This window comes from Xenopus laevis, chromosome 1S, assembly GCF_017654675.1.
Source record: "Xenopus laevis strain J_2021 chromosome 1S, Xenopus_laevis_v10.1, whole genome shotgun sequence".
Taxonomy (NCBI): domain Eukaryota; kingdom Metazoa; phylum Chordata; class Amphibia; order Anura; family Pipidae; genus Xenopus; species Xenopus laevis.
Genome location: NC_054372.1, coordinates 128,333,062 through 128,405,150, shown reverse-complemented (window position 1 = coordinate 128,405,150; position 72,089 = coordinate 128,333,062).

Genomic DNA, 72,089 nt, shown 5'->3' with positions numbered 1-72,089 from the left:
AGCTAAATGCTGTCACATTGAATGGGAGGCGTTTCATAATACAGATGGACAATGACCCAAAACATACAGCCAAAGCAACCCAGGAGTTTATTAAAGCAAAGAAGTTGAATATTCATGAATGTCCAAGTCAGTCATCTGATCTGAACCCAATTGAGCAGCATTTCACTTGACTAAACGTAGGACAGAAAGGCCCACAAACAAACAGCAACTGAAAGCCGCTGCAGTAAAGACCTGGCAGAGCATTAAAAAGGAGGAAACCCAGAATCTGGTGATGTCCATGGGTTCAAGACTTCAGGCTGTCATTGCCAGCAAAGGGTTTTCAACCAAGAATTAGAAATGAACATTTTATTTTCAGTTTTTTAATTTGTCCAATTGCTTTTGAGCCCCTGAAATGAAGTGACTGTGTTAAAAAAGGCTTTAGTTCCTCACATTATGCAATCTTTTTGTTCAACCCATTGAATTAAAGCTGAAAGTCTGCAGTTCAACTGCATCTGAGTTGTTTCATTTAAAATTCATTGTGGTAATGAACAGAACCAAAATTAGAAAAAAGTTGTCTCTGAGCAAATATTTATGGGCCTAAATATATATAATAAAAGGGCAGCCAAGTTTGGGAGTTTTACTTTGAAAGCAGCTAGTAAGCGTAGGACTGGCCTGGAAGTACTTGCCGTGCTTGCTTACGAAGATTTTTTTTCTATGGATGTACAGTATATATATATATATATAGATAGATAGTAAGTGAAAAATCACATGAAAAAACACTACGTTTCGGGTATGCAACGTGCCCTTTATCAAGCCAAAAAAAGTTTACCTATATATATACGGTCATATGCTTTCAAAGGAACTCACAGGAAGTGACTTCCCATTAAAGTTCCCACACATTATTCAGCAGTCATAGTTTATACATAGTTCAACCTACATTATATATATATATATATATATATATATATATATATATATATATATATATATATATTTTTTTTTTTTTAACATCTTGCATAATGTCTTGCACTAGTCTTTATTTTATTTCACTGCCGTGGTCTGGGTCTGCTTCCTCTATAGCTAACAAGAATCCCCCCCTCGCCAGCTGCTCTCTTACCTGCGGCAGGGTATCGGAGTGCAAGTGGGCAAAAAGTTGGGGAGTGGGTGGAGTCTGGGTGGAGACGGGAAGTGTGTGGGAGGATGGGGATCGGAGTGTGCTGGGCCCCTCTGAAGATTGTTTTGCAGGGGGGCCCGACGCACTCTAGTTATGCCACTTTTTCACTGTATATACTATTATATATGTCCAATCATTTTGCATGCTCTAATTTATTTGTCCAGCTACTAATAAACCAACAAATCACACCTAAAAGCTTAAAAAGTCCAACTAAAGACTGGACAAATGTATGGCTCATTTCACTTGCACAAAACCATTGGGACCATGTACTGCTTTTCAACCACTCGAATTTTTCATTTATTCTCCAGGTTGCCCAGGATGAAGCACATATGCCCTAGGATGCAAGGTACTTGATGTGTATGTGCCTATATATAAAATGTGTGATGTGTTTGTGCCTATATATAAATATAACTTCTGAAAGCTTAGAGGTTATCCAAGTTCAAGCTGAAGATTAATTCTGTGTCTGTACATTCAAACTGTGTGCTAATGAACTATCGAACAGAGAGTACGTCCTTTTCTATATTTGCTTCCAAAGACACTGTTGTAGGTTAAGACCTGATTAGCCTACATACTATACAAGTTCCTCTGCAGCACCTATCAATTATTTTAATATCAGGCCCTTGTTTCAAATGTAATTTAAGAAATTTTAGCATTGTTATCTTAGAGCAAAGCAACATATGTATTTAATTTGCTGTCATTTCAACGTGTTTGGAAAATGTTCATATATTTTATAAAATAAGGGCTTTCGGCTGTACCAAACCTACATTGTTATGATCTATGGCTGAGCTCTCAAACTGAAGATCCAAAGGCCAGATATGGACTTCCAAATACTTTTAATCCAATGGCTCCACTGGCTTCCTTCTAAGTCTTAGTTATTTAATGAGGAATTCTACCCCCATTTTTTTCCTTCTTAAAGAAAAAGTAATTTTTATCAACTTTCAAATAAACATGTATTAAACATTTTCAGTGGTTATTTGTAAATGTTATTACAATTGACCAAGGAATTGATATATCCCTTTCACAGGACATAATGGTTGCAATGCTCTAGTATTTCTGTAAAAACATGAAGATTCCTTCTAAATTCATTCTAAATTATTCAAAGGATAGAGTGGAATTTATTTATAAGGGCAAGTGCTAAGGTCATGAAAAATATGAACTTAGTTTGTCTGGGATTTTAATATCTTAAAAAAATATGGCTTCATCTGCTTTTTATGGTTTTGATGATGGCCATGATGACACAAACCTCCACAAGGAAAATCAGAAAGCTATCCTCATACAGTGACATGAGAGTCAAAACATATCCAGTGGTACTTTTCTTCCTACTTTATCCATCGCTTCCTCATTTGAGAATTGGTGCGCACCTATGCAAGCACTTGTTTTTTATGAGTTTTCAATCTGTTTTGCTAAAAGGACATGGAGCTGCAGTTGAAATTTCTCCAAACTGAGAAGAGTCAGTTTTGGTAAATGGGCATCTGACAAGGATAAGTGTCATGTTAAAATAGTTGAATTCAAGTATTTTCAGTAATGCTGTTAACAATACTATATTTGAGTTTACAGAAATTCCTCCTAGTCATGCACAACATTTGGGAGGAACTGGAAGGAAGGACTAGAAGGTATTTTGCAAGGCAATGCCTTTTGGTATTTTTCTGACTACACTTCTTTTTTGTTATTATTATTTTATTTATACAGATAGATTCTAAGGCAGTGAAAGGTGCAGTGATATCTGCGTCAGCAAACTATCCATGCTCTTGTCAAACAAAGGTCAGAGTGTGTGAGATATGCAGTCTAAAAGCTACAAAGTCAGATCCTAGGCCTCCACTGAAGTTCAAAGAGTGATGATGTACATATACGTCCTACAGACTTACCCACTACTGTTAGCTGTGTTCTGTATATAGTCATAACCATACATACAGGTGTGCAAACTATGAGCACAGATTAGGGAAAAGTATTCACAGTAAAATGAACCAATGTAGACATTAAGCCAATTTATATAATATATGGTTCCCTGACCAAAACCAAAAAAGGATGTGGATAAGTAAAACACAATTACTGGTTAGAAGCTTAAAAATGGATACATTTCTTCATACAATTTGGTGATTTCCCTATAAAATGTTTAGACTTTACATTGCCTGCTAGCAAAAATAAAGTATCTGGCATGTGGCCAAGATGGAATTGCACAAATCTGCTCTTCATGATCTCATCAACCAGCTCATCAATGCAAATTGTGATCAAGTTTTTGGTATTTTTTTTTTTTTGCTTCTTAACCGTTGCATCACACTAGCTTATCCAGAACCATGAAGTTTCTACATACTCTATATTCAAACCTCATGGAAAATATATTAATAATAACTACATAATAAAAATAGGTTACCCCTTTCCAGTGTCGGACTGGCCCACTGGGATACCAGGAAAACTCCCTGTGGGCCCAGGTGTCAGTGGGCCCTCTTGCTTATAATCATTTGGCCTATTTCATGGTCATTCTTTATTTCTATGAGAACATAAAGGCTAAATAGATGGAATAATAGTTTATAGTATTACAGCATGTAAAGAAAAGAGACTAGGAGAATAGCGGTTGAGTGAGAAGAGAAAGAATACCTTATAGTACTGAGAGTGGGCCCATGGTCTAAGGTTTTTGGGTGGGCCCCTCGTGTCCCAGTACGACACTGCCTCTTTCAATTTAAAATAGTTCTTGGAATGCTACTACTAAACTGTGTGTTGTGGTGTATTGACAATTCTTCTCGAAAAAGTTATAATCACTTTGGCTGGACAGTCAAGAGGTAATGTGTGCCAAGTCATAAGGCTTTCCCATAGAGTGGGAGTCTTTTTTAAGCACTTCTTACTATTTAGTATTACTTGATAAAGACAATAAATTATCTTATGCTGAGTTAATAAAGACAATAAACATGATATGGAAAGTGCTGCATAAATATGCTGCCTATTATATATATCTATATATCTATATCTATCTATCTATATATATATATATATATATATATATATATATATATATAGATATATATATATATAGATATATATATATATATATATATATAGATATATATATATATATAGATATATATATAGATATATATATATATTTCTAGCTAGAAATAACGTTTCCTATATCTAAGAAAAATAATAATGTTCCCATCATATGTATTTTGGCATCAAAAGAATTTCCTCATCTTTTAAAAGTAGCTGACAATATACTGTATTTCTTTTCAGTAGTATGTTGCTTAAGTCGTTAATTTTGTTTATTTTGTGAACCGAATTAGAAATTAGTGTTAAAACATTAAGATCTAATGTAATTAACACAAACCTGGCAAGCCAGGGCCAATATGAGGTCAGGCCATTGATTGCCCTGAAGCAAGAAGGGAGGTATGTAGCGACAAATAGGCTTCCAGCTGTTCTAATCCTGTGGGAGTCAGATTCCTGCCACCTAAGGCAATAGTTACACCTGACTGTGCCTTCTTTCAGTGTGATTAGATGTGTAATTTTTTTGGCCACACATTATAGAGTAGGTATAGGGATGGCATGCTTCACAAGGTCTGCAAAGATGAGAACTGTGAAATGTACTGTACTTATAAGTGCAAGTGATAATTGGGGAAATGTAATAAAAATCGCGAAGAGAAAAACAGTTTGCACAAATAAGAGTAAAAATTTGCATTTTGCAATGTAATATTCTTCCTTAAACTGTTATTGCTTTGCGAATTTTAATTGCACACTTTTAAGAAGTGCTTGAAGGTGTTGTACTCTTTTGGAGCAAACATAACAACTTTTCTAGTAAGAAGTTTTATTATGTTCACTGCACACTGGCACAAACTATAAAATTTGCAAACCTTCTTTCATTGTCGGAAGTGGTCTCTAAACAGTTTCCCAGTTTGCAAAAGCTTTATTAAATTCTCACAAAGGAAAATATGTTTGTGCAAAGGCATAACTTTTCGCATTTGGAATATTACATGCCCCCAAATGAGTCTTATGAAAAATACATCTCTGTAGTTGGATATCTCTATTATATATCAGGTTTTACCTCATTTAAAGAGTCATTGGATCGGTCATTGGGGTAAGGCATTTTTTAGATCAAGAGCAACATTCTAGATAGTAGAATGCTATACATACATGCATTTATGTTCTGAATTTAAGTTTGGTCAGATTTGCAGCGCAAAAGAAAACAGTATATTTTATATAGATAGTATTTATAAATAATTATAAATATATATATATATATATAGATTCCATGGTTCCAACGCACACCGTCGACAAATTAATAGACCCGAGTGCTACCTGTTCAGGCTGTTGTATCCATTCAATAGAAGATTCAGGTGCACACCGGGATTTGAATGGTTAAAACTTCATATTTTATTTAAATAATTTAAAAACAGAACTGGTCGACGTTTCGGTCTCTATCTAAGACCTTTTTCAAGACCCTGTTCACCATACCATAGGTACATCCTTAAATAGATAAAAGATATGACACTCACCCCTCAAACCACTCCCACCGAATCATGTGACTATAAGACTCCTGCACCGAAGATAAAAAATGATTGTCATATAACATAAATAGTTAATTATCACCAAAAAGTGACATATGTTAAAAACAATAATAAATAGAAAGATTGGACCGTATCAAACAATGTAACCAAATCATCCAATGCAGAAACATAGTTGTAGGAATTGCAACATTGTAACTCACATATAACCTTTATGCAGATAATTATCTCTGGTTTAAGAAACAGTTGAATGGGCAAAATTCATTTAAGCCCAAAGGTGTTACAGTGTTTAATTTATCTATCCAAAAAGATTCCCTCTGGAGGAGTAATCTAGCTCTATCTCCCCCTCTCCTAAGTGGTGGTATATGATCTATAGCTGTATACTTAAATGTAGGCAGTCTATGTCCCTTTTCTAGGAAGTGTTTGGCCACTGGCTTATTAGTTTTGCCATCTCTAAATGCAGTACTGATGGCTGAACGATGGCCATCCATTCTAAGGCGCAACATCTGTTCAGTTTTGCCAACATATGAGAGGCCACATGGGCACGTAATCAAATATACCACATGAGTAGTAGTACAGGTTATGTGATGACAGATTAGAAAACGCTTCCCTGTCTGGGGGTGATTAAATGAGGTGCCCGGGTTCATATACCTGCAGGATGTGCAGCTTGGACAACGAAATGACCCTGGTTTAAGTCCACTCAGCCAACTAGTTGACTTCTTCTGGTAACAGTGGATTGGGTCATTTTTTACTAATAAGTCCCTCAGGTTTACACCTCTTTTAAAACACATTCTAGGGGGATCAGGTATTAATCGTCTCAATTCAGTGTCAGCTTCAATAATCTTCCACTGATCCATAATTTCTTTGCTGACCTGACTTGTGTGTCCATTGTAAGTTGTAGTAAAGGACATCTTAGTAGTTTTTTTGTCACCTCTACTCTCACCCCCTATACAACGGGACATGGCTGCATCAAGAGCACCCTGAAGAACAACCTCAGGGTATCCCCTCTCCTTAAACCGGGCCCACATCTCATCTAGCTGTTGGTTAGCCAGCTGCTGGACCGAATTGTTACGTAATACCCTACAAAATTGAGATGTAGGGATAGACTTCTTCATGTGACATGGATGGCAACTTTTATAGTGCAGCAGGACGTTCTTGTCCGTAGGCTTCCTAAACAATGTATACTCCACATGGTTAGATTTCAAAAAGATCTCAATATCCAAAAAATGAATCGCTGAAGACTGTAGTTCAAAAGTAAAGCGAACTGGGCTATCCATGTTATTGAGCTCCTCCACCATTGTGGTGAACTCCTCTACAGTACCCTGCCAAATTAAAAACATGTCATCGATAAACCTACGTAAGAACAACAATTTGCCCCTACACCGTGGTAATATGTTATGTTGCTCATATTGATGCATATATAGATTTGCATAGGCGGGCGCCATGGCTGCCCCCATGGCAGTCCCCGCCACCTGCAGGTAAAAATCATTCTCAAAACGAAAATAATTTAATGTTAAAGCCAGATTCAACAGCTCCAACACTAGCTGTATCGGTGGGCCAGCATATACAGTGCTACGCAATATGTTAGCGCTATATAAATACATGTTAATAATACTTTTGAATCTAGTAATGAGCGTCTAACTGCTGCAATGCCTGCCTCGTGAGGAATTATCGTGTACAAGCTCACCACGTCCATGGTAACTAAAAAACATGGTACATCGCTTGGTAGGCACACTTGTTTAAGGTTATCTAACAGATGAGGTGTATCACGTAAGTATGTTGGGGTCTCCCGTACCACTGGCTGAAGAAGAGTATCTAAATAAAGGCCTATTGGATGCAATAAAGAATCCCGGCTCGACACTATAGGTCTACCTGGGGGTTGTAATAAATTCTTGTGAATCTTAGGTAGGGTATACAGTATAGGACATATCGGAAACTCATTAGTCATAAAGTCACACAGTGTATCGTTAATCATCATGCCATCTCTTGCTGATTTAATCAGAGCGTCCACTTTAGATTTAAACGACACTATGGGGTCTCCTCTCAGATGTTTATAAACATTTGTATCCCCCAACTGTCTCTGTATTTCCTGCTGATAATCAACATAATTCATCAATACAATTCCACCGCCCTTGTCGGCAGGGCGAATAACGATGTTAGAGTCCTCTGATAGTGTTTTAATAGCTGCCTGTTCAGCTTTAGTCAGATTATCGGGCCCAGGGGAGCCACCTGCCATTTTAGAACCCTCCCGTTCCAAGGCTTTATTAAACAATTTAATGGCCGGATTAATCAGTGGTGGCACAAAAGTACTTTTTAGTTTTAGGGTAGAACTGCTAAAGTCACTACTCACCCCATCTTTAAAGTGGTCTCGCAGTGTTAATTTGCGGCAGAACTTAAAACAATCCACTTTCCATTGAAAGGCATTGAAGTAGTTAACCGGCACGAAAGATAAGCCTTTCTGCAGTAACCGAAGTTTGGCCGGTGTCAAAAAGTGCTGGGAAAGGTTAAAGATAGGCAAGGTTAATCCTTGCGCGACTTGCCTCTTCTTCCCCCTCCTCGTAGGATACCTTTTCCTCGACCCCTCCCGGACGGAGGCCGGTCTGTCAGCTGAGGAGGTGAACCTAAAAAAAGAGGAGCTGTGTCTGCCCAATGATCCACAGCAGTCAGCGTGGTTCCGCCCAGCGTGCATCTTTGCATCGCCTCATCCCCTTCTGAATCACCCGAACTCGTGTCAACCGAGTTCAAAGGTTTGTGGAGTTTCCAACGAGGGGCTCTCCTGAATCGTACATTAGGTGCCGATTGACGATCACCACTTAACCATCTGTATACTCGATGGCTGGTATAATCTTCATTCACTCTGCGGAGTTTTTCCCTTTTAAAACGTAATAAGTCCTGCTTGTAAGATTCAATGGAGGAGGCTGTACGGGTCATCAGATCACTGGCTGTTACGCCTTTAATTACATTTGCATGTTCCACTTCAAAGGCCGCCAGTGTTTTCCGCACCTTAGATAGTTCTCCAGATACCTCTTCAATGACAAGTATCATTAAATCAAAGGAATATCGATTTAATACTCCAACCCATTTCTTACAGAACTCCGGATTCATTCTGCCGATAGTGGGTATATTGTGGATCCGAAAGCCACGAGGTATTCGTTTGGCCCGATAATAATCCGAAAGAAACAAGCCATGTAAGTCTAGATCAATTTCTTTTTTCTTTTGTCGCTCCCATTCTGAGCTGATATCCTTGTCACTCAGTTTAAACGGTACATCAGTATGGCTGTGTTGCCAAAGGACACGATCCGCATCAGACTCAGTAATATGCCAGGTTTCAGCATAGTCAGTGGTTATGCATGTTCGGTCAACGTAGTCATCCATCTTGGACTTAGAGGGAGTTAGTGGTCCCAAGTACACATCAATTTTTCACAATTGTTTAATAATAATAGTAGTAGTAGCGGGTGCTGATGGATATACTTAGCCAAGTATTGTGTATTATCCAGATTCCATGGTTCCAACGCACACCGTCGACAAATTAATAGACCCGAGTGCTACCTGTTCAGGCTGTTGTATCCATTCAATAGAAGATTCAGGTGCACACCGGGATTTGAATGGTTAAAACATCATATTTTATTTAAATAATTTAAAAACAGAACTGGTCGACGTTTCGGTCTCTATCTAAGACCTTTTTTAAGACCCTGTTCACCATACCATAGGTACATCCTTAAATAGATAAAAGATATGACACTCACCCCTCAAACCACTCCCACCGAATCATTGTTTTTAACATATGTCACTTTTTGGTGATAATTAACTATTTATGTTATATGACAATCATTTTTTATCTTCGGTGCAGGAGTCTTATAGTCACATGATTCGGTGGGAGTGGTTTGAGGGGTGAGTGTCATATCTTTTATCTATTTAAGGATGTACCTATGGTATGGTGAACAGGGTCTTGAAAAAGGTCTTAGATAGAGACCGAAACGTCGACCAGTTCTGTTTTTAAATTATTTAAATAAAATATGATGTTTTAACCATTCAAATCCCGGTGTGCACCTGAATCTTCTATTGAATGGATACAACAACCTGAACAGGTAGCACTCGGGTCTATTAATTTGTCGACGGTGTGCGTTGGAACCATGGAATCTGGATAATACACAATACTTGGCTAAGTATATCCATCAGCACCCGCTACTACTACTATTATTATTAAACAATTGTGAAAAATTGATGTGTACTTGGGACCACTAACTCCCTCTAAGTCCAAGATGGATGACTACGTTGACCGAACATGCATAACCACTGACTATGCTGAAACCTGGCATATTACTGAGTCTGATGCGGATCGTGTCCTTTGGCAACACAGCCATACTGATGTACCGTTTAAACTGAGTGACAAGGATATCAGCTCAGAATGGGAGCGACAAAAGAAAAAAGAAATTGATCTAGACTTACATGGCTTGTTTCTTTCGGATTATTATCGGGCCAAACGAATACCTCGTGGCTTTCGGATCCACAATATACCCACTATCGGCAGAATGAATCCGGAGTTCTGTAAGAAATGGGTTGGAGTATTAAATCGATGTTCCTTTGATTTAATGATACTTGTCATTGAAGAGGTATCTGGAGAACTATCTAAGGTGCGGAAAACACTGGCGGCCTTTGAAGTGGAACATGCAAATGTAATTAAAGGCGTAACAGCCAGTGATCTGATGACCCGTACAGCCTCCTCCATTGAATCTTACAAGCAGGACTTATTACGTTTTAAAAGGGAAAAACTCCGCAGAGTGAATGAAGATTATACCAGCCATCGAGTATACAGATGGTTAAGTGGTGATCGTCAATCGGCACCTAATGTACGATTCAGGAGAGCCCCTCGTTGGAAACTCCACAAACCTTTGAACTCGGTTGACACGAGTTCGGGTGATTCAGAAGGGGATGAGGCGATGCAAAGATGCACGCTGGGCGGAACCACGCTGACTGCTGTGGATCATTGGGCAGACACAGCTCCTCTTTTTTTAGGTTCACCTCCTCAGCTGACAGACCGGCCTCCGTCCGGGAGGGGTCGAGGAAAAGGTATCCTACGAGGAGGGGGAAGAAGAGGCAAGTCGCGCAAGGATTAACCTTGCCTATCTTTAACCTTTCCCAGCACTTTTTGACACCGGCCAAACTTCGGTTACTGCAGAAAGGCTTATCTTTCGTGCCGGTTAACTACTTCAATGCCTTTCAATGGAAAGTGGATTGTTTTAAGTTCTGCCGCAAATTAACACTGCGAGACCACTTTAAAGATGGGGTGAGTAGTGACTTTAGCAGTTCTACCCTAAAACTAAAAAGTACTTTTGTGCCACCACTGATTAATCCGGCCATTAAATTGTTTAATAAAGCCTTGGAACGGGAGGGTTCTAAAATGGCAGGTGGCTCCCCTGGGCCCGATAATCTGACTAAAGCTGAACAGGCAGCTATTAAAACACTATCAGAGGACTCTAACATCGTTATTCGCCCTGCCGACAAGGGCGGTGGAATTGTATTGATGAATTATGTTGATTATCAGCAGGAAATACAGAGACAGTTGGGGGATACAAATGTTTATAAACATCTGAGAGGAGACCCCATAGTGTCGTTTAAATCTAAAGTGGACGCTCTGATTAAATCAGCAAGAGATGGCATGATGATTAACGATACACTGTGTGACTTTATGACTAATGAGTTTCCGATATGTCCTATACTGTATACGCTACCTAAGATTCACAAGAATTTATTACAACCCCCAGGTAGACCTATAGTGTCGAGCCGGGATTCTTTATTGCATCCAATAGGCCTTTATTTAGATACTCTTCTTCAGCCAGTGGTACGGGAGACCCCAACATACTTACGTGATACACCTCATCTGTTAGATAACCTTAAACAAGTGTGCCTACCAAGCGATGTACCATGTTTTTTAGTTACCATGGACGTGGTGAACTTGTACACGATAATTCCTCACGAGGCAGGCATTGCAGCAGTTAGACGCTCATTACTAGATTCAAAAGTATATGCTGGCCCACCGATACAGCTAGTGTTGGAGCTGTTGAATCTGGCTTTAACATTAAATTATTTTCGTTTTGAGAATGATTTTTACCTGCAGGTGGCGGGGACTGCCATGGGGGCAGCCATGGCGCCCGCCTATGCAAATCTATATATGCATCAATATGAGCAACATAACATATTACCACGGTGTAGGGGCAAATTGTTGTTCTTACGTAGGTTTATCGATGACATGTTTTTAATTTGGCAGGGTACTGTAGAGGAGTTCACCACAATGGTGGAGGAGCTCAATAACATGGATAGCCCAGTTCGCTTTACTTTTGAAATACAGTCTTCAGCGATTCATTTTTTGGATATTGAGATCTTTTTGAAATCTAACCATGTGGAGTATACATTGTTTAGGAAGCCTACGGACAAGAACGTCCTGCTGCACTATAAAAGTTGCCATCCATGTCACATGAAGAAGTCTATCCCTACATCTCAATTTTGTAGGGTATTACGTAACAATTCGGTCCAGCAGCTGGCTAACCAACAGCTAGATGAGATGTGGGCCTGGTTTAAGGAGAGGGGATACCCTGAGGTTGTTCTTCAGGGTGCTCTTGATGCAGCAATGTCCCGTTGTATAGGGGGTGAGAGTAGAGGTGACAAAAAAACTACTAAGATGCCCTTTACTACAACTTACAATGGACACACAAGTCAGGTCAGCAAAGAAATTATGGATCAGTGGAAGATTATTGAAGCTGACACTGAATTGAGACGATTAATACCTGATCCCCCTAGAATGTGTTTTAAAAGAGGTGTAAACCTGAGGGACTTATTAGTAAAAAATGACCCAATCCACTGTTACCAGAAGAAGTCAACTAGTTGGCTGAGTGGACTTAAACCAGGGTCATTTCGTTGTCCAAGCTGCACATCCTGCAGGTATATGAACCCGGGCACCTCATTTAATCACCCCCAGACAGGGAAGCGTTTTCTAATCCGTCATCACATAACCTGTACTACTACTCATGTGGTATATTTGATTACGTGCCCATGTGGCCTCTCATATGTTGGCAAAACTGAACAGATGTTGCGCCTTAGAATGGATGGCCATCGTTCAGCCATCAGTACTGCATTTAGAGATGGCAAAACTAATAAGCCAGTGGCCAAACACTTCCTAGAAAAGGGACATAGACTGCCTACATTTAAGTATACAGCTATAGACCATATACCACCACTTAGGAGAGGGGGAGATAGAGCTAGATTACTCCTCCAGAGGGAATCTTTTTGGATAGATAAATTAAACACTGTAACACCTTTGGGCTTAAATGAATTTTGCCCATTCAACTGTTTCTTAAACCAGAGATAATTATCTGCATAAAGGTTATATGTGAGTTACAATGTTGCAATTCCTACAACTATGTTTCTGCATTGGATGATTTGGTTACATTGTTTGATACGGTCCAATCTTTCTATTTATTATTGTTTTTAACATATGTCACTTTTTGGTGATAATTAACAATTTATGTTATATGACAATCATTTTTTATCTTCGGTGCAGGAGTCTTCTAGTCACATGATTCGGTGGGAGTGGTTTGAGGGGTGAGTGTCATATCTTTTATCTATTTAAGGATGTACCTATGGTATGGTGAACAGGGTCTTGAAAAAGGTCTTAGATAGAGACCGAAACGTCGACCAGTTCTGTTTTTAAATTATTTAAATAAAATATGATGTTTTAACCATTCAAATCCCGGTGTGCACCTGAATCTTCTATTGTATATATCTATATATATATATATATATATATATATATATATATATATATATATATATATATATATATATAAATAGAATAGAATGAAAGCTGTTGCACAACAGGGTCTTTGCAAAAAAAGTAATTATTTATTATTGCACAAATCGACGTTTCGACCCTCACTGGGGCCTTTGTCAAGATACTGAAAATTACAAACAATGAGCTTTAAATAGGCAAACTCACCCAGCCACGCCCAGACACCAACCCCCACCAAGTGAAAAAAAAGTCCAACAGATCAGGCATAGCCTTCCCAGCATGCTCGTTTGTCACAAGTCAGAATCTAAAAAGTGAAAAAAGTACACATATTTGTAGATAAAAAGCCATAAGTTACATTTCAATGAACAGGATAAAAACCATAAATATGTATCAAACATTAAAAATACTCCATTAGCGGCTATTTAAGAATGATACAAAAGAGCAATATTCGTATGTATATATATATATATATATATATATATATATATATATATTATAATACAAACACCTGCACTCTGTCCTCTTTTTTCTCCAGTCCGGGTCCAGTCCGGGTCCAGTCCTTGATAAAGGCCCGGATGCGGGCCGAAACGTTGGATGCACAGTGTGTATTGAATAAACACGTTTGATTGAAGAAAACGGTGTGCTGGTCCATTCTATGCATATATATATATATATATATATATATAATTGTATGTGCTGGAACCATATCTACCACTAAGGATGAATTTGTTAGACAATTTCCCAGCAAAATCTGCAAGCTCTTTGTTGGCAAATTTGCTGTAAAACTTTGTAGCAAAAATTTTGGCTAGGCACTGCCTATCATTTCTGTCTGATCTGACTATACCTCCTGCTTGCGCTGGCTATCACTTCTTTCTGCAATGCTTGTAATAGATCGTATTTCCTGCTTGTGCTGGCTGGCAAAGCAAATGAAAAATTTGACCATCAATTCACCTGAGTTTGCAAAAAAAAACTCACAAATTAAGCGAATCTCAGAATTGCTCATCATTATCCATCACAACTTCTTTCTGTGTTAACAGTTGACAGTGGTGTAACTAAAGAGGAAGCAGACCCCTCAGTTGGGGGGGAACCCAGACTACGGGGTCCGCTTCATCTACAGTTCTAAACAATTGCCCCCCAGCTACACTATACCTGCAAGCAGGTTGGAGGATGCAAAGTGAGCTGGCAGGGGATGGAGAGTGGCCGGGCAGAGGGCGGGTTGGCATTGCTTTGTGCCAGGCCCCTCTGAAGATCTTTTTTGCAGGGGGGCCCCCAGCACACACTAGGTATGGAACTGACAGTTGCTTCTCATTTATTTTACAGGGAAACACTTTGTTTATGGTAGATGCTTCTGCAACCTAGACAGGTATTAACCAGAAGCATTCCCAAGTGAAAGCGCATGGTGTTATTAACATCTTCCATGGACAGAGCATTTCCTATTTATTTCAATGGGAAGTAGCTGTCAGCAGGGATAGGCACCATAATAGTGCTTTTTCATGGCATTAAACAGTAAATGTTCTGTCCACAGAATCGTTTTCATTGATACAATAAATTCTTAGATTCCCTGATTGATACAATAAACAATCATTTAGACAGTGGTTTTGCAGTGTGTCTAGTATAGTACTCAAAGAACTGCTCCTTGGGGAGACAAAAAATTGTTTTTATGTTTGAATCTGCACAATCTGTTCTGGAAAATATGTAAATTCAAATGCTACTGAATAAGCCCAGCAGGTTATCAAAAGAGAAATGTCACTTTAATGGAGCTGTACATTTCAAAGCGGTTACATGGCTTTTTAGTTTAAAATGAATGCGTATATAATTATGTCATACATTCTTGTGCTGCAATGTTAATAGGAATTGCCAGTCCAGGCCTATGCTCAATACTGTAAGTCACTCAGACCTCTGCAGAAATATAATTTGGTAAAAGTAAAGAATGATTATAAATAGCTCACTTAAAAATTACACAGTCTATGCCATCTCTCACATAATTCCCATCTGTTTCCCTTTAAAATAAACCCAGTGTCTCCTTGGATGGAAAATTCATCCTTCCACTTAACAGTACCAGTCCATTTAAACTGATGATAGATCTCCACTATTTAAAACGGTTTGTGCACTTACCAGACACTCTTAGAAGGGAGGGTGATTCCCTCTGGACCAGTGATCCCCAACCAGTAGCTTGTGAACACATGTTGCTCCTCAACCCCTTGGATGTTGCTCCCAGTGGCCTCAAAGCAGGTGCTTATTTTTGAATTTATGGCTTGGATGCAAGTTTTGGTTGTATAAAAACTAGGTGTACTGCCAAACAGAGCCTCCTGTAGGCTGCCAGTCCAAATAGAGGCTTCCAAACAGCCAATCAGAGCCCCTATTTGGTTTATGCTTGTGTTGCTTCCCAACACTTTTTACATTTGAATGTGGCTCATGGGTAAAAAAGGTTGGGGTTGCTTTAGTAGTTTGATGAAACATTGGTGCTCACAATCAATGGGGCATGTTTACATCTTCATGTTATTGAGTGTGTTTGGATCCTTTGTTCTTAGATTCTTAGATATGTCCATGCTTAAATTAGAAATGGAAGTCATACATTTTGGTCAACCTCCACTCATTACTCCAAGGTACATCTCTGATCAGGCAAAACATCAGCCAATACATGGACATTTCCTGAATATTTTGCTCAGTCTGATCGGTGATTTTAAATAAAGGGAAAGCTTGAAAATGAACGTAAAGATAAGTATGCTACAAGTAACCATACTGGTGCAATTTAATGTTAGTAAATCAAGTCTTCTGTTGTCCCCCCAGATGTTTTATTTAAAGAAAGGGAGACAGCCACCTCTGCCACTTCATATAATGAAATATATAAAATACTTTGTTTGTGAAATGGAGGAGGGCTACTTTCCCAAATTCTTTGTCAGTTTTCTGTTGTTTTCAACATAGAACAGTTGAAAGATGTCTTTCATTTGTTGTGGTCCAAATAGAGCATTTTCGTACCTCCTCTCCTTTCCTATGTTATTTCTGCTTGGAGGGAGGGATGAAGGGAGGTTAAAAACCCCCGCGAAACGTTGATACACGGGTGGTGATAAATAAAAGGGAAAGCTCCCCACCTGCGACTCTCTTCCATTAGCTGCTACATATTTCATTTGTTGTGGGGCAGGGGCGTGGAGGAGTAGAGGCAGGTGGAGCTAAGTCTGAATGACATTTGGGGTAAGAACTGGGGACAATGGCCATTTGTTCTCCTAGATACATCTTGATGCAGCAACACAATCACAACCACATTATTACACAACTCACAACTGTTGGGTCAGCGACCAGTTTATCAAACAGATTACTAAGGACAACTAGGATATGGCATCAGCCAATAGCAAGTAGCAAATACCATGTATGACTTTATTTTTAGGAGTATCAGTGGTAAATGTTGTGGCAATGTGGGAGTGCTGATATCACATGTGGAATCCCCAGCCATGGAGTGGGTGAGTGTGTGTTGGTCCTTGGCACGGTGGTGCTGACACGCAACCATGGATGCTTGATGAACAGGGTGGTATTTTGGAGTGTGGGAAAAAACTAGAGTACCTGAAAGAAACGAGAAGAACATACATACTACTTGGAAATAGGTTATTTGAAAAGTCAGGGATGCTTCTAATAAAGTTGCTAGGCTCAACAGATGTATTCTCCTAATCCCTTAAACTGGATTATCAGTGCCCCTATTTTTCACTTGATTTTTTTCAAAATATTGTATATCCTGCAGGTGGTAATTTATTGTCTAGATCACTGTGGTTTCAGGATTTTATCCCAGGACAGTCAGTACACAGGGACCAACACTGCAAGTGGTTGGGTTTCTGTCCATTCAGGCTGTCAATCTGAAATTGTCACAGGAGAGGGGAGCTACTGGGGCATCTTTGGAGACACAGATCTTTCCTGCTAAAGGGCTGGTGGTCCCTTGTGCTGGTACAGAAGCCCAAAACATAGGGGCATATTTATTATGCGGACTTTGCGGAGTAAAACAAAATTCACTGAAAAAAGCTGTGTAATATAAATGGTAATTTATCAAGGTGTGTGTAATTTTACGCAATGTGAACACCAGATTTACCACTGTTTACCACATTACACTGCAAGAAAAACCACGTAAAAATATTATGCCTTTTTTAAACAGTGAAGCCTGGCGGTGTGTGGTGTATTATCCCACTTTTTTTTCACAGCATGATAAATATGTCCCATAATGTGCAACATTCTTAGCCTACTTCTTCAGTTAAGCTTAGTTCTCCTTTAAGCAGTAAGTTTAAAATATTGCTGTCCCCAGGAAATCATTATTGGTCATTGCGCAGCCGAAATATCTTTTGCTCTGTAATTAATTATTATAGAGTACTATACTCTCTTGTCTCTGTATGTATTTTATTGGCAATAGCTATCATTTCTGAGGACACCGCATTTTTTTCAAGATAAGTCTTTTACGATCTCTTTGTATATTGTGTTTCTCTGCTGGGAAATGAGAATGATGTGATTAAAGGCTTTTCTGCAGAAAGAACATGAAGGAACAGCACATTGGAACAAGCATTTTGGCATAATTTCTTTTTAGTAGTTAAAGTAGTTTGGTTTGACTGCTTCAAGAAAAACTCTGTGGACAGTACAGTCTTTCTTTAGTTACTAAGTAGCAAAATAAGGTTGTTATAGCTAGCAAAATAATGTTATTAATTGATGAAAAGAACATTAAGGGGTCTATCTAAAATGCTAGAATAATTTACAGTGGAAAATGATGCAGTGTAAAAATAATTGGTGCTTTAATAAAGGCATGTGGTATCTTTTGCACTCCCCAATCATATTATGCCATTATTTTTCAAGTCAATGGAAAAGATACAGGCGTAAAGTAAAAAGTAGCGATACATAATGCCCAGTTTTTACACAGCATTTTCAAGCTGTACAAAAATGTTTAAAATAGATACATAGCTTGATACATTGTTATTACACACCAATGTCAATCAGATAGCAATGCATAGTATAAGAGGTCCCTAAATGTGTAGTAATTGTTAGAGTTTAGTTTTTACCAGAAATGTATTCTGTGCAGATGCAAATTCAAAGGGGTTGTTCACCTTCCTGACACTTTTTTTCAGTTCAATTGTTTCCAGATTGTTCACCAGAGACTTTTTTCAGTTGCTTTCCATTTTATATTTTTTACCAAGTTCCTGTCCCTGGTGTTTCCATCTGGCAGCTCAGTGATCCAGGTGCAGATTCTGAACTGTTACAATTTGATAAATTAGTTGATACATTTCTCAGCAGTATCTGTGGAGCATTGGCAACTATTAGTATCAATTCTAGCAGCTGGCTTTAAGGGCAGAGATACACGCCCAGATTTGGGGAGATTTCGATAAATCGGCTCTTCTTCGGGGCAACTAATCTCCCCAAACTGCCTCACGTCGGCTAGAATCGAAATCACTGGCAGGATGACAATCGGAGAGCTTTATTTTCCAAAGGCGTTCAAAGTTTCCTCATTAGGCAACTTCGGAAATGAAGCGCATCAATTGCCATCCCGCCGGCAATTTACATTCTAGCCGGCGGGAGGCAGTTCTAAAAATCACAAAGGAATGAATAGAATATGGGTTGAGTTTTCATTTATTAAGTTCTAAACTCGCATTTTGCGTTGCGTATTGACAAGTAGTACGGCTACATTCTGCATGTAAATTGTTTTCCACTTGACTTTTTATCTCAAAATTTTACTAAAATGTGGAATTGTGGGGAATGAGAAAAAACAGAAATGCATGTTGGGAAAAGAAAACTACAGGCTGAAAAACGCATATTATCATGCATGTGTGGTTTCACTGGCGTATTTACGCTTTGTCCATGCGTTTTTATAAACGCAACATAAAAACTCCACTTTCATAATTGAATTCTTGATCACCTTGCCCAAAGATGGACACACACTATAAGATCCACTTGTTTGGCAAAGTCACAGAATGAGCAGATCTTTCTGCTAATATGCCCATCAAAGGCAGGGCAATATCATGCTAATCTGATCATTCAACTCTAGGGCCAAATAATTGGTTTACAATGATGGTAATGGGGACCGTCATGCAGTCTTTGATTGCGGGAATAATCAAACCTGCCTGATATGTAGCTGAATTTTGGCCACATATCGGTCAGGGAGGCCCGTCGGAAAGCCCCATTCACGGGCAGATAAACTGCCAAATCGGTTTAAATGACCCTAATTGACATCTTTAATCTGCCTATGTATGGCCACCTTAACACCAAATCAAGGTCTCATGGATGTTTAATTTCAAATCCCCAATTACCAGCAGAGAGCAGCATCGTTCAATGTATAGGCTGTAAGATACATACCCATGTATGTATCTTTCCTAGAGCAGACTTGGAGCTCTCTCACTTATGTGGTTGTGCTTTGCAAATTACTTTTTTTTTATGATAGCCTCAGCAGCCTGGAGTATAATTTTGGTGGCTCAAGAAACTGTGGTGATCTATTAAAATGGGGAATCACCAAATTAAGGATCCTTTGAATCCCATCAATTTTGCAGAATTCAGATTCAGACAAATCCTTAAAACATATGGAAATAACTGGGGTTGCCAATTTAGGTAAGCAGTTATAATGACTGGGTGGGGGTTGCATACAGGGTCAGACAGGGGTGTCCAGGGTCCACCAGAGCTGCTACCTCAGGGGTCTCCACATCCTTTTAGGGGCCCCGTCCAAGTTGTGAACTACACAATAAGCTGTACCCTCCTCTGCAATCAATCCCCCCCCCCCCATGATGTGCATTCCTTTTACTTCCTTCCAGTGTGCCCATGATCGTGGGAGTTCAGGGGGATCATCCAAACTTTCCAACAGGGTGTGGGTCTGAGTTGACATGGCCCACCAGATTTTTTTCTCTGTGTCCTACTTGGCCAGTCCGACCCTGGTTGCAAAACAAATTGGCACCACCTAATGATTAAAATTAAAAATTAAATCCAAAGTTGGACCCTTAAATTCCTTTTTAGCTCTGGGCAATTGAAAGTAAGAATTCTTTAACAGAAGATACAAACTTATAATATGTATATGATAATATACATATACTTGGGGGGCGCCTTATCTGCCTTCTATCCCTAGTCCGGTCCACTCTCTCCTCTGCGTACTGCACTTCCATGCACGTGTCGATCTGTGAGAGCGCTAACTTGCGCATGCGTGTGAGCGTCAGTTATTTGCCGACAATCCACGCTCCCAGTTGGCGCCGCGACCGGGCAGTTTGCCTACGGTGCCTGGCTCTGTATGTAAGGAAATTTTTTAGAAATTTGGATTATCTGGATAAAATGCAGTCTATGGTAGACAATCTTTCTGTAATTCAGAACTTTTGGAAAACAGGTTTCTGGATAAAGGATCCCTTCTGTACCTTCAGTTCTGCTTATTTTAGTGGTTAAAGATAAGCTCACTTGTTAAATTTTTGTCAAATATTTGTCAGATTTAGCAAATGATCAGAGTCACAGATGTCTCTTGCAAAAAAATAAACTTCTTGTTGTTATTATTATTATATTAACTTGCAGGCAGCTTATCAACTGGTGAAGTCAAATAATGGGGGCTGCTCAACTAACTTTTCTGAGCTTACCTTTCGCTCCTACAGTGACTATAACCAGAAACTTACTACAGTTAAACCTTAACTAGGCCTATCACCTACTCAGGCCCTGGTCCTGTATCCAGCTCCCTGGTGCGGTGATATTCCAGGAAAGACGAGCATGAGCACATGAGCACTCTGCCGTTTATACAGAAAATACTGCCACCCACTGGGCATTTCTTAAACTAGAATCAAATTACTTAACCCCAGTAGAGGGAAGTAACTGCCTAGGGTAAAGCAAAGAACAACTGTCTCCAACCTTTTTCACTCCTGAGCAATATTCAGATGTAAAAAGAGCTGGGGAGCAACACAAGGATGAAACAAATTCCTGAGGCGCCAAATAAGGTCTGTGATTGGCTATTTGGTAGCACCTATGTGGACTGGTAACCTACAGAAGGCTCTGTTTGGCAGTACATCTGGTTTTTAAGCAACCAAAACTTGCCTCCAAACCAAACTCTGTAGGGGTAATTTCCTTCCATCTTGTTGGTCTCCCTCACCAAAAAGGAAGCTGAAAGTTGTATTACAGAGCCTTCCAGGCTCACACTGGCAAGCTTAATATTCAGAGAAATGCTAGAGGATCTTCTGTAAATCACAATATACCAGGTATTTTTATTGGGCACTTGCAGGCCTTATCAGAAGGTATTTTGAATATCAGTCTTAGGATGGTGCATCCTCCTCCTCTTCCTTGAGCATCATGCCAGACTCATCCAACTTTGGTACTGTTGTCCTCCCAACATCCGTTGCGTAGCTAAACATTCCTGAGCAGGCTGCTCATCTCCACATCTAATCATATCATGCCCCAGTCTGACTAGGAGCACCATGGAGGTACCAGTTGAAGGTATTTGTCACATAAGCCATTTAAACTATATATCTAAACTTAGCACCACTTAGGAGTGGGAAAGCATTGTACAAAATGTCTTGTCTTGCTGGCATAACAGCTGTCATTGAAGAGGTGGGGAGTCATATTATGACATAAATGCCTGGGGCAGAGAGGCCTGGGCAATCATGGGGACTGCTGGATTGTTTTAGCTGCAGTTGCCTGCCACCTGCTTACTGCTAAAGATGCTGGCCAGAAGTGCATGGCCGATTGGCTGGGGGCCTGGAAGAATTTTATTTTTTGGGGGGTATGACAGCTCATAATTGTTATGGCACTGAGTTTCTCCCAGAGAGGCTCCTTGCATAAAAATCATGAAAATGTGCTGTATTACCTGCAATTGTGGTGGGCATAACTTCACAAGAAGGCAGTACACAATACACTATTTTTTCAATTAGGGATGCACCGAATCCGCTATTTTGTATTTGGCTGCGCTCCCGAATCCTTCGCTAAAAATTCGGCTGAATACTGAACCGAATCCTAATTTGCATATGCAAATTAGGGGTGGAAAGGGGAAAACATTTTTTACTTCCTTGTTTTGTGCCAAAAAGTCACGCAATTCCCCTCTCCGCCCCTAATTATATGCAAATTAGGATTCGGTTTGGCCAGGCAACAGGATTCGGCCGAATCCGAATCCTGCTGAAAAAGCCAGAATCCTGGCCGAATCCCGAACCGAATCCTGGAGTTGATGCATCCCTAGTTTCGATGCAGTTATGTATTTCTTATGTGCTGGTGCTGCTATGCATCATAATGATGTAATAACATACAGTAGTATGTAGCCATGGCCAACAGGAACAAGTAATTATTTTAATGCGTAAGCGAATGCAAATGGCAGTGAGATCTGACCTGTATTTTGGGTTTGGATGATGAAACTGATCTACTTTAACACCTATTAACACCTACTAACACCTATTTTTATTATTTCTAAAACCCCTGGCAAGGCAGCAGAAACACTCTATGTCTGAGTAGTAATGGCAAACTGTGCGTGCCCAGCACTCGAAGCTCACAAACTGGAAGGTCACCCTGACACGAGTAGTGCTCTGCCCTGCCAGCTCTTTTATTCTTTCCAAGAAAAATGCTAATCCATTCAATCAGCACTTTATTCATGGAAACAAAGAAAAGTTCCGAAGGCTTGTTTAATATTTGTGTATAAGATGTTATAAGACGGCAGTAGTAAATCTGCAACTCCCCTGCCAACCATTGCAGAACTACAACTAACAAAATCCATCTGTGATATATAGCAAGGGACATGTATTTAAAGGCAAATGCATCACATTAATCCAATATGAAAAAAATGCCAATACCTTGATATGCTACAACGGGGTGATCCCAATTTTATTCCATTGTGCTACACTGCAGTTACAATCATATTAATGCAATTTAGTTTTTGTTATGTAACATAAATTTAAAGCGAACCTGTCACCTACACATAAAAATCTGTATAATGAAAGTCCTTTAAATAAAACAAGGAACGCCAATTTGTTTTTTCATTAAAACATCCATACCTGTTATATCTGAGCTGTCAGTCAAATATAAACTGGCCCGCCTCTATTTCTGAGGCATAGAGGTGAGGCAGTCAATTACTTTCACTTTCCATTCAGCAATTCCTACAGTTACTGCACTCCTAACATCCCCCCTTCCAGCCACACTCACTATAATTGTGTAGGGCATTGTGCATGGGCATTAGGCCATGATAGACAATTTGTCTTAATAACAGCGACAAACTTTTTCACCCATGGGAGTCTATGTGCATCTTTTTTGCAGCAAAACCCTAGGCAACCCCGCTGGCAAGCCCCACCCCTGGCCGGCAAGCCTCGCCCCTGGCACGCATGTGTGCCGGAGAGTAAAGAAATGGATGAGGAGGGAGGGGTGACTCACGGAGGGAGGGGACAGAAACAGATGGGAGGGTGGGAGAGTGACAAGAGAGGGGAAGGTGTCAAGAGGGAAAAAGTAAGACTGAGAGTTGCAGACTAGGGGTAGGCAGTTTTAGAGGTAACTGCCCAGCACCCCCCTATTATTGCGCTCTAGGCAGCTACCTCTTCTGCCTACCCCTAGTTCCGTCCCTGCCTAGCATTGGCCCTGGAAAACACAGCTTTATTTGTGCATTGACACTGCTGGGAAATGTGTATTTTTGGATGAGATATTGCTGAATTCTTTTCAGAAGTTGTACAAGTCCATAGTCCTGCTATGATTTAATAATGACATCATAACAAATAGACATTATGTGCCAAGTAGAACCGCTTGCTCAACAGAGCTTGACTTACATGGAGCAAATAGAAGGACAAAAGGTTCTTGGTGGTACTGTATTATATTTCTTTCATAATGCCATCCAATGCTGTTCCTTGGGACCCAAGTGTTCTCTGTTGTAACATAATTTAGTTTTATAAATGTAAACTAAAGAACATAATGAAGATGGGCTCCTTAATTATTTATTCTTGCATGAGGATTCTGTGCAGCCATAGCTTACAACCCAATGCAGTTTAAGACAGAGGCCAGCATGCAGATCAAGTTAATTTAACTTACATGTTATGAATGGATGTTACTAGAGCTGCTTTGATATACAGTATATTGAATAAGGCTCACCACATCAGCATTAAGCATGTCATCTCTAATAACTTTTAAGTCAATAAACTTTCCTAAACAGCTGCAAAGGACTCAAGAAGAGCAAAATTAATTGGATGAAATGTACAGCTGAGCTGGAACACCCTACTTTATTTCCTTGGAGCACACAGCACTGGCACATCAGTCAAATCAAATTCATTACTGAATCCTAGGTTGGGGCTGCATTCAAAGTAGGCCCTGACATTTCTGGTATACATTAGCCCATATAGCCCCCAACAGGCCCGTTAAATAGTGACTGACCATGGTAATTTATAGCAGCCCCTCAGTAGAGTAGAGTAGCAGACACAATTTGATTGTATTATTGAAATAACTTCCAAACAGTGAATAAATATAGGCTTTATGCTGCAAATATGTCCTACTAATCCATTGGCCAAAGCCAAAAGAATTTTGCATGGTGTCGTGTATGGACCTATACATATGGACTGATGTTGGCTAGTTTTTCTGTACTCTGATCTGATCCTTAGAAAATATAGAGCCCTCACTTTAAAGAGAAGCCCATCTGTTCTATATAAATCTGGCTCCATGCTTGATTCCATCAATGTGAACTGGAACCATCACCGAACAGCATCATCCATCCTGATGTTTGATTACAATGTAATATCATGAAACCAAATATAAAGCAAAAAAGATGAGAAACATCAGCATTCACAATGGTGAATGTTCTTGCATTTGTAATTACATTTTTAGTGGAGTGGCTGGACCTTGATTAGGAGACCTAAAAGATTTAAATTGGGCCTAAACCCCCCATAAATGGCCCCATTGCATTCCTTAGTCCATTTAAAACTCTGCTCAGGGCACCAAGAGGTTAAATTGTATGTTTATAAAGATAGCAATAAGGATATTGCTTTGTTAAAGTAATTCTGTCATGATGTTTATGGTGTACTTTTAATTCCTACATTAGACTGTTTACTTTACAAATAATTCATTCTAGCATTTAAAATGTTATTCCTGATCCTGTGCTTTCACAAAGAGCCAGCACTTCATAATAGTCATATGACTTGGGGAAACCTAGGAAACGAAGGATGTGGCTAGCCCCATGTCCAATTTTCAAATTAAATATAAAAAAACTGCTCATTTTAAAGAAAAAAAATTGGTGCAGGATTCTGCTGGAGCAGCTCTATTAACTGATGCATTGTGGGAAAAAACATGTTTTCCCATGACAGAATCCCTTTCAAGTAGTGAGTAGTGTAGATGAGTTAACATTATGCATTGTGTATTTTGCCGTAACTGTTTATTCTGGCCATTAAAAAGCAGTATGGATAGGGATTCCCTATATTTTGAAGGAAGGGGATTGTCTCCTGAAAGAGATAAAAGCTAAGGAAGAGTTGCCTGAATGTTTGACTGATTTTCAAGGCTAATTATTGAGACTAAGGGCCCAAGGAAACCTGCCTCATAGGCATAGCCTAATGAGAGCCATGAACATCAACACATCTCAAGTTAGGCTAGCTAACGGTTTAGTGGGGTCAGCACCCCAAAGGGCAATCCATTAGCAAAGGGCCAGTGTTTGGGCTTATAAACCATCTGGGCCCCTTTTGAATGCCAACTAGTACTGGACACATCTAAAAGCCCAGATAACCCCAGTAGAAGGAAAGAACCAGAAGGGTAAACTTCAGGTAGCGCCATGTGCTGTGTTCTGTGCACTATACCGTTGTAGCATCTGTGGAAAAGCTTATTTATGGTTACATGATTGTGGATAAGAGGTTCCTGAGTTCATTTGTAAGCAGCATCAATTTAATTGGTAATAATAATATTTCATCAGTGAAACCACTGTGATGTTGGCAAGGGAAATGAAGTTGCTATCATTACTGTCCCAATATCCTCTTTCCTTTGGGAAATTCTATCCCCTGTGGATTGGGCCTAAGGGACCTTCTACTTCTGGAACCTTCCTTTTTCCTAGCAAAAAATAATTTAGAAATGAACAATAGCTATGTGCAATTAACCCACCCTTACATGTTTGTCACATTTTGGGAGGCTTACCTGGTTGTTTAGAATCCAATGTACAGTCATGACCAATAAAGTATGAATGGCAGGAGGCCAGTGATTAATGCATTGTTTATTATATGTGTAGATATGCTGTGCATTTTTCTAACTTAATTTATCATATTCATCACAAAGTACAACTGCATTATGCTTATGTTTGTTCACTTCAGCTGTCTCATCCCAGCTCAGACACATGGACTGCAAACAGCATTATAAGTCTGCCTAGCAGATGGGAAAAGGCATGATCACATAAGTGCTGGAGATGATTAATCTATCACCTGTTTCTGGCAGAGAGAGATGCTGGTGTATCATGTAGGTCAGCCACTGACTCACATGGGAAGCTCTGCACATCACCCACATTGATCTGCACCTGTTTCAGAAATGGGGAGATTTAGGCAGAAAATGCTAATGCATTCTGTGAAATATTTATTCATTTTATCATTTCACACTTGGAACATCATTCAGCCATCAATTAAAGTAAAACAGGAGTAAGTGTGACTTTCTGCTTTAGAATCAAAATGAGGCTATTTACAGGAAACAGCTTCTTGTTGAGCCGAGATGAATTTCCTGAATTACACATTCATTTCATCAGTATAAATTTAGTTTGAGTTTATAAAACTGTTTCCCCAAGATCACCAGGATCGGAGGTACTTGTAACAAATTACGTATAGTTTCCTATTTATTTTTTATCATTACCATTATAGATAGCAAAGGCAGGCAAAATCCGTTAGAAATAAAGGCTGGAACATGTTCCCTTACTTTGCTCTCAGTCTCCGTAAATCCTGAAAAAAAAAAATACAAAAGGAAAAATATGTGAAAACGATATATGTTTTTTTTAGAGAAAATGTAACAAGGTCACCTGGTAATGTGGTCTAGGGAAATTTTATCTTAGGGTTTTCATCTCCGGGTAGCAGCTGTGATTCCTATTGTCTTGAAGTAGGTTAGTGGGTCAGTACAGAGGTAAAGGAGAAGCCTGTCATCAAAAAGGCCTTAAGCAGTAAAAGCTTTTTACTAGGGGTTTTAACATGCTATAATGCTCCTGACAAAATACTAACAAATGTGCACATAGTCAAAAATGAGCAAAGTATAGTATTTTTATATGGGGCATGTAATGTGTAAATCTTTAATGAATCAAATCTTAATTATACAGGTATGTTATGTATTATCTGGAATGCTCAGATTTTCTGGATAAGGTATCTTTCTATACCTTAAGTCTACATAAAATATTTAAATAGGCCATACTTGTATTATATTCTCCTACATAGCAACTATACTTTCATTATATATATATATACTCCCAATCAAATATTAACAGATAAATATATGTATTTCCCCTAAGCTTCTGTGAAAGTTGTGACTAGCTCAGCATGCAATTCCAAATTTGTCTAAGAAGCCATTGTCTCACTGGTAGGCTGGCCTCAAGCATCTTATCGCCGATCATGGAGACTCTATTGTGTTTCTAATTTCATTCCAATAAAACAGAAGTGGGTGTATGCTATTAATCAGGAGGGTTTGTATCACTTAACTGTGGGATTGATTTGCCAGATCTTTAAATGCATGGCAGGGTGAGGGCCAACACTCAGTATTGGGGAGGGAACAGGATGGCTTGTTGGAACAAGGAATAAGAACAATGAAAATTATAAAGCAAAATCTGTGTGCAAGGTTCACAGAAGCAAAGGAATCCACTGTATAGAAATAAAATTATACAGCTGTGGTTTATCCAAAGCCAAAGAAGCATTAGAGGGGCCTTAAATTATAGTAACAGTAATAATAGTAATAAACAGTGTTGCTTGATTCCTAATGTAGCATAAGCACACTAGCACAGGTGATCTATTTTAAGGACACATCTGTAAATGCATATTTTAGTATTTTTGACACAGGAAATACTGCAGACTTTGCCTGGATAATTATTTTATATATAGAGGTACAGTACAACTGGTAGTTTGCAGTATAGCTAAACCAATGAGGCAGGGCCTCAATAGTGATAGAGAAACCCAGTAGGATTGTATTTCAGCATAGATTTATGCAGCTTAGTTACCATCAAGTGCAAGGTACTGATTTTTTTAGTACAGAAAAAAATAAAAACATTTTTTTTTAATAATAACATGTTATGGAAAATGGCATTCCTGTATTTTGCAGCTTTGTGGAGGTTTGTGGATAATCCGTCCTATACCTGAACTTTTTTAAATTGATTTTGCTGATAATAACTGTGTACTGTATATATAATCTAATACAGAAAAGCTGTCTAATTTTATAAGCATTGCTTTCCTCATTGCGTTTTTGCTTTTGCTGAAAATTTATGGGTAGTAATTACAGAAAACGTAATTGTGCTTTAACAGATACATTATTTATGTGCCTATCAATTGAAATGGTTACCAGCCATTCAACATAAAAGCTCCAAATGGACCGTTGACCATTATTTTTGGTGCACTGAAGGTTGCTGATGAGGAAAATTATCTATAACGATCACTTTAATGATTTTCTGGGTTGTATAATCTCAGGAACTAAGCAGTGCCATTGATTTCCCTGAGGCTAATTCTCTCAGGGCACTTTTAGTGCTCTTGTTTAGAAACGGTATGCGAGTACACACAGTTGGAGAATGGAGCCTGACCCTAAAATAAGTGGCAATCCACTGATCTAATCCATGACTTGGCTTGTCATTATGAATAGATTCTAGCCAGGTACAACTTTATTCTAAGCCGTCAGTAGGCAAAATGATGGATAATTTGCTGAATATTTATTTGCCAGTCTGGTTTCACAAAGCAGAATAGCTGGATTTGAAGACCTGAGTCAAACCATAATCAATATTGTCTATGAAGTAAGGTCATAAGGATGTACAATGGTGCTAATGGCACAATCATTAAGTAAGTACCAATAAGTAAGTGCACTGTAGGCCCTGAACTACACTTACACATATAACAACAACAACAAAATAGATAAATCAAGTTTCTATTAAAATCATTCCTTAAGTTATAATGTTAAAGAGGGGATCATGGTGGGGCTGTGGGCTGGGGGTTCAAATTTGCTTCACTGCCTGTACCTAATTCAGCTGTGATTGAACTCTCAGTGATGTCAGGTGGAACACCATTTCTCAAACTGAACAATTTTCACTTTAAAAAAGTGCTGTAACGTATATACTTTTGTGATTCCTATTTCTCCATTTTTGCATTTCCTATTTCCCCATCCTTGTCTATTTTATAACACATTTGCAATCCAACCAAGCAGAAAAATCACTTTCTGCCTATGCTGAGATTTTTGCCTTGGATGCCAAAGCTACTTGGCCTAATACTGTAGAATGATCTGATAAATAAGATGCACTGCATGTGTATATTATATCAGCCATGGTCTGAAGGCATGGCGTGCTAGCAGTTCGGAGAAAATTTTGTGTAGGGACCCATACATTAAAATGTGCCCCATCAGCTTTAATTCCTTTCACTTCCTCATTTCCCTAGTTGCTGGGCAGATTCCTATGTAGCCAGGCCCGGATTTGTGGAAAGGCCACCTAGGCCCGGGCCTAGGGCGGCAGGATTTTAGGGGGGCAGCATGATGCCCAACCACACCCACTTTGGTTCAAAAACACTATATTTTTTTAAATTTCCCCATTGATGATGAAAATTTGCACGAATAAAGGGGAGGGGACAGGGGCGCCGAACGGCAGTGGGCCTAGGGGCGCCCTCTATGTAAATCCGGCCCTGTATGTAGCTAGAGGTAATGTGCATAGTTATATTATTGGCCAGCAGGAGCTGTGACCATGTCCTGTTTTACTCTGGTATAGTGAGTGTGAAGGGCCGGATCTTCCTCTTTGGCTGCTGGATGCTGATCCAGCTGGGTGTGCCTAGGGGAGCCTGGGTACAGCAAGGCCCAGAAAGCAATGGGCCTAGACGGACCGGGTCCTCTAGTCTCTAAGTCAGGGAGCAGGGACCCGTGAATGAGGCTAGTAAGTGTCAGGGACATATATGTAATTTTAAAATGTATTACCGGCTGCTGGGGGGAGGGGTCACAATTAGGGTTGCCACCCCGCCGGTATTTTACCGGGCTAGCCAGTAAAATACCTGCCAAGGCCGGGGCCGGTATTACAAATTTACCAGCAATGTTGCTGCCGGTAAATTTGTAATACCATTAAAAGGAGCCCTCGGCCTGCCCCCAATCGCCCCCAATCCCCTGGAACTTACTGTTTCTTTTACTTCTTCTAGCAACGGTGGCGCGGCCCGCCCCTTTTGACATCACGACCCACCCCTTTTGACATCACGACCCACCCCTTTGTGACCCCTCCCCCCAGCAGCCGGTAATACATTTTAAAAAAGGTGGCAACCCTATCTGTAATAGACTCTCTATGAGAGTGAGATAGAGAGTACAAACAGAAAGAGCAGCTTGGCTCCGACTAGGAGGGATAGCAAGGAGGTAGCTCTCCTCTCAGGCAAGACTGGCCTGTAGTATAGGGACACAACCTAATAGGAATTAGGTCAAGTGATTTCCCTGATCCCCTGTGTGAGAAACCAGGTCACTGTGCTGTCTCTGGAGGAAAGTCCCTGGCATCTACCTTGGAAGCTCTGTGTGAGCGGGGAATGCCTATATACTGTCAATGCCTCTGTACCACTGTAAGAAAACCTGTGGATCATTTGTCTTGGAGAAATAAAAGTTATTTTGTTATATTGCAAGAACCTCCTGGTGCCCATTTTTTTCTAGTTTTGTTGCACAGTAGCCTGAGAGTTTTAGTTGCACTACACCATTCCTGAAATCTTCCATTTAGCGAAGGCCCTAGCCTGCAGTGTTACAGATTCACATATAACCCATGCTCTAACAACTAGCTGGACATTACCTCCTTTGGGTCTGGATAGCCCAAATTAGCGTTACATTAGCTTAAAATGTTTTTCTGCATTGGAGATCATAGTAACATACATAGTAACATAGTAAGTTAGGTTGAAAAAAGACACACGTCCATCCTTTCCAAAGCACCGGGGACGTCAGAAGAAGCTCTTCCCTCTCACAGTGCTACACTGGACTGTGTCCAAACAGAGAGCAACATCACTTTATCTCAAATTCTCTTCTCTCTCCCCTATTTAAATGTCTCCCGGGGAAGAAGCTCATGCCTTGGCCAGTGGAAGCGCTATCCCGGGGGCTGATGTTCCTCTCTAACACAGTCCAGTGTATGGGAAAAGATAAAGCAATGGGCAAGAGAGAGGGAAGAGCTTCTTCTGATGTCCCAGGTGCTTTGGAAAGTTTTCTCCAGAGCAAGATAAACATCTTGATACCTGGAGGGGATAATTAGCTCTGCAGGGCTACAGTTCAGAGTCAGTGATGGGTTCCTCAGATCTAAACGGAGCTGCTGAAGGTGCCCACGGTCAGTGCAATGGTACTGTTCCAAGTGCAGCTGAGTTGCACCTCTGCCCCGCGGCTATGGTTGCTGCAACTGTGGAGACAGGGTCGGACTGGGGGGGCCCACCGAGGCTACTGCCTCAGGGCCCCCTCCGGCCCCCCCTTGCGCACCGACGATGTGCGCACAAAATCTTTTTTTTAGCTGCAACCTCCGATATAGGAGTCGCAGCTTTAAGAAGAAGATGTGGGTGCATTTTTTTCCCGGTGCCCCGCTGGCCCAGTCCAACCCTGTGTGCAGACACGGGAGATAGTGCAGCCTGCGGGGGGGGGGCCGAGGCTGAAGCGGTGCCGCTACCTCCCCCTCCTGCTCTACTGCTGCTGCTAAGTGTCCCTTGTTCCTCTTCCCACCCCATGTTCCTTCACATGAAGTCAGTAGAATAGCTAGGGAGGAGGATGGATGGTCGCCCTGTCGCCTTTTCTGAAGCAGAGGGGAAGCGGAGTTTCGGTAAGTTATTTCTTAATAAAGGCTTTGCAATTTTAAAGTTTAATTTGTCTTGTTGTTTTTTTTCATTGTATACTAACAAATTTTTTAATAAACATTTTTTGATGTTACTGGTCCTTTAAGGGAATAAATTGAGAAATGAGAACAGTAATGATTTAATTTAATTTTCAATGACATCCATTTATGTTCTGTGTTTTTAGCAGAAAATATAACTCCCCAATCTAAACTCTGATGAGCAGCCCTTAATCCACTAAAATTTGCTTTTCTGAAATTCAGGGTTTTTGTTGCCTCAGTGTATTTTTGTTTTTTTGTACCAGACATTAAATCATATAACATTATGATTATTATTACTTTTACCCAGGGTTTCAATTACTTGCACATTTGCTATATGTTCTGGTTCATTATAGATCATTAGATCCAGAATAGCATTTTTTTATGGTTGGCTTCTCAATAACTTGTCTATGTGGGGTGGGGGGTACAGTGTTTTTTTCTACAGGGTTGAATTCTCCTTTAAAGGGGCCTTGGGCGAGTGTGCATTGCCCAACATAAAAGGATGTTTCTAGTTCCTGGGTGCTCTCAGTGTATTTCTCCAGTTTGATTCCTAGTGTTTGACCCTTGCCTGTCCCTGATTCCTCCAGCTTGCTGCCTGTACTGATTCATGCCTGTCTTTGACCACTCTTCTGATTTCCTATTTGGTACCACGTTGATTCTCTCGTGTATGACCTTGGCCTGTGACTGGGGTTGCCACCTTTTCTGGAAAAAAATACAGACCTTCCTATATTCTTGCCGTTTTTCCCTATTAATTATATTGGAATCAACCATCATTGGTTGGTAAAATACCGGCCAGGTGGCAACCGTATCTGTGACCCTGACCTTGCTACTGCTACCTACCTAGGCACCATGTTACTCATGTTACTCGTTTTGTTTGACCTGGCCTGTTCCTTCTACTCTACTGCTCCTCCTTCCTATCACTACAAGTTTGGTTCCCGTGCTCGCCCAGAACTCTCTCCCTTGTTCTCCCACAATATGACCTTGTGGAATCTCCACCCGAACCCAAAGGCGGCTGCTATAGGCAGAAGAGCGGGCTTAGACCAAAACCATGGAGTTAGCTCTGGGATTGGGATACAGAACATTACATTGAGACAATAAAGTGGGGATCAGGTTTGCTACAAGTTTAATAAAAGATTCAAACATTACAAAAACATCCGTTAAATACATGTCAAATGTAACCGCCACACATGAACTGTGGGCTACATGTTGTCTGTTGTCATCTGCAATTGGGCAACTAAAAAAAGGAAAGTGATTGTCAGAACCTTGCAGAACCTACACCTGCAGCATTTTGGACCTACATTAGCATATCCTCTACTAGTTGGCTAGCTAGCTATAAATAAACACCAGTCCTGAGTTCTCAACTGGCAAGAATACTCTGTGTACCCCCATGAAAGCCATCATACTGTCATCATTCCATAACCCTTTGACTAGCCTATAAACTTCTCCCACCTCCTGAATAGTGATGTGTGGGTCAGCCCAATACCCGCAAATCAGTTGCATTCGGGCCGACACACGTAAAGAATTTGGGCCGGGGGCGGGTTCTGACCGAGCTCTTCTTGGCATCCTTTCCGCCCATGACTTAAGTGTGCGCTGCTTTCGACAAAGGCTGTTTATAGATGCACGCGTATATATCTGCAGACACTGCTATATAAACGGAAGCAGACCAACGGCTGGGTCGAGTTCGGGTTCAGAGGGGCAGGTTAGGGTTGGGTGCAGGCCAACAACTTGTTGACCCGCACATCACTACTCCTGATGCCTAAACAGTGCTTTCCACTATCTAACCTTGTCTGATCCTCTTCCCCACATGCTCCACTACCAGTCCAGGGTCTCAGTTTAACAAATGTAAGATATTAAACTGGTCATTTTAGAACCAAGGTGGCCAACTCTGAATCTGGCCAGTATACTGTCAAGCCAGTATTATATGCCTTTGTGAACTATTTTGAACTATTGTTTGAACTATTTTTAGTTTCCTATGTTCCATCACCTCATTGGACAGTTTGGTATGTTGGTACTGTCACCATAATTTACCTAAAAAAACTCAATGCAGTAGTACAGTAGGGATGTAGCGAACGTCGGAAAAAAAGTTTGCGAACATATTCGCGAACTTGCGCAAAAATGCGAGCGGTTCGCGAACGGTTCGCGAACCCCATAGACTTCAATGGGAAGGCGAACTTTAACATCTAAAAAAAAAATTTCTGGCCAGAAAAATGATTTTAAAGTTGTTTAAAGGGTGCAACGACCTGGACAGTGGCATGCCAGAGGGGGATCAAGGGCAAAAATGTATCTGAAAAATCTGCCTGTGTGTGCTTGGAAGAGATAGTGTAGGGGGAGAGCTGTTAGTGATTTCAGGGACAGATGATAGTAAGTTTGCTGGCTAGTAATCTGCTTGATACTGCTCTGTATTGGAGGGACAGAAGTCTGCAGGGATTTGAGGGACATTTTAGCTTAGGTAGCTTTGCTGGCTAGTAATCTACTGTTCTCTTTAAACAACTGCCATACGTTGACCTTGTAGGCATTGTTTGCCCAGTTTTTTTGGACGCAGCCACTGAAGCACAGTTGCCAGAAAAAATATGCCATATAAATGCTGAAAATAGTAATTTTTCGCCATACGTTGACCTTGTAGACATTGTTTGCCCAGTTTTTTTGGTTGCAGCCACTGAAGCACAGTTGCCAGAAAAAATATGCCATATAAATGCTGAAAATAGTCATTTTTTGCCATACGTTGACCTTGTAGGCATTGTTTGCCCAGTTTTTTGGTCGCAGCCACTGAAGCACAGTTGCCAGAAAAAATATGCCATATAAATGCTGAAAATAGTAATTTTTTGCCATATACGTTGAGTCAACGTATGGCAAAAAATGACTATTTTCAGCATTTATATGGCATATTTTTTCTGGCCTCTGTGCTTCAGTGGCTGCGGCCAAAAAAACTGGGCAAACAATGCCTACAGGGCAAATAATGCCTAAAAGGTCAATTTATACACTAATACAGCGATGGATACGGATTACGTAAAATATATTATGGCTGCTTGAAAAAAGTCACTCCGGTGTTTTTTCTGGAGACGGTAATATTATGGATATTTAGACAGAATGTGAACAAGGTCACACAGCTAGATGGCAGTTGGTTGAATAACACACTGGGCAAAAAATGCCTACAGGGCAAATAATGCCTAAAAGGTCAACGTATACACTACTACAGCGGTGGATACGGATTACGTAAAATATATTATGGCTGCTTGAAAAAAGTCACTCCGGTGTTTTTTCTGGAGACGGTAATATTATGGATATTTAGACAGAATGTGAACAAGGTCACACAGCTAGATGGCGGGTTGAAGAAAACAGTGTGCAAATAATGCCTACAAGGTCAACGTATACACTACTACAGCGGTGGATACGGATTACGTAAAATATATGAATGCTGCTTGAAAAAAAGTAACTCAAGTGGTTTTTCTAGAGACGATAATATTATCAATATTTAGACAAAATGTGAACAAGCTCACACAGCTAGATGGCGGGTTGAAGAAAACACTGTGCAAATAATGCCTACAAGGTCAACGTATACACTACTACAGCGGTGGATACGGATTACGTAAAATATATTATGGCTGCTTGAAAAAAGTCACTCCGGTGTTTTTTCTGGAGACGGTAATATTATGGATATTTAGACAGAATGTGAACAAGGTCACACAGCTAGATGGCAGTTGGTTGAATAACACACTGGGCAAAAAATGCCTACAGGGCAAATAATGCCTAAAAGGTCAACTTATACACTACTACAACGGTAGTAAAATAAAAAAAAGTAAAATAAAAAAAAATGAATATTAAAAAAAAAAAATTAAAGTTGGTGCTGCTGAACTACTAGGAGCAGCAGATTAGCACACCAGTCCCACTCCCCAACACTGCTAGACTAATAGCACTGGGCTCTTATAGTAGTAGTAGTAGTAAAACAACAAAAAAATAAATAAAAGCAGTCCTTACAAGGACTACTGTTATTGCAGCAGTCAGCAGATGAGATCAGAAGCAGGACAGCTGCCCACAGCAGCTACATACAGAGCACTGCAGTAGAAGGTAGATTACTAGCCAGCAAAGCTACCTAAGCTTAAATGTCCCTCAAACCCCTGCAGACTTCTGTCCCTCCAATAACAGAGCAGTATCAAAACGATTACTAGCCAGCAAACTTTCAACTGTCCCTGAAATCACTAACAGGCAGCAGCTCTCTCCCTACACTATCTCTTCAGCACACACAGGCAGAGTGAAAAAACGCTGCAGGGCTTCGGTTTTTATAGGGAAGGGGAGTGGTCCAGGGGAGAGCTTCCTGATTGGCTGCCATGTACCTGCTGGTCTGGGGTGAGAGGGCAAAAAAAAGCGCCAACAATGGCGAACCCAAAATGGCGAACGTCGCGCGACGTTCGCGAACTTCCGGCGAGCGCGAACACCCGATGTTCGCGCGAACAAGTTCGCCGGCGAACAGTTCGCGACATCTCTATAGTACAGTACTCTAGAGCTAGACTTTCAAAAGAATGCAGATATGCAAAGCTATTACTAGAAAGCAGAACAGTACATACTTTTCAACAAATCAGTGTTGTGACAACTTCACCTAAAGAACTACCTGTTGTGTATAAACATATTAATGTGCAGCGGTCATGCTATCTGCCTGTTCAGAATGAAAACAACAAATCAAAATGAATTTAGTACAAACCTGCAGAACTGGAGTTTATCTGAGAGTTTAGACCTTTATTTCCATTTAACATAACAGGTTTAGGCTGCTTGCTTCGATATATTTACCATTTTTGATACAATGTACTATTGGTGTTTCCTAATCCGCATTTGTGTCAAATAAAAGTGAATATTGGAGTGTTACAGCACATATTCCTTCACAACAAATACAGATTCAACATATTCATGTATATTTATTATTAGCCTGTATAAATGAAATATGCTTAGTAAGTAGATGCTTATGTAGAAAAAATATGTATGTATTTTGACATTAAAAAAGTATTACAGAATACAACTTCAAAATGCAAATTGTGTTAAAATGTCTCTGTGTAAAGTATAGAAAAATTACTTTTCCCTGATAATGCTGATTTTCCAGTCTCAATGAACATCATCCCTTGGTTACCTGTTTGAAACAGAAGCAAAACAAGAGATTTGCTTAGGCTGCACTAAAGGTCACAAAATAACTTCAAGACTATCCTCCTGCTGGGTTCATATTTGTATGTTTCTTTCAGCTCATTTGCTGCAGGTCAATACTGCAGGTCAAAGTTCCCTCTAAGCTGAGCATTCATGCATGCACACACAGATTTTGGGAACAGCACATGAAACAAATTGTGGATTGCACAAAGAATTTTATGTGTAAACACCATATTTTGTTTTCGAAATGCGCACACAAGTGTGTACACAAAAGATTTTTTGGCCCACATAGCTAATAGGGGGAACATTTCTGCAGGTGTTAACTGTTTTAAGGTGTTATAATAATTTACTCTGGCACCCCCAAAACAATTACTTGGTCTATGAAATAAGACTTGCGGAACCACAAGACCAAAAGTAATTTCTCAAGTATAGCACTTATTAGAAAAATAATAATGCATGCAGATTGGTGTAACACTTGAGTATGGTTTAAGTCTTCAGTTGCTCAATTGCAAAAAACAGCAGATGGGAATGATAGAGAGTAACCAGGAATCACTTTGTTGTGTCAGCTCTGTGTGACTTTGTTTACGTTTCATGTTTCCCTATGTGCTTAAGCAACCAAACCTTAGATTCTAACTGTTCAGAATAAGAACTTACTGTGCTTGTGTACAGCTCTGCGTACAATTTCTGGCTCCTGAAAACGTGTTGTTATTATGATCTGTGCTTGTGGATGCTTGTATTTTGAATCCACCTGAACTCGTGCATGAATTGTCCGCACTCAACACAAATGCTCCACATTCTGTTGCACTCTGTTCCTGATGCTTGGTCACAAACACTTTATGGGCCAAGTCCTTGGAGTTGTAGTTCTTGTTTGCAATTCTGAGCTGAGAGCTTGCAAATTTCTTGATTAAAAAAAATCAGGTACATCTAGAAAATCCAACTAGAGGGGCTGCACTGAATTTATTTACACCTTTAAGGGTTGTAGTATCTACAATAAAGAGACCAAAATTCTACAGATTATAGAGTCTAGGATCTGCTCTTATGCAGACCAAGAATTGATCACTGACTATTATTATTATGAATTATCTATAATCTACGTAAAGCACTGTGTAAATGTGTAGTCACTAAAAAAATGCAAATATTAATAATAATCTTCTGCTTCATTTCCCTGCCCCTAAGTATGAAGTATAGTGAGGTCACTAGTGACCTGGGGCATAATTACTCCTATAGACTTCAGAGACATATAAACCCATATCGGGGGCTTTGCTTCCCAGCTCAGCACTATTATGTGTTCTGCAGCCTGTCTCCTACAATCCTGCATGGCACTTGGTTGTACGTACACACATGCATACTTTTTGAGGGGTGGGATCCTTTTGCACACGTTAATGAAACACACAATTCCACAAGTGTACTCATACAGATACCCACATTTCATTTTGTGTTTTTTTACTTTAATCATTTGTTTTATTATTTATATATACTGTCATTTTTTTAAAAATATTACAGTATTTTCTTTCATTTTCAGTTTCTGTTTGCTGTTGATCTCATGCTTGCTATGCTCATTGCACAGTAATGTGCAAAGTGCCATTTCAGATGTAATTCATCATGTTATTTACCTGCATTTTCCTCGCAATATCAGTGTAATTGTGGGTGTGAGTTGCATCTGATGCAATTGAAGCTGATACAACATAAATCAGACATAATTATACTGTAAATTACATTATTTTAGTGCTCACCAGCTTGAAGATGGTGGTAGCTTGAGGCATCCCCTGCATAAATAGATGCACTGATCACTCAGAACAGAAGGTGTGATGTGCCCACCAGCACCAAGCACAACTATAAGAAAGTACAAGGAATATCTTTAGGTGCAAGTATCTTCAGGTCTGGACTGTGATTCAAAATAGGCCCTGTAATTTCAAGTACACAGAGGCCCAAACATGCCCCCACCAGCCCACTTAATAGCCACTTTCTATGGCATCACACAGCAGCCCCTCTGGCATTTTCCAGAACCCACAGATTGCCAGTCCAGGCCTGAGTACCTTTAATGTATGGCATCAATGCATGCAGTCGCTGAGTTAATTTTTGCATGACCCCAACTTCTTTTTCTTTTGACCACCAGTCTCACAATCTTACAGTGTGATATATTTTTGAATAATTGCTTTGATACATAGAGCATGTGTCCATTTTGAATTTTTCAGAATAAATCATGTACAAAAAATATACAGTTTTCTCTTATTTATGGCCCTGGAGTCTAAAGGTTGCTTATTTCTGGTGAGGTGGTTTAAAAATGTTGTTTTGTACTTCTGAGTCGGTTTTACATCAAGGCAAGTATTTGGCATGATCTGGATACACAGGGCTTTTCAGTTTATGCACATATAAAAAAAGAATATATTTTGAATATTCTCCTCTATGTTATTAAAATATGGCATTTATTCCTTTTTAGTCATACATCATGTTGCAGGAAGTGGAATTATATAAATTACATAAAAATTCAGGCAGATTTAGAAAGCTATGGTGCTCTGGTAAATATTGCCCTGAAACATTAATTGAAATGTAACCAGTTCTTAATCAGTGCTGGCCAACAAACAACATTTATTAGCAGAGACACAGATTGTTACCACTAAAGCGCCTACAAAATTTGTTCACTTATAAATGCCTGTTTCTCATAATGTTCCACTGGTCCATTTAGGAATGATAGCTAAATAAAAACAGAATTGGTTGTGACTGTTTACAAGCCCAAACCAGATTCCAGCATGTTCTTTTAATCTTGTGTTTACTCTACGAACAGTGCCTTCAGGCTCGAGAAGCTTTATTGAGATAACACAGTATGTACTTGCCAGTCTGCTATTTATATTTCTTTTTATTAATATTTTTAAGATAATCTTTTCTATTAGCTAATTATTTTCATGACCCACCACTTCTCTTTATAATAGATGGGCCTCAAACTGCATGAAGTAACAGGTAATTATATGGTACTTCTGAAAAGTAAAAAGGCAACCTCCTATAGAAAAGTTACTGGAGACTTTGGGGCCGATTCACTAAGGGTCGAATATCGAGGGTTAATTAACCCTCGATATTCGACTGGGAATTAAAATCCTTCTACTTCGAATATCGAAGTCAAAGGATTTAGCGCAGATAGTTTGATCGAACGATCGAAGGATAATTCCTTCGATCGAACGATAAAATCCTTCGAATCGAACGATTCGAAGGATTTTAATCCAACGATCGAAGGAATATCCTTCGATCAAAAAAAGTTAGGCAAGCCTATGGGGACCTTCCCCATAGGCTAACATTGACTTCGGTAGCTTTTAGATGGCGAACTAGGGGGTCGAAGTTTTTTTTAAAGAGACAGTACTTCGACTAAGGAATGGTCGAATAGTCGAACAATTTTTAGTTTGGATCCTTCGATTCGAAGTCGTAGTCGAAGTAGCCCATTCGATGGTCGAAGTAGCCCAAAAAAAACTTTGAAATTCGAAGTTTTTTACCTTCGAATCCTTCACTCGAAGTTAGTGAATCGGCCCCTTTGAGTATGCAGCAGGAGATGCTGGTCAAATAATCCAGGTATGCACTGAGATACAAAATATCTTGTATTTGCCAGAATCCACAGATTGCTAGTCCAGGCTTGGATTGATAAAGACTTTGGTTAGTAATCATAGCTTGCAGCAACTTTTAGTTGCCTTTGGAGGACAAAAAGCTGTAGAAAGCTCAGATGAAATCATCATTTTTAACATTTTGTAAAATACAACTCACTTTAAAGCATAATAGTTTTATTACTGCAGGGGAGGTACATTTAGCCGAATCCAGACAAGTTTCATCTTGGTAAGATATTATAACACTGTTTGCAATGCCTAGCTGTCTGCATGGCAGCTAAGCAGTAGCATTGCTCATTTAAAGTATATTTAACATGGTATGCAGTCAGACCGTTTAGAGTTTTCCCGTTACCTCACCGGAATACCATGTGCTGGACTTCTTCATTCTGGCTTTTCTCCAAGCGGGGAAGAAACATGCTGTACTGTATGATCCTCATATGACAGGGACACACAGTGGAATATATCGCAAGTGTGTAAGTTTGGAAAGGCATTTTCAATTAGATAATGAAAACATGATGACTTCGGAATGCTGGCCTCTGAACCATTCTAAAAATATGCTCCCTTCAGTAACACCCTTCCAGAAAGCACTCAAAGCTTTTAGAAGGAATCAGCCAGGTAAACATGAAGCCTATTATGGAAGTCAAAAGTTCTAGTTAATGCAAGAGTTATGGGGGATTTTGCTTTCTACTTTCCATACAAACATCTCTCATTTTGCAGGTGGTTTCCCCATCTGCTTTTATTTTCAGTTTCACAAAAAATGGATACTATAATTTGTTCCCCAGGCGGTGGTTTCACAGAAACAACACAAAACATAAGGCTTTCTACTTCAGCAGCACATGTAGGTCTTGTATGTCTCCTGGAAATAATAATTTCTTGTATGGGATCTGTCCTGTATATACACAGGCTTCTTCCACTACCTGTTAATACTACAACATTGTCATTCTGACACCCACAGCAGTGAACCCTTTGGCAAACCCCAACACTGCTGTCATACAGCAATTTGTTCAAATTCCTGCCTTAGCTTATAGTGAAATGCAATACCAAAAAAAACCATGTACAAAATTCTGAACATACTGTTGTGTCTGCTAATGATAAAGGAGACCTGAATGTTCCCAGCCTGGCCTCAAATTTAATTCAAATCATGGATTATGAACTGATGCCTTGTTTGGTCACATAGAGCATAGTTTAATGTGCATGGGTCTTGAGTTCAATTACAGCCAGGGCATTATCTGTAAGGAGTTTGTAAGTTCTCCCTGTGTCTATGTGGGTTTCTTCCTGGTTCTTCACTGTAAACAAATACCACCCGAATCTTTACTTACCTGTTCCATTGAAATGCATAGCAATAACTCAAAACCCTCGGAAGCAACAGCTGGGGCAGAATGAGGGTGTGGTCAAGGTTGATCAGGGTCATAACAAGCAAAGCAAAGATGCACCCCCTCCCAATGTAGCCAACTGTGAAGTGCAGCTCTGACACCCAACTTTAAACACTTGAGTATGCATCTTATACACTCTATAATGCACAAGACCAAAGCAAACCTTTAACTTTTCTATAGTTTAAAGCAGAGCTAAAGCCTAACTAAAGAAGTAGCTCTCCATCTTCTTTTCTGCTGATTCACTGCACATGCTCTGTGCTGCCACTGACTGAGTTTAGGGACCAACTCAAAATATACAGTACACATAGAATATAAATGTCACAGTTATAAGGGCAATAAGTAATTAATAGTGATGGGCAAATTTATTCGCCAGGCGCGAATTCGCGGCGAATTTGCGCCAGTGAATAAATTTTGCGAAACGCCAGTGAAAATTCGCGGCAAAAAAAAAACGGGCGCCGGCGTCGGAAAAATGGGCGCCGGCGTCAAACACGAGACGCCAGCGCCGTTTGGCAAATTTTTCGCCGTTTCACGAATTTCGCGCGAAATTCGCACATTTTTCTGCGAAACGGCACAAATTCGCCCATCACTAGTAATTAATGCAGATAATTACTAACCGGCAGCACAGAAACCAGTGCAACTAGCATCAGAATTGAATAATCTGCCCTGTAGCATTATCTTATATTAAAGGCCAACCTCATTTTCTGCTTGATGGTTTACAACTACCCCTAAGAAGACTCTCAAAGTTCTCCTTTAAGCCAGTTGCTTCTTTTTTTAATGAAACAGCAAAACATGACTCAATTACAGAAATCTGCACCAGGCCAGGCCGAGTGTTGACCTTTCTTGGCTTAAATGGAAGGTTTTTAGCTGAACATGATGGGAGCTGCACTTCTCTCTAACCGTATGAGGAACATACTGGAATCTTCAGCACTTAGGCTGGGTCCAGGACCGGACTGGGAAGAAAAAGCAGCCCTGGCAAAAGTATCAAAGCAGCCCATGTATTCACACACATGCAAAGCATGATATATATTTCCAACCTCAAGGTTAACTAGAACTAGTGTTCATTAATAGATATTTTAAGAGTCCATTACCATATATTCTCCAGCAGTATTATACACCCTATGTGCTGGAACTGGCCCTTGCAACAAATATCTCACCCTAGTTTCTATGACAACTATTCCATCAGATGGATTAGTGGCCTTATACTTACAGTATATTCTACAATTTTGTTCTTGTGTGCCCCCAGCTAGACCATGCACCCTGGCATATAAAAGGACTTTAATTACTATGTGCAGGGCCAAAGTGTGGCATACTTGAAGAGACTAGGCTGCCTCATGCAACAGTTAATTTACATTTCTAAAGTGAGTGGCTCATTTACAAATTACATTTTAAAGCAAGCGGCCCATCTGGCATGTGCCCGACCCCATAGATTGCCAGTTCGGGCCTGGCTGGGTCCACACAACACGGATCTTGGCCTGCTAGTCTTCTGCTGCACTGCCTGCACCCGGAATCACTACCTTCGCTCTGGTGCAGGCAGATGTGGCAGATTTCGGCACAGAAAAACAAGATTTTGCACTCGCTGAAGTCCGCTGTGCCTGCAGCACAACAGGAGAAGAGAAGTGGAGCTTTGGGGCATGTTGGCCTGTGGAAAATCCGTGTCATGTGGCCCTAGCAGGCCTGGACTGGCAATCTGTGGGTTCTGGCAAATGCCAGAGGGGCTGCTATGAGGTGCCATAGAAAGTCAGTATTCAGTGGGCTGGTGAGGGCTGTTTGGGCCTCTGTGTGGGCTGATTGGGTCTCTGTACCTGAAATGGCAGGGCCTATTTTAATTCTCAGTCCGGGCCTGGGCCCTAGCCTTAGTTCATGGATAACATGGAACATGAAACATACTGGAACCTTAGGGCATGGTTACATACAATGGAATACAAATGAAAATAATACATTATCTAACTCTGTGTGCTCTATTAGAATACTGGTTTGGTAACTAACTCAGATATCTTAAACATTAAGGACAAAAAGCTCTTATAAATGAAACAAGGAAAAAGTAGCAGCAGAATATGTCAACACTGTTTCTCATTGACTTAAACAAGCAGTTTGCCATCTTTCTCGGTTTTTCGTAAATACATAGCATAAGCTTTCACTTGATTAAGCAGCTTTCATTGGCACACATGGAAAACAATCTCATAGATAGTGGTTCCTAAACTGAGGTGCTGGCAACCCAGAAGGGGTTCAAATAGCAGAAGGGATAATGCACCAAGTGTGCTAGCCAAATAAAGTGAACTTTTTAGGGACAATTCTCATTTACTATGTTGAATATCCTTGCTATAAGAAAATAGTTTGTAACCTTATGAGCTACAAGTGAGGTCTTTTTGACAAAAAGGAGAACTTGAACCCAAAAAGTCTAAGGACCTCTGTTATAGTTTGTTCAGTGTTAAATTGTTTTATTTGTCTTAACATTATGTTTCCACTGTTGTTTATTTTTGTTATAAGGCTGCTGAATCTGGAAGTCTGGAACAGTAGGTTCAATATATAAAATACAAAATGTCTTGCCGTATTCATTTTTTGACTTTATTTTTTGTTTAAACACTATTGGGGGAATGTAATATTGGTCCCAAATGCAAAAATCATTCACATTTGTTCACAAAATGACTTACCTCGTCATAAAAACAATCAAATTTGTCTGACATGACCTATCCTTCATAAAACCATGCTGATTGCTGCCATTCACTAGGACAACATTTTGAATGTGATCTCTTAACAAGCCTTCAAATAATTTGCCCACCACAGATGTCAAATTTACTGGCCTATAATTGCCAGGCTGAGTTCATAATCCCTTTTTAAATATTGGAATGACATCAGCATTTCTCCAATCTATAGGTACCATACCAGATGAAAGTGAATCTGAGAAAATCAGAAATAGGGGCTGGTCTAAAACTGAACTAAGCTCTCTTAGAACCCGGGGGTGTATGCCATCTGGCCCTGGAGCCGTGTTTACATTAATTTTTATTAAATCTTAATGAATCATATCCTGAGTCAGCCACTGACTAGATTGAGCTGAGCCATTAGTGCAACTATGAAGTGAGCCTGGGAACGCAGACTCCTCTATTGTATACACTGAACAAAACAACAGATTTAGCACATTTGCCTTTTCTGTATCTGTTACAACCGTACTGGTAATATTATTTAATGGAGCAACACTCTCAACCTGCATCTTTTTACTATTAATATATTAAAAAAAAAATTTGGGGTTTTTCTTAGCCCCCGCTGCAATGTTTTCTTCATTTCCTTTCTTTGCCTTCCAGATTGCTGATTTACAACATTTATTATAGTGTTTATATTCATAAAATGCAACTTCTGTCCCAAAAGACTTGTAGTTTTTAAATGCCTTTCTCTTCTTTCCTATAAACTTCTTTACTTCCATATTAATCCACATAGGGTGATTCTTAGAGTTTCTACGTTTACTCCTTAAGGGAATAAATTAAGAACAGTAATGATTTAATATAATTTTAAATGACAACCATTTCTGTTCTGTGTTTTTAGCTGAAAACTTAATGCCCCAATCAATGCTCTGAAGGGCAGCCCCCAAGGCATTAAAATTAGCTTTTCTGAAATTCACGTTTTTGTTGCCCCAGTGTATATTTGTTTTTTGCACCAGACATTAAATGATATAACATTATGGTCACTATTACCCAGGGGTTCAATGACTTGCACATTTGCTAAAAGTTCTGGGTCGTTTGAGATCACTAGATCCAGAATAGCATTTTTTCTAGTTGGCTCCTCAACAACCTGTGCCATAAAATTGTCATGCAACATGTTTATAAACTTGTTCCTATTAACTGATGTAAGCAACCTAAATGTTTTGAAATGTCATTAACACCCATGCATGTTCAGACAAAAGATTTCATAAATGAACATTCCTCCTTGGTGTTGCAGTATACAACACAGGATACAAGATGCAAGTTGAATGGTAACACGTTTTCAATAAGGGGTACTTATTTCTATAACCCACCAGTTGCAAAGTAAAACACAAAGCAGACACTAAAAGGGTGTCCAATAGTGATGTGTGGATCAACAAAAAGCACCCGACCAGCACTTCTATTTATAGACCATGCCTGAACAGCCTATCTCTGATGTCAGGAAAGGGGACGGGGCAGTTGCAGATCTATAAATAGTGACTTCCGGAAGTAGAAGCTGGCACAGTAACGTCTCCCGCTCAACCTGCACCTGCCCACGACCTGCAAACAGGGTGTGGAAGTCGGCCTGAACCCGCCTGACCCACAAGTAAACCCACGAGTTTCTCTGCTGCTATAATAAAGGTGAATCTAGATGTGTGTTCTCTTCATGTGGCTAAATGTATTGTGGCCTATAAATATTTAATAACTCCGCTGAAAACTTGTTACAACCAAAGTGGATAAATGTTCCCGTCAAACAATGGAAATAATAATGACTGGTTTTCTAATCACGTTCTGGAAATACGCCACTCCACTGCTGGGATTTTAGATTGATTGTTTCTCATAATAATATATTCTTATTATAGTCACAGAATTTCCATGCTTTTTTTTAATTGTATTTGTTTTTTTTGTCTATTTCACCTTTAAGGCATATCTGTAATTTCCAAAATGAAAAAGCCTAACAGGCCTGTAGAGATTATCAGTGGAAAACTAAACACAAAACAAATATAAGTACTTTGTGTATCATTATGTGCATTGTGCGCATCATAATAGTGGCAGACAAAATAAGTAGAAGCGACAGTGAGAGCTGTGCACAGGTCCAATATCACATATTATATATAGCATCTCACTTAGATTTTTGTAAACGTTTTTATTTTTTTCTTGGAATCCTGTTTTTAGATTTGTGATACTTATTTTATATAAATCAAAGACATGCACAGCATCTCACTTAAAACATTTATTTGTGCAATTCAAACAAACCACAATTCACAAAAGCCTTCCATGGTATTTTAACATTAAACACCACAATGCAGTGTCTCCCCCCAGTCTGCCTACCTTATGTTCACCCAAGCTCTCCTGACGTGTTTCGCGCTATTGGGCGCTTCATCAGAGGAGGTCATCCTCTGATGAAGCGCCCAATAGCGTGAAATGCGTCCAGAGCCGGATTCGCTGGGCGGGCGTCCCTAGGCCATGCGCTCCACGCAATCCTAGCGCCCGCCCGCACTACCACACGCTGGCGCAAAAGCCCCGGAGCACTGGGGAGCACAGGCTCCCTACAGAGCGGCTGGGCGGCATGCCGCCCCCAAAAATGTGCCGCCCTAGGCCCGGGCCTATGTGGCCTCGCCACAAATCCGGGCCTGAATGCGTCAGGAGCGGGGAGTCACTGCATTGTGGTGTGTAATGTTAAAATACCATGGAAGGCTTTTGTGAATTGTGGTTTGTTTGAATTGCCCAAATAAATGTTTTAAGTGAGTTGCTGTGCATGTCTTTGATTTATATAAAATAAGTAGAACACATCTAAAAACAGGATTCCAAGAAAAAAATAAAAACGTTTATAAAAATGCATTTATAAGGAAGGCGATACATGCAAATATGAACAAAAGGGACATTTAATTTTGCCATTCCACTACCAGGTTCTGAGGGAAGGTGACGGGTGATGGCAATTACAGTCATTTATTACAGTAAATATTTCTGTCCACATGGCCAGATTGGTACTTAAAAGGGACCACCTCTATGAAAATGTCATTCTATCATTCCAATATACACTGTATGTACATAGGTTTGCCACCTTTTCTGGAAAAAAAATACCGGCCTTCCTATATTTTTATGTTTTTTCCCTATAAATAACATTGGCATCATGCATAGTTTTTACCGGCCAGGCCTGTAAAATACCGGCCAGGTGGCAAACCTATATGTACATGAATTTAACATGATTAATAAATGTAATTGCTATTAAAAGGACTATCTCTCTGACTATTTACATTCTCTGTACTACTTGCCCTGACTCCCAAAACAATGTTGCATGCTGATTATCCGTTTGGGATGAGAACTGATTTCTGTTACATCAGACTCTAAAGGGTATATTTATCAAACAGTGAAGTTAGAGTACACCATAGTCCACTAGAGTGAAATACTGCCATTCATTTCTATGGGATATTTATCAAAGGGTGAACTTTCACTTTCACCCTGTGATAAATATGTGCTTCAAAATCCCATAGAAATGCATAGAGAGAGGTTGTATTGCACTGCAGCAGACTATGGTTATCTCTTACTTCATTCTTTGATAAATATACCCCTAAAGGTCAAACCACCACCACCACCATTTATGCAAAAATGTTTTTTGGTTGGATAATTCCTTTAACCATCGCCGTAAGACCAAATGCAACCAGAATTCTTCAGGAGGAAACTATGTTAACTGCAGAAATAAAGCACCGTTCTTCTAAGGGAAGATCATAAAATGTTCAGATATAATAGGCCCCATGGGGGACATATTATATTGTTTAATAATTGTTGAATGTTTTTGTATGATGTCTCAGGGCTATCAGGGGGATGCTGGATGTTGTAGCTAAAGAACAGCTGGGTTGTCTTAAGATGGACAATTTGTGTTTCCTCAGACTGAGAAGCCAGCTTTCCTGAAATGCCTCGTACCCCTGCCTAAGGCTAGGGCCAGATGACTGCAGATGTCAGGCTGTGGAGAAACGCAGGCCGAGAATCTGCTCCTCCGCTGCGCCTCTGCTCCTGTTCTGCCCGCAACTGGAACCAGGCAGACGCGGTGGATTTTGGTGCTGAAACTTGACATTTTGCATTTCACGCTGAAATCCACCCTGCCTGCAGAAGATTGAGCAGCCTGCTGAGAATCTGTGTAGTCTGGCCCTAGCCTTTAATGTAAAAGAACAGTGTTTTGTACTGTTCATTGTTTGGGACAAATTGAATGAATATTAACTGCCAATAAGGAACAGTATAACAATATAAAAGCAGTGAGCCATAAAACTCAAAACTCCAATGACTTCAGAAATCCTTTGTCATTTTCAGTAGCATTTTCTCTTGTGCTACATTGATTGTAGCTTTATGGAAAAAAGGATTTGCTATTCTATTACTGTTTTTTTATTTTTATTGTTGCAAGCCTAAGCCAACTTTTGTTCACCCCCCCCCCCCTCCAGTAAATGAGAATGCATATGCATTACTGCACATCATTAATACTCTAGTGTATTCAGGGGCAATGCTTTCTCTGTAACTTACGTAAATTAGCAATAAAGGCATCCAGCAAACAGAAAGGATATATTCTCCTTACTCAGAAATGAGTGCCCATACATGGATACTCTCGGAAGCCTTTCATTTACTAGAATATCACAAATCAAATGTTTCGTTAAATCCAGTGTAGCTAAATAAATATTGATAATTCTTTGAAGTCTATTATAATCAACTACTATGGAAAATGAATGCCTGCTAATCATTAAGATTAAGGTTCACTACTAGGAACCATAGACACTTAAACCATTTAATAAAAATGTATTTTTTACAAACAGTGCAGATATTTAAGATTTTTTTTTTAAAAAAAAAGCATACAATCAATTTACTTTGCAGAGCATATAGGAAACTGTATATATTATTGGGTTAGAGATCAGGTAACTACCCCATGCACTGAAAATCACCAATCTGCCACTGATTATCCCTGATATGTGCAATCTTCCACATACATTCAACCAATGTTAGTGCAAATTATGAGGTGTGATTGAATTAAAAGTAATGAATCAAAAAGAAGAGGGGCACATGAATCACTATAGAATAGACTCACCATGTGAAGAGGGGGTTCAGGTACCAGCTCAGGGACTGGCCATATGCATTTCATGCCTCAAGTGTGTTTATTTATGGGCACAAAGACATAGAGCCACTATAATTTTTGTGACCTTTGTGGAATATTAAGGCTGCCCTTGATTTCTTACTATTGAATTACAACATAGTAACATAATAAAATAATAAGTTAGGTTGAAAAAATACACACGTCCATCAAGTTCAACCTTTTAACTTTTTTTAACCTGCCTAACTGCCAGTTGATCCAGAGGCAAAGGCAAAAAACCTCTCCAATTTGCCTCAGAGGGGGAAAAATTCCTTCCTGACTCCAAAATGGCAATCGGACTATTCTCTGGATCAACTTGTACCATGAGCTATCTTCCATAACCCTGTATTCCCTCACTTGCTAAAAAGCCATCCAACCCCTTCTTAAAGCTATCTAATGTATCAGCCTGTACCACTGATTCAGGGAGAGAATTCCACATCTTCACAGCTCTCACTGTAAAAAACCCCTTCCAAATATTTAGGTGGAAACTCTTTTCTTCTAATCGGAATTGGTGACCTTGTATCAGCTGGAAAGACCTACTGGTAAATAAAGCATTAGAGCGATTATTATATGATCCCCTTATATATTTATACATAGTTATTATATCACCACTTAAACACCTCTTCTTCAGCTTGAACATCCCCAATTTGGCCAGTCTTTCTTCATAGTTAAGATTTTCCATACCTTTTACCAGCTTAGTTGCCCTTCTCTGGACCTTCTCTAATACAATAATGTCCTGTTTGAGAAATGGAGACCAAAACTGTAGGGCAAATTCTAGATGGGACCTTACCAGCGCTCTATAAAGTGGAAAAATGACCGCTTCCTGCTGTGAATCAATGCCCCTTTTAATACAGCTCAATTCCGTATTTGCCCTTGATGCTGCTGACTGGCATTGCTTGCTACAGCCAAGTTTATCATCTACAAGGACTCCAAGGTCCTTTTCCATTATGGATTTGCCTAGTGCAGTCCCATTAAGGGTATAAGTGGCTTGGATATTTTTACATTCCAGGTGCATAACTTTACAATTATCAACATTGAATCTCATTTTCCACTTAGCTGCCCAGATTGGCAGTTTGTCAAGATCCTGTTGCAAGGATGCCACATCCTGGATGGAATTAATTGGGCGGGATAGTTTTGTGTCATCTGCAAATACTGATACATTACTTACAATGCCCTCCCCTAAGTCATTAATAAACAAGTTAAATAAACTTGGACCCAATACCGAGCCCTGAGGGACCCCACTAAGAACCTTACTCCAAGTAGAGAATGTACCATTAACAACCACCCTCTGTACCCGATCCTGTAGCCAGTTTCTTTTCCATGTGCAAAAGGCTTCATTAAGCCCAACATATCTTAGTTTAGAAAGCAGTTGTTTGTGGGGCAACGTAGCGAATGCTTTGGCAAAATCCAAATAGATCACATCTACTGCTCCCCCACTGTCCAGCATCTTACTTACCTTATCATAAAAAGCAATCAAATTAGTCTGACATGACCTATCCTTCATAAAGCCATGCTGATTGTTGCTCATAATGCCATTCACTAGGACAAAAGTTTGAAATAATTTGCCCACCACAGATGTCAAATTTACAGGCCTATAATTGCCAGGCTGAGATCGTAATAAAGTACATAGTAATTGATATCCAGCTATTATAATACATTTTTTTAAAGAAGATATGATGAAAAATACATACAAGAACAGACATCTCTAGCATCATGAAAACAGGAATAAGAGTACAAAGTGAGTGTAAGCATTCTCACTGGAAGTACAACTCTTCTGTACTATTCTTCTTCTGATGGCTGAGACTATGGTTGTTTAAGGTTCAAAAACTCCCTAACAAAAATATAGTATCCAAAGAATTTTCATTTAAAGCAACGTAGGGGGTTCTTCACAGTCAGGACAGTGAGGTTTTGGAATGCACTGCTGGGTGATGTTGTGATGGCTGATTCAGTTAATGTCTTTAAGAATGGCTTGGATGATTTTTTGGACAGACATAATATCAAAGGCTTTTGTGATACTAAACTCTATAGTTAGAATAGGTATGGGTATATAGAATTTAATTAAAAGTAGGGAGGGGTGTGTGTATGGATGCTGGGTTTTCATTTGGAGGGGTTGAACTTGATGTACTTTGTCTTTTTTCAACCCAATTTAACTAAGTAACTTTGTAACTATGTAACTAATATAACTATGTAATATAGTATCGAAGGCATTTTCTATTCTTGGTGCAAACTTTGTGACTTCTGAGCTGAACCTCAGCATCAAGGAAAAACCTTCACTAGACTATGGTCAGAATGTTATGCTTTATTTTACTGTCAAGCTCCCATAGGCAAATATTTTCCGTGCAATAATCTTACTGAAAGTGTTTTGCAATGTAGAAGGCTGTTGGTATGTATGGCTTAACACCTTGTTACTTTTTTTTTTTTATTTACCTTTTATACATCTCTACATTTTATGATTAGGACATAACCAAGCTGCATTTATTTTCCTGTTACATATAAAGCGTACATTCAAACACATGCTTCTGATGTCAGAGCATATACAATCTTGTGAGGGTAAAAATACATTTTGTGTCATTCATAAGTATATTGTGTAACGTGCATCACTGGAAATAGCTAAATTTATCTTGCAGCAGCTCCTGAATTGAAAGTGGAAAAAAAAAATACTGTTATCTTCTTCCTGAATCCATTTGAACAGTCAAATAATGACATTCTTCCACTTATGTAAATTGTACCCACACCCACCTACTGAAACCTAATATAGTTTCCTATGCACGTTAGGCAGCGAGTAAATGAACTTGAATATTTCTATAAATGTGCAGGCTTACATCACAAACAAGGCATCAATCATTTTTCTTAGAAGGCTTCCAGGATAAACTGAGCATACATTGACGCTATTCACAGAAGATACAAGCGATTTGCGAAGATTGTCAATTTGTCATCCATCGAGTCTGTTCTTATGAATAGCATGCAAGTGCACATATGGGGGCAAATTCACTAGCAGGCGAAAATTCGCCAGTGCTGGCTTTGCGCACATCGTAACACTTCCCCAGGTGTAAATTCGTCTGGACAACGATAATTCACGAAGATCCGAAGTTGCACACAGGGTACCGAACGCCAACGAAATTACGCTCAGCAGTTCAAAGTTACGCTAGCGTTGGCTAATTAGCATACGGCATGCAGTTAAAGTACAATAGCCTTATATGCTGCAGCAAATCCATTACACTACACAAGGCCAGGGAACCTTAATACAATTATATAAAGTTGTTATAATGCCCTACACATGTGCCCACTGTATAGTTTAGGTGCCATATGTTAGCAAATGTAGGGGGGGAAGGAGGATACCCCAAAAAAAAAATTTACAATCTTTTTCAGCCTATCACCCTTTAAATAGGAAAAAACGCCAGCGTTTTTTGGGACTTAGAAAAATGTTCAACTTTTTTTTGAGGAACTCCTATCTACTCTATTGCACTTTGCCTGGTCTGAGGTGGCGAAGGTGAGTCTGGCGAAAGAGGTAACGGTCAGTAAAATCAAAAACGTAGTGAATGTGCATAGTAACGCTCTTTCGCAAAACCGAAAATTCACCTGGTGTTAGAGTGCGAAATTACGCCAGCAAATTTATGCCAGCTACCGTTAGTAAATCGGCAAAGTGCCGAAATGACATCACGCTGACTAATGTTCACCAGTGTTAGCCACTTCGCCCTTTAGTAAATTTCCCCCATGGACTCTAAGGAACCTTGGACCTACCACCTGCCTGGAAATCCTGCCAGTTCCAGGGATACCCTTATGGGGTTGCACAATGAAAATAAAGCCATTTCAGCACAAATACAGGGGAAATTTTGTGAGTCACAATTCACCTTTACTTTAATATAACTGATGATAATTTGCATTAATGACAAATTGCATGCAAGTTGAGGTGGATGCATCAATTCTTAAGGAACATGCTGCATTGCGACTTTTCAGCCATTCCACCTGCTGACCTGGATACACCATATTTGATCATCCACTGTGCTGTGGGCAACATGGTAGGACTAAAATCTCCAGGTTATGGGGCATGAAGCTTTGCGGTACCTACTACTGCGTTTTATCATAAGATTGAAAATATAAGGTTAAAACTCGTAAATGGTTGCCCTATGAACCTATGGATCACCTGATGTAATGATGCAACCAACTAGAATATTACTATTATTAGCATATATGGAACTTCATACTATGCACTGTGACTATTTCTTTATGTTTCTTTCCTGGTGGCTATTTGCATGATGCCATTAACCTTTCAGTTATTATTTGTTCCCCCTGTGGACTCTTAAATCTACCTCTGGCATGCTAAATCACATTCAACACCACCCCTGCTTGGAAATGTTTTTCGCAGGAATCAAGAGTAAATGGATTCAGAGTTCAGACCAAAGAATGTTTTGAAAGCTTGGACTTCTAAGGTAAACACAAAGGTAGAAACAGGGAAGGAGATGATTAAAACATTGTAATAGGTAAAAGTTTAAACATAACATTTATTGTGTTTACTGTCCAGAGGTGAGAAAATGTTGTTTGAAATCCTATCTAGGATCCTTCAAATAATGAGACTGCATCATCATCTGGTTTTTCTGCATTAATGCTTTGAATTTTCTGATCTCATTTACAGCACCCAATAATATGTACCATATGCAAACAAGAGGCATGTCAAAACCAATGAAGTACTGCAACTGCTCCGGCTAGAATTGCAATGTATGTTCCGGTTCTTTTAGAAGTAATGAGGACTAGTCAGCTGATGTTAGTAAGAAATTTGATAATAATAATATAATGGTTTAATCTGTAAATGTGTTCTAGGGATGACCCATGGGTCTAGTAATCTATTTTTTATCAGCATTTCAAATAATTGGTCATGGTTAAGATATTGTCATGTAGGCAATTTTACAAATCCAATATTAGTGAATAAAGAACAGGGACAGATGGAAAAGGTGGTGGCACCCCTCAAACAGTACTTCGGGCTGGTGCATTTTTTAAAGAATAGGAGCACCAGCATAGCAGGTTAGCAACTGGGAATGGGAATCTGTAAGAGAATGAAAAACCATTTGTGCGTCAATTTGCACCCACAATATTTTCTTCAAAATTCTAATCGGATAAGTTCTCTGAAGCTCAAGTTTATGATTTACAGATGTGTGTCACAAAGTAGCCAATGAGCTAGCTCCTGCTTGGAAAGAAGGGCTCAGCCTTGATCTTTCACTTAGTTTCTGTCTCTTCCCTCTCCTGACCTTTACCACAATTGGATTTATTTATATATCTTTCATAATATTTAGAATTAGACAGTGCCCACTTCTGCTATTCAAAATGCACTTCACGCCTCTCTGCTGTCACCTACTGCATTGGGGTTATTTACCAGTGTATTCGAGTGCAAATCACAGAACAAATTAGCCCCAATAAAATAACACTGTGTTTTCTTGTAATACTCTCTAGACTTATTTGTTTTACAAAAGGGTTCAGCCAGTTCTGTGCCTGTACATCAATAGAGACCATTCACCTTCAAATAAGTGCATGGCTAGACATGGAGGAGAGATTGAGGTTAGGAACTCCATTAGCTCTGGAGCTAACATTGTACTTTTAACCAGGTAACAGGGCAGTGGAACACAGAGCTCTGAAAATATACAGCCCCTGACCAACAGGGAGGGCATTAGTCCCCCAACCACACATCTCAATGTGCCTAAACTGAGCAAGTTTTCTGGTGGTGTAATAATAAGCATAACGCATTCACATACCTGGGAAGCAAGGAGAGACACTTTACCATAGGTAGCAAAAACTCATAGCAGATTTTTTTGTCTTTAAGTGGAAATTCAGCTTTTTGGTAGGACGGTGCAACTGTGCTTTCTACACCAGAAATCCTCTATCTTTGCTTGTGTCTGCCTGAGGCAGGCTCGGACTGGCAATCTGTGGGTTCTGGCAAATGCCAGAGGGGCTGCTGTATGCCATAAACAGTCACTGTTTATTGGGCTGGTGGGGGCTGTTTGGGCCTCTGTGTTCTTGAAATGCCAGGGACTATTTTGATTCTCAGTCCAGACCTGGCTGAGACGTGGGTTGGCTAGAGACTTCAGCTCTGACAACTCAGGAGGCAAAAAGCTCCTTGGTTTTTGGATATTTGTGCCATACCCCAAATGTAGCACTATAGCAGCAATACCTGTCCATCTTGAATACAGCTCTGTTTGTGTGCATGAGGAGCAGGCTAAAAGAGGGATCACATCTGTCCCCTAAATTGCATGGCATTCAGATGCACACATAAGGGATTGCCAATGGCAAGTAGTGTAAAGGAGTCCTGCCCATCACCTCTGCGCTCTGCTCCTAGCGATGGTATCTTAATCTGGTTCTAGATGCAGAGTGCAGCAAATGTTGTACAAAGCTGGCCTAATATGCTAAGACTTGATTTGGACAATACTATCAAACTATGTTGGCATGTCTGCCAGCTCAGGGAGCCATTCTGACCAACCATTGTCATTTAACGAAACATTTTTTTTAAATGTCATTGGTCCATCAGGCAAGGCACCTTGCACTATGGATTTTATAAACTGCCAGATACATTGGGAGGGACCCATACACAGTCAATAAGCCAAAGGTGTCTTGAGGGGCAGGTTTTAAAAGAGCAGCACAAAAGTTTTAAATGAGCCCTAAAGCATTGTAATTTCCGCTCTTTATAATGTTATGTTACATAAGCAGCCTCATTTGTAGAAAAATGAAATATTTAAAAGCTATAAATAATACACATTTATAGCCACAAAATATTCTGCCTTGGTTGGTAAGATGATTTCTTTAAAAAACAAAATCACCCATGGAAACACACAGGCATTGTCGAGACAGAAGTTGCAGACCAGACAGAGGTTTGAATGCAATCTGTGTCTGCTGTGAGCACATACAGTTAATGGGCAGGAAGTACTTTCAGATCTTTCCATACTTGGACTTTGAAGCCCTGTGCTCACATTATACAACCAGGCCTATAGTCCAAAACACATGATGTAACAGCAGAGAAATCACACTGTGCTTACTTAACATGCAAAATCACGCTCTTTGTGCAGATTTAATGACAGGAGAGAAGGAATGCAAGGGAGAAATAGCAAGGCAAATAGTGCAAGAGCCTAAGTAAAACAGCAATCCCTCTGCAATGTGATTGTCATATCCTCCCGCACTGTGACTCAGCAATCTCCTACTGCCCTGTGACTTTGTCATACCTTTTGTCTGCTAACTCTGCAATACACCCCTGTGACTCTGCAATACCTACTGCCCCGTGACTCTGTCCAGTCATCCTGCCCTGTGGCTGTTCCAAACAGTCCTGCCATACCCCTGCCTTATGACTTCCCTTCCCTCCTACCCTGTGTCTTTATCCTCCTGCCCCATGGCTCTGCCATTATGTCCTCCCCCACTGTGACTGTTTAATAAACTTTTCTCAAACAGCTATTTCTAAAGGTTTAGCTTTTTTGGGTAGAAAACACAGAGAGCTACCATTCTCAGTAAAAAAGGGATTTTCGAAGGATGGCACCATGGAAATTGCACTTCTAATGCCTCACTCATGTCTGAGGAGAGCCCCTCTACAAAAAAAGCAAATCAGCATATCTCATATTTATAAATGCAGATTGTTCTGAGCACACACAATTAACTATTAGCCTAATTTAAAGTGCAGGGCGGGGTGCAAAAGAAATGGGCCAAACCACCATATTTTTGCATGTTTGCATCCTGCCCTGCACACTGCAGAATAGCTTGAAGATCTATGTACTTTAGAAGAAAGACCAAAATCTGTCATTCAAAAGTGCAAATTAAGGAGCACCGGTGGACACAGGGTGCAAAAGTACCTTTGCGGAGGGCACATGGCAGCCCTGTAAGGGTAGCTGGGTAGTAGCTGGGGAGGGGGGATTTTCTTAAAGGGATACTGTCATGGGAAAACATTTTTTTTCAAAATGTATCAATTAACAGTTCTGCACCAGCAGATCTCTGCACTGGAATCCATTTTTCAAAAAAGCAAACAGATTTTTTTATATTTCATTTTGAAATCTGACATGGGGCTAGATATATTGTCAGTTTCCCTGGTGCCCCCAGTCATGTAACTTGTGCTCTGATAAACTTTAGTCACTCTTTACTGCTGTACTGCAAGTTGGAGTTACAGAAGCATTAGACTTTGCAAAATCTGCAAGTGTGTTAACACTGGAGCCAACACAAGGGTTCTGGTCATGATTGAAAAAGAAGGATAGAGCTTATTGTAGGGGCTGAAACGGGCTTGTGGATTTTACTTTTATGTTTTGACTCTGCATTCAGCATAAAGATAAATACATTATCACAGTACTTTACACAGTTAAAATGACAGCTTGTAATTGTATTGTATGAAGTGATAATTAAACAGATTTCTAGTTTTGGAAATATCTAGAAAAATGTGGACAAGGGTTTTTCCTAATAAAGAAATGTGCAATGACTTAAAGAGAGGGCGGAGTTCCTACACCACAAGGAAAACAGTTTCTTTGTTTTGTATGGAGTTGCATAATGCACTGAGATACTGTATGTTATTGGAGCTCTTGGCACAGTTGAATCATGCTTTCTTATGAATGCAAATAAGCTAAGAAGTTGTAAAGACTAGGGAGGGGAGAAGCACATGAAGCTAAAATTGCTTATTATACTGATTTAAATGGATATTTGTGTTAAAATACAGGTTATTATCAAAACTGGGGATTTGTTCTTCACTGACTGCTATTAGGTAGTAGCTCTAGACAGGGGACTAGGTCTGGGCTAGGTATGGGTGGGAGATAATGATACCCATCCAGGTATAAGCATGCCCAGTGGGAGGTTTTAAATGCTCTTTGTCCTATTGTCCACTCCAACTTGCAGAGCGTCACCATGCAATTCTGTATGGGGGACACACCCAAGTGCACATCTGGCCTGTCCATAGTTAGGTCACTGAGCTGCAGCTTTCATCCTATGGTGCTCCTACCTTATGCCAAGAAAGAAAATGCAATGTGTTTCTCCTACCATGCACCAATTGGCTCACCAATCACCAGCTCAATATTCTCCATCAAACATATATCTTTGTGCATCATAAGAGAGATGCAAAGACCTGTGCAGTGCTGGATGCAAAGATGAAGGAGCAGGGTGTATTTTTGACTGAAAACAATGGTCCCTTTTTGATCGATTGTTTTGTACTTTGCACCTTGCCCTCCTTTTTTAAATAAGCCCTATTATTAAATAATCAGCACATAACTTTATATACTAAGGTTGCCTTCTCCCTGGATTCTAATATATCTGCTTTGTAGAAAGAAAGAGGAAGTTACATCCTTGGGCAACCTCTAAATATGACAAAAGGGAAGGCTTCAAGGCTACTGACATATTGCTACAAAGCAAAAAATCAGTATGATGGGTAAGAGAGCCTCACCTATGCAGGAAATACCTTACTGACCATTACTTGCATAGGACTGGCACACACACACACACACACACATATATATATATATATATATATATATATATAGGTTTATCCCTATAACTAAGTTTTGAATGTCCTACAGGAAGTAAAGTAAAGAGATCATGGCCTCTTTAGGATATGATTATGAACAAAGTGAGTAAAGGTTGCCATACATGGGCAGATTTAAGATGGCGATTCGGGCCCTTTAGACCGATTCGGCAGCTTATCTGTGTATGGGGCCTTCTGATGGGCCTCCCTGACCAATATCTGGCCAAAAATCCGGCAGATATTATTTGGGCAGGTTTGATTTCCCCTGCGCCGTCAGCACCAATTCCCATTGTTGTAATCAGATTGATTGGTCAAATGATTGGATTAGCCTGATATTGCCCTGCCTTTGGTCGACATATTGGGTGGAAAGATCCGCTAGTTTGGCGACCTCACCAAATGAGCGGATCTCATACAAGCAGTTGCTGTGTGACCCTACAATACCATCTGGCAATTTAATACAAATCAATGGGTCGTGGTTAAAGCAGTAAGTGGCAGGATGGGGCATGGGGCCTTTGAATATCTTTATAGATATCCTGTCAGGTTTGTTAGTTTTATCTCATGATTTGGCAACGAGGCTTGTAACATCCTACATTTAATTCTTGTTGCACTGCTTGATGTTGCTTAAAGCTTCCACCACTAGTAATGAGTGAAAATTTTCACCAAGCATGGATTCAAAAAAAATTCTGCATCTCACCATTGGTGAATACTTTTATCACAAAAATGCTACTTGATCCCAATGTATTTTGTGCGGAAAAAAGTTGGCGTGAATTGACCTCAATGCATAATTTCACAATGGTTTTGTGAATTGTTCTGGAAGCAGGTTTAGATAGAATCACTCATCACTATCCACTGCTAACACATGTAGCCTAAATTAAATGTTTTTTCCTTTTTTCCAGCCTGAAATACTGCAGCATTATACTATTCTACATATATATTACTATAATACACAAAAGCTATGAACATCTTGTAAATGATATCCTTATAAACGATGAGTTCTGATGTCATTTCTGTAACATGACTCACTGAAACTTGTGTATTATAATAAATAAAGTACCCCCAGTTGCAAAATATGAGGATATTAGAAGTCACCTCGGAGTTCCATGACCTGTATAAAAACACTCGCCCTTGGTCCTCGTGTTTTTATATGGTCATGAAACTCCTCGGTAACTTATAATATCCTTATATTTTACAAGAGGGGGTACTTTATTCCCTATATATATTATATTAGCACCTGTACTATTATGTCATATATATCTCATTCTTTTACTTTGGAAACTCAGCTAATACAGTATATGTGTACTGTTATATGGAACAAAGCAAACATTATCAATATTTCCCATAAACTGGATAAGCAAGGCACAGTGAAGTACAATACATCTTATGCTGTAGGTGTGTACAAGAATTGACAAGCAACTTCTAAGTGGTATGGAGTAAGAATTTAGTTGTAGAAAGCTAGAAACTATATATTATGATCAATATTCAACAGGTACACCTTTCTCACACTGTTCTGAAATGCTTCAGTGACATGTCTATTAGTCAGCTGAAATTGCTTTTCTATATTCCTGACCTACTAATCTACATTGCAATTATAATGATTTCTCTGGCATGTGTGGTTCAGTCTAAGCTGTTTATTCCAAATCTATTTAGTTCAGTAGGTCAGTATATACATTTCATCTAAAATACATTTTGTACCTTGACAAAAATGTGTTTTTTATTCTATCTAAAACTGAAACTAAAATGAATTGCATAGTCATGGGGACGCATGACCGGTTGTTGAATTCTCTTATAGTTATGCTGTTTGCTTAATACAGTGGAGGGATGTAAACCATTTAATGGATTTGTTCACTCAGGTGCAGCTAGTAAAAAAATGATTTTAAATAGTCACATAGTAATATTTAATAAATGCCTAAACAAGAAAAAGCAGCTACTGGTTAATAGTTAATGCATGGGGTGTCTTAATGAGGCATAGATAGCTGTGTGTCTAATAACTGTATAGTGTACAAATGGGTGCTAGGGACTTGTATAGTAATATGGGGGAAGAATTACCATTGGCAGGCTGTCCAATCTGCCAACATCCATCTGTTGCTGATCTCCAACTACAAGTCTTAAGTGGACCATACATGGACATGGATATCAGCTGAGATCTGCAGACCAATATAAACATACCAATAATCAAACAGAAAAAAAAATCATAGGATATTATTGCTATGTGTATGGTCAACTTTAAACTTGCAAGAGAAAGCAAAGGGTCAGGTATGGAAGGGATAGTTGAAAATAAAACCTTCCTATAGAATCTATCTAAAAATAGCATACGACAGGGCATGTGTTGAAACACTTTGAAATGTCTTAAAGGGATACTGTCATGGGAAAAAAATGTTTTTTCAAAATGAATCAGTTAATAGTCTTGCTCCAGCAGAATTCTGCACTGAAATCCATTTCTCAAAAGAGCAAACAATTTTTTTTATATTCAATTTTGAAATCTGACATGGGGCTAGACATTTTGTCAATTTCCCAGCTGCCCCTGGTCATGTGACTTGTGCCTGCACTTTAGGAGAGAAATGCTTTCTGGCAGGCTGCTGTTTTTCCTTTTCAATGTAACTGAATGTGTCTCAGTGGGACATGGGTTTTTACTATTGAGTGTTGTCCTTAGATCTACCAGGCAGCTGTTATCTTGTGTTAGGGAGCTGCTATCTGGTTACCTTCCCATTGTTCTTTTGTTTGGCTGCTGGGGGGAAAAGGGAGGGGGTGATATCACTCCAACTTGCAGTACAGCAGTAAAGAGTGATTGAAGTTTATCAGAGCACAAGTCACATGACTTGGGGCAGCTGGGAAATTGAATCTAGCCCCATGTCAGATTTCAAAACTGAATATAAAAAAATCTGTTTGCCCTTTTGAGAAATGGATTTCAGTGCAGAATTCTGCTGGAGCAGCACTATTAACTGATTCATTTTGAAAAAAATGTTTTTCCCCATGACAGTATCCCTTTAAGAAAATCTCCAGAGATGTTTAGAAATCATGTACCTTTGCCGCTGTTGCCTGAGTGAGCTAAGAGATTCAATCGTGAATGCTGATGACAATAATTTGTTGCTGGAGGCGGCAGTTTCCTTTGGGGTATACGGCCTTTAAGTTACCAGTGGGCACCAAAATGGTACCATTGGCTTAAGTTTTTAAGTTGAAAACACATAAGCAAATAATGTCAGCCAAATTCACCCATTTTCAACCAAAATGACAAGTATCTTCTCATAGTAGAGGTCTGAACATGCCAGTTAGTTGCATTATTGCTGTGTTTACATTATGGCCAAAAGAAGAATACAGTTACAGAACACTCACCTCATTTAGTTATTTCACAATTTAGTGTGTAAGCTACAAGTTGCATGGCAATATCTTTAACTTGAAACCAGTGATGTATGGAGAAAGCAACATTCAGCCTACAGATAACTTGGAATGAGATTTATGAGAATATTCCTTGGGGCCATGAATTTGTCACTTAATCTCCTTGTGTTATACTGTACATGTACACTGTACTGTATGTACATATACTGTATTTTTTCCAAAAAAGGCAACAACCACATAAATGCCCCATTTCAATAACATTTGGTATAATAGAATAAAAGCAAACTTTGAGAACTGATTTTTGCTTAATAGAACATTGAAATAATTGTGTTCAGCAGGTCTGTTTTATAAGTCAGGGACTAAATATCAGATGTCCTAACCTGGTGCAGGTGGTGCAGGAGCTCTGGGGCTCATTCTATTTTTTAGATTTTTTTTTTTTTTGGCAAACATATTGAAAAAGGGGCTCCCAAAAGAGGCGTCTTCCACTTCCATGACTCAATCACTGGTCACTAGGCTCGCACAGGGCCCTAGAGTTGTTCTATACAAATTTAGACCTTGCATAACCTACTGAAGGCAATGGGACAAATTCTGAGCGCATTAATAAAGTGTTTTACAATACTGTGTCAGTTTTTACACAGGTTTCTCAAGGTAACAATTATTTGTTGTGTATGAATTATAAAAATGACTATATATTGTTTGGTGGGTTTCAGTTTTTGTTTTTTTAAAACATGTGTCTGTTTAACATTCCCACATTGTATATGCTATCTGTTATGGAAACATGTTTATAGCTTTATGAACAGATTTAGTTACAGATTTTTAAATGGAGTTAATACCACTGCATTAAAATACCAATATAATTGTACTCTGTTACCGCTAAATTTCATAAAAGTTAACAAAAATGCATAAGAAAAGTTCCTATGCTTACAGGAGAATTTACAAAGAAAAAGCAAAAAAAAAAAAAAATGAATTCCAGTAGGGGGCGATAGCTCCCTTAAGAGAGAAAGCATTACACTATTTTTGTGGCCTTTCTTTCTATAAGGTTCATGGGAGCAAAAGAGTTCACATCTGTATAAGTTAATATTAAACTTGGTCAAAAGCATCCATTTGATTGCCTCTTCACCCCTGGGGGTAATGGTTCAATGTAAAGGACTAAATAAACACTAAATACTTGTCTTTAGCATACTTTACAAGCACAAGCTGCTAGCATTAAGCTAGGAAATTTCCAGTTACAGCCACTTACAATAGAGTCCCATACGTTCAGGGAAACTGTATTCAAAGGAAAAAGGAAAGTATAAATAAGGGGCTTTAGAGTCTAGGACAGTTGCCACTTTGTGTACGCCTATTCTGCTGTTATTATGTGCATGAACAAAAACACCATGCAGAATTACAGCAAATATACAGTGGTACTAAAATCCCACTAAGTGGTGTAACTAGAAATTGCTGGGCCCCACAGCAAATTATTTATCAGGCCCCCAAAATGTCTAGAGATTGACCTGTTTTAGCAATATGCATTGAAATTGTATATGAATTAAGGCTTCATGGGGCACCTATTAGGGATGGGCGAATTGGGTCGTTTCGCAGAAAAATTCACAAATTTCCTGCAAAATTTGCGAAACTGCGAAAAATGTGCGAAAAGTCACCGGCGTCTCGTTTTTGACGCCGGCATCCGTTTTTGACGGTGTCCATTTTTTTTTATGCCGGCAAATTTCCGCTGGTGAATTTTCGCGGCGGTTTTGTGAATCGCGGGAATTCGCAGCGAATTTACACCTGGAGAATAAATTCACCCATCACTAGCCCCTATATTTCCTGGGCCCTCCGGTCTGCTTCTTCTGTTGCTACGCCACTGATCCCACTATAATCGCACTGATAACTTCTGATGTAGTGTAGGTAGGCAAAGAAGGCATCTTGCATTGTGTATACAGTAGATAGTAGATAAATAGATAGATAGATAGGTAGACAGACAGACAGACAGACAGACAGACAGACAGACAGACAGACAGACAGATAGATAGATAGATAGATTACTGAGGCAAGTGGCTGGGGAGCGACAGTTGCATGTGTGCAGGCGGGTGGAGAGGTGCCAGGTATGTTGAGTTGTTGTGCCCCCGCCGACCCCTCCAATGACAGAGAGAGAGAGGAGTATGATGCAAAATGATTATTCTAGCTTGTGATGATGCACTTACAGAATGTTTTTTTTCCATCTGAGGGAAATTCACTTACACCTGGAATTTATTAGTTTTGCAGTAATTTATAGCACCAATCAGGCCTTTGCTTTCATTAGATCTATAACCAGAATGCAAAAAGCTCATTCTTAACTGGTGGCTATGGGTTCATTTTTCCTGATGCACCTGTGCTAGTGAATTTTTCTAGGTTAAACATTGGAAAGCAATTTCAACTTGTTTAAAAAAAAAAAAACTTTAACTAAAAAAATCTTTAATGCCAATAAAATGTTTTCCATTATCCTTTTACTGTCTTTGTTACCATTATAAATCCTGCATTAGCATTTAATTGACATACAGTTCACAACAGCAGCGTTCATAATGAGATATAAAAAGCCCGGGGAAAATAATCCAATCCCCTTTTATAGACTAAATCTGGCAGATGTTCTTTTAAAAAAAAATCTTTCAAAGCAATTCAGCAGTAATGTAATACAGTGCAAAAAAACTTGCAGAGCCCACTTTCATCTAAAGACCCAGGGCAAATAAGGTCACGGAAAGCCCCAACTCTGCATGGGATGTGTATGCTTTCAGCCCAATGCATTGTGGGTTATAAAACAAACATTCAGTGTTAAATCTGCCCCTAACTCCAACTAACAAGTCTGGCTCCTGTTCTAGTTGTGCAGAAACTAGGCGGACTGCTGACTCCAGATCAGCATAGTTACAAAGGGTGTATAATTAATAAGCGTGTATGTCTTTCCTTTTGTGATGTGGTTCAGGGACATTCCTGATTTACAAAACTGGTTCTTTTAAACCTCCTTGAAAATTGGAAGCAGCTTCTACATCAGGGCGTTGCTTCTATTTTAAGAAAGGAGTCGACTTGAAGTGGTTATTCTTATGCCTCTTCACTATAAATGGCATCAAAACATTCTAATTTTATCTGTAGGCTGTGGATTGGAATAAACTCGGGCATAGTCTCAGCCCTCGGTGTAAAAAAAAAAAAAATACTACTACTACTAAACATTGTATTGTGACCCTGAAAGCCAGAATGCATTAAGCACAATGGCTGGCGCCTTTTATAGAAATCTTGCACAAAGAAATTAAAAAGCAGACTAATCTTTCACAAACAAAATTCAGGCATATGGTTTCCAACCCATTATTTAACTTAAAAAGGCTGCTCTCAGAAACTATCTATTTTTAGCTGCTGTTTTTATTTTTATAGTAGAAAGGCAAGGCTGCAAACATGTCAGCACCCAGCTAGTGCATAGTACAGTATGTTGTAAACCTTAAATGGGAATGCTGGGCGATGTGGTTCAATATCCAGAAGTTTACGAGTTTGGCAACTATTTGGATGAGGTGCCGATAATGATAATGGTTTTTATTTGGTTTTTATCATAAATCTTGGAAGCTGTACACCTTTTTTTAGGGGAGGGGTGGTTTGGTGAACAATTCATTTTATTCCCAATGGCTCTGTTCAGTATGTGGGGCCTGTGAGTAATGAAGACAGAATATGTAACATAAACATGAGCTTACTTGTATGTGTATAAATGCCCAGTGTTGGACTGAGGTGACTGGGTCCCATTGGGGCTGTCACCTCACAGTAAAGACATGCATCAGGACCCACAGAATACCTGGAAAGTGATTGGGTTTTGGAAAAAAAAGCTTCTGATTCCCTGACCTTACGGACATAGGGAAACCACCCTCCCCATGTGATGTGGCTAATTTTCTCTTTTACCCGGTTGATCCCAGCTCAGGGACGTCACTGATTTTGTGGGTCCCGGGTTGGAAAGTAAGTTGATTTATTGCGGGATGGGTGGGGTAGCGGATAAATAGGGGCAAATTGCAGGTTGCGGGTCCGGGTTACAGGTTGCTAGTATGGGTTGGGTATGGGTCTCAGTAAATGAACCCGCTTATCACAGGAGCTCCTCTACTGGCAGCCTGTAATTACTCGAATTACTCTGCCATATGTAGCCAGCTAATTAATACAACTATGCAGAGAAGGAAGGTCTGATGTGAGGAGCAGAGTAGTGACGGGTGTTGAAGGTTTGCAGAATGGTTTTGTAATTTATCCTCTGCTTAACAGGGAGCCTTAATAATTGTTTTACTAGCAGAGAAACCAGTGTGTTCAATATTCCTAGGTGGTCAGTGTCTCGCCTCTTCCCCTCCTCCTCCACTGGCTTCAGTGACAAATTGCTGTGTTTCCTTCAGTATAGCTTTACCAGGTCAACACAAGGTTAAGGCTAAATGAAATGGACTCAAGGTGATGGGTCATTTGAGAATTCTCCTTGTTGTGTGGCAAGCCTTGAATAAAACTCTTTGCAAAGGTCCTTCAGGAAACAGTCATCAGCTGACCTACATGTGACAGGGGCTGCAACTCCCTCTCTTCTCTTGTGAGCTCAACAAGGGAGTTTGGTCATCCCAATTAGATTAGAAGATTAATAGAGAGTGCTGAAATGTGTGGGCAGCTTTAATAAAGAAGAGTAAATTAGTGAGTTTAGCACAATTGTCACCCACCCACATAAAATCGAGCCACTTCAAGTGAATGTATAATAAAGTGAGCCAATGATTAATGCTGTTAATAGAGGGATCCTATTTCTAAATGTTTTTTAAACAACTAAATGAATGTTCTTAACTACAGGTATAAGACCTGTTATCCAGAATGCTTGGGACCTTGGGTTTTCTGAATAATGGATCTCTCAGTAATTTGGATCTTCATACCTTAAGTAAGCCATAGACGCAAAGATTTGATTGTGCAAATTTCCGATTCGTATGGTTTACGGGACATGTGTGGAGTGCCCCGACATTTTTCGTGAGATGTCGATTGGTCATTCAGTTGATCGGACAGATTCGAAAATTTCTGTCGGCTACCGATAATATCTCTGCGTGTATTGCTGATCTGACGATATCAGTGGGAGACTGTCACCAGCTTTTGTCGGACATAACTTTCGTACGATTGCTGTTAAGGGGCAGAACATTGTCTGATCTGTTCTTTTAATACTTTATTTGATCTGAATGGTTAGTGGCAGGTCAGGAGATGGCACCGAACGATTGTTTGTCCAATATGAAGGTAAATCTGCACGTCTTTGGCCACCTTTAGTATATAGAAGATCATATTAACATTAATTAAACCCAATCAGCTGGTGTTTCTTCCAGTAAGGATTATTTGTTTGGATCAAGTACACGGTCCAAATATTTTTTTTTTTAATATAAAATAGAGTCTATGGGAGGTAGCATTTTTCGTAATTCAGGGGTTTCGGGATAACAGGTTTTGGATAACAGATCCCATACCTGTATTAAGAAGTACATTTTATTTTTATTCCAACAAGCTACATAGAGCGCAGTGCAAGATGGCTGTGGTTAGAAAGCAGTAACTTGCCCTTGTCCAGGTACGTAAGCCCTTAACTGCAAAGGAATATACAGTATATCACCCTCTTATGTGTAATCCTTAATCTTTAAAGAGAGTTCTGTTTCTTACTAGGGATGTAGCGAACTGCCGATTTGGTGCGAACGTTCGCAAACTTAAATTATGAGGGTAGACTGTCAAGGTTGGGGTTGTTTTCTCTGGAAAAAAGGCGCTTGCGAGGGGACATGATTACACTTTACAAGTACATTAGAGGACATTATAGACAAATGGCAGGGGACCTTTTTACCCATAAAGTGAATCACCGTACCAGAGGCCACCCCTTTAGACTAGAAGAAAAGAACTTTCATTTGAAGCAACGTAGAGGGTTCTTCACAGTCAGGACAGTGAGGTTGTGGAATGCACTGCCGGGTGATGTTGTGATGGCTGATTCAGTTAATGCCTTTAAGAATGGCTTGGATGATTTTTTGGACAGACATAATATCAAAGGCTATTGTGATACTAAACTCTACAGTTAGTATAGGTATGGGTATATAGAATTTTAATTAAAAGTAGGGAGGGGTGTGTGTATGGATGCTGGGTTTTCATTTGGAGGGGTTGAACTTGATGGACTTTGTCTTTTTTCAACCCAATTTAACTATGTAACTATGTAACTATGTAACTTCGAACACCCGCTAAAATCGTTCGATTCGAACGATCGAAGGATTTTAATCATTCGATCGAAGGATTTTCATTCGAATCGAACGATCGAAGCCATTCGATCGAATGCTTTTCATTCGATCGAATGCTTACAATCGTTCGAACGAATGGAAATCGTTCGATTTTTAGCGGTCGAAGGAATTCGAATGGTCGAATGGTCGAACGATCGAACGCGAACTCAAAATGCGAACGTTCCCAAACGTTCGCGAACATTCGGCGGACGCGAACGGTCGAAGTTTGCGGGCGAACAGTTCGCTACATCCCTATTTCTTACCGAATTGAGGCTGGTTACTGAAGTTAAATACACTGTGCAAGTTCAACAATACAGATCAAACAAGAGATAAGAGGGGTAAAATGGTACTGTTTGAATTTCTGCACTGGTTTTCTGCAAGGGAACACTTTATTAGGATAACAAGAGTGTTTCATTTTTTCCAAGGGAATCTTGATCAAACGTATACACAGGCACGCTACTGTTTGATCTGCGATGAGTGAGGGTTTGACATTCAATTGTATCTCCCCTCTACTCATATGTCACACAGCACATCAGGTGACATTTCTCCTTGGCTTTTGGTTTAATCTTTCCTACATCAAAGTTGCCATCCTTTGACAGGTTCTAACCAATACTATAAAGTGTATATGTCTTAGCGCTCAGGCTTCAGATCATTTCTTTTCATTCACTGCAGTTGAAATGTTTCCTTTAAAGGAATCTTCAAAGCTTTATACAGTAAGGGGCCAATGTTAATAAACGAATAAATGGAATAGACTGGAAATTAATGTTATGATGGCCAACATGGGGCTCTCCAGATCCAGCAGACTGAAACTTATGTAACCTTGGGCAAATATGTGTTATACACTGTTGATAACAATAAAATGGCAAATGGGTGCAATCTGAAGCAATTTGCCCACTAGTTTTTTTCAGCCAATCAGCACTTGTTAGCATAGTTACATAAATATCGTATTGATTTATCTAATGCAGAGTTGCACCTATTCAAATACATGAGGGCAACGTCATTACGTTTCTGTCACACAGTGAAAGCTGGCAGCTGGTACTTGTATCTGACTTAGGGCAATTTCACATGTTGGGACACCAAACCACAATCTCAAAACACCCATTGTTACCCTCCATTGCCGTCTAGAAGGATTGATTTAAAGAAGCAGCAGAGATACTCCCCTTGAAACTTCCACTGCCATGTTTTAAGGCAAAAATTGCCAGAAAAGTACAAGTGCTGGTGATTTCAAGCAATGCTTAACTGGAGGCAAGCAAGTGCAATTATTTGAATTTTGACTCTGCATATTATCAAGCTGCCATAAGCCATCTACATACAAGTAGCAGGGACGAGGATGGTTACAAGACTCATAACAGGCATACTAACTACAGCCATTAGTGTGATACAGTAAATCTGCACCTTAAGTAGAGGTGCAGCTGCCCAGTAATATTGCATGAGGTAAGTCACTGGGGTCTATTTATCATAAAGTAAAACAGAGTTCACCACAAGAAAATTTCACCAGCATTTTTGTAGCTGGAAAAGTTGTAGAGAAAAAAATGTCATGTGTTCCATAAATCTTTATTTTCCTGATCTTTGATTTTCGACACTTACTGGACAAGGAAAAAAGTGCACAGAATTATATTTATACTTTCCTAAAAAAAAAGGATTTTGAACACATTTTGGCATCTGTAGAACTCATTTTGCAAGGCACAATAGAATCAGGTACTAGGCTAAATAAAATGCCATATATCCTGAAAATTGATTCCCTTTTCTTCCTGCAGGCCACCCATAAACTTTTCAGCTGCACAAGACCATCTGCCAGCTGTCACCGATGCACAGATGCTGGCTCCATTTGTTGACATATTTGTGCTGACTTCATAGAAAGGTACTACTAGGGTTGTCCAGCCCTCTTGTTCCTTGAAAAATGAATCCAGCGAAAAGAGCATTTGATAGGGTAAAGGTCCATATCAGCAAAACTATTGCATTCAAGAAAGCATAATGTTTGCACACAATTACACTTGTACTTTGACTTCTCATTTATATGAATACTGTATGTACTTCTAGGTGTGAGAGTAAAAAGATTATTTTCTAGGCCAATACACTTTAGAATATTAAAACCTTACAGGTAATTCCTGTAATACACTTTAGAATATTAAAACCTTACAGGTAATTCCTGTAAATGCTCTAATACAAGGACAGTACTTCAGCAGAAGTGCATTGCAAAGAGATAACTCTCTAGAGGTATTTATGTGAAAACAGACAGAAGTGGGCATTTGTTTGGGTTTCAGTGCACGAAAGCATTTGGACATAAAAGTCTGGCATAGCAGTGCTGCAAATTGATCAGATGTTATGATAGTTTTCCAAGGGGTAAAGGGGGCATTTACGTTGCGCAGTGCACAAAAGTGAAATTTCGAGCACAGTTGAAATGTTTTCCCCCACAATGCAGCGTTTCCCCCAGAAACTGCAGGGCCAGGGGGCATTGCGCCTAACACAATTGTGCTGCACCAGATGCAATTGCACGGAAGTACACCTGATGTAATTTCTGGTGTTCATCATGCAAGTGACTTCAGTGCAAATGCACTGTGTCAATGAATGATGTGCATGAAGGGAACCCTGGAGCTAATGCCTGGTCAGGAATTGGTGGTCACTTCAGGATTCCCCTTCATAAATAGACTAGGGAGGGCTTGAAGCCCATTGGTTAATGTGGAAAACAGGCAGTGGATAAAATGCCTGCTTTCCACAGAAAAAACATCCCAACATTTTTTGTAGCATGGTGATCAATTGTTTAGTCGATCAGACAGGTCAGCTAGCGATAATATCTCTGATATCTGATGACATCCATGGGTGACTGTTAGTGATGAGCAAATTTTTTC